The sequence below is a fragment of the Hyperolius riggenbachi genome, chromosome 4 (assembly GCF_040937935.1).
Source record: "Hyperolius riggenbachi isolate aHypRig1 chromosome 4, aHypRig1.pri, whole genome shotgun sequence".
Classification (NCBI taxonomy): Eukaryota; Metazoa; Chordata; class Amphibia; order Anura; family Hyperoliidae; genus Hyperolius; species Hyperolius riggenbachi.
The window spans coordinates 289,016,798-289,088,886 of record NC_090649.1 but is presented as its reverse complement, the minus strand read 5'-3'; positions in this window follow the sequence as shown (position 1 = coordinate 289,088,886).

The window sequence follows — 72,089 nt, the reverse complement described above, 5'->3', positions numbered from 1 at the left end:
TCTGGTCTCCTTTGTCAGAGGCAGCGCCCTTATCCATTACACCATGCAGCCACTGCTTACAGATATTTAGCCAGACATGGCCTTCTCTTTTGTGTTCAACAGTTGTCAAGAGAAAAATTAGACAAGATAGCAGTGTTAGGAAGACTTGCCTAAGGTCTCCTACTGAATAGGTGCTGGCTTTCTGAAAAGACAGAGCTGAGATTTGAACTCTGGTCTCCTTTGTCAGAGGCAGCACCCTTATCCATTACACCATGCAGCCACTGCTTACAGATGTTTAGCCAGACATGGCCTTCTCTTTTGTGTTCAACAGTTGTCAAGAGAAAAATTAGACAAGATAGCAGTGTTAGGAAGACTTGCCTAAGGTCTCCTACTGAATAGGTGCTGGCTTACTGAACAGACAGAGCTGAGATTTGAACTCTGGTCTCCTTTGTCAGAGGCAGCGCCCTTATCCATTACACCATGCAGCCACTGCTTACAGATATTTAGCCAGACATGGCCTTCTCTTTTGTGTTCAACAGTTGTCAAGAGAAAAATTAGACAAGATAGCAGTGTTAGGAAGACTTGCCTAAGGTCTCCTACTGAATAGGTGCTGGCTTACTGAAAAGACAGAGCTGAGATTTGAACTCTGGTCTCCTTTGTCAGAGGCAGCACCCTTATCCATTACACCATGCAGCCACTGCTTACAGATGTTTAGCCAGACATGGCCTTCTCTTTTGTGTTCAACAGTTGTCAAGAGAAAAATTAGACAAGATAGCAGTGTTAGGAAGACTTGCCTAAGGTCTCCTACTGAATAGGTGCTGGCTTACTGAACAGACAGAGCTGAGATTTGAACTCTGGTCTCCTTTGTCAGAGGCAGCGCCCTTATCCATTACACCATGCAGCCACTGCTTACAGATATTTAGCCAGACATGGCCTTCTCTTTTGTGTTCAACAGTTGTCAAGAGAAAAATTAGACAAGATAGCAGTGTTAGGAAGACTTACCTAAGGTCTCCTACTGAATAGGTGCTGGCTTACTGAACAGACAGAGCTGAGATTTGAACTCTGGTCTCCTTTGTCAGAGGCAGCGCCCTTATCCATTACACCATGCAGCCACTGCTTACAGATATTTAGCCAGACATGGCCTTCTCTTTTGTGTTCAACAGTTGTCAAGAGAAAAATTAGACAAGATAGCAGTGTTAGGAAGACGTGCCTAAGGTCTCCTACTGAATAGGTGCTGGCTTACTGAACAGACAGAGCTGAGATTTGAACTCTGGTCTCCTTTGTCAGAGGCAGCAACCTTATCCATTACACCATGCAGCCACTGCTTACAGATACTTAGCCAGACATGGCCTTCTCTTTTGTGTTCAACAGTTGTCAAGAGAAAAATTAGACAAGATAGCAGTGTTAGGAAGACTTGCCTAAGGTCTCCTACTGAATAGGTGCTGGCTTACTGAACAGACAGAGCTGAGATTTGAACTCTGGTCTCCTTTGTCAGAGGCAGCGCCCTTATCCATTACACCATGCAGCCACTGCTTACAGATATTTAGCCAGACATGGCCTTCTCTTTTGTGTTCAACAGTTGTCCAAAGAGAACCCCAGATAGCCAGGTAGATTCATATCTCTCTCTTTTCCTAACACTAACACTGCTACTGCCTATAGAGCATGCCCTAGTGGCTGCAGCTATGGTCCTTTGAGTCCGCCAGGAGAAAAGTGTGATATAAATGTTATTTGTCTTGTCTACTTTTTCTCTTGTATTGAGCATAAATAGTAAATTTTAGGCCAGCTTCCGTTGGTATAGTGGTTAGTGTGCTTGCCCACCATACAGTGAGACCCAGGTTCTAATCCCAGCCAATGTGAGTTGGCTTTTATACTACAAATCCTTAAAGGGAACCTAAACGGAGAAGGATATGGATTTTTCCTTTTAAAATAATACCAGTTGCCTGAATCGCCTGCTGATCCTGTGTCTCTAATACTTTTAGCCACAGCCCCTGAACAAGCATGCAGATCAGGTGCTCTGACTGAAGTCAGACTGGATTAGCTGCATGCTTGTTTCAGGGTGTGATTCAGCCACTATTGCAGTCACAAAGATCAGCTGGACTGCCAGGCAACTGGTATTGTTTACAGGAAACAGCCATATCACTCTCAGTTAGGGCCCATTCACACTTAGAACCGCAGAACGCCGGCGATTACCGCCGGCGTTTTGCGGGAGTGATTTTCCTGCGATTATCGTGGAAAAATCACTGGACACTGCAGCGGTTTTGGAGCGATCGCGATTAGCGTGCTTTGCACGCTAATCCCGATCGCAAATCGCGGAACGCTCGTCGCCGGCAAACCGCTGCATGCAGCGCGGTTGCGGTTATCGCTAACCGCAACTGCGGTAGTGAGAACACTGCCATTCGCTACATTGTGTAGCGGTTCTTGCAGAACCGCTAGCGGTTTGCCGTGACCGGGAATCGTGCGATTCCCGCTCAAGTGTGAATGGGCCCTTAAGGTTCCCTTTAAAGGAGAACTGTAGTGAAAGGTATATGGAGGCTACCATATTGATTTCCTTTTAAGCAATACCAGTTAACTGGCTATCCTGCAGATCCTCTGCCTCCAATACTTTTAGCCCTAGACCCTGAGCAAGCATGCAGCAGATCTGGTGTTTGACATTTTTGTAAGATCTGACAAGATTAGCTGCATGCTTGTTTCTGGTGTGATTCACACTACTGCAGCCAAATAGATCAGCAGGGCTGCCAGGCAACTGGTATAGCTTAAAGGAGAACTGTAGTGAGAGGGATATGGAGGCTGCCATATTTATTTCCTTTTAAGCAATACCAGTTGCCTGGCAGCCCTGATGGTCTATTTACCTAAAGAAGTGTCTGAATCACACCAGAAACCAGCATGCAGCTAATCTTGTCATATCTGTCTAAATTTGTCAGAAACACCTGATCTGCTGCATGCTTGTTCAGGGCCTATGGCTGAAAGTATTAGAGGCAGAGGATTAGCTGAATAGATAGGCAACTGGTATTGCTTAAAAGGAAATAAATATGGCAGCCTCCATATACCTCTCACTACAGTTCTCCTTTAAAAGGAAATCAATATGGCAGCCTCCATATACCTCTCACTACAGTTCTCCTTTAAGCAACCTAATGGTTCTATTGCATTGAGCATAAATGGTACATTTTAGGCTAGCTTCACTTACTACTGTAGTGGTACAGTGCTTAGGGTGACGTGCCCACCACACAGTGAGATCTGGGTTTGATTCCCAGCTATGGTATGATGTATACTGGTTTTTAAAATAGTATAATTCCCTGGCAGAAGAGACCCTCCTCCCTCTGGGAGGAGGGAGATTAAAATCTTCCTAGCAGAGTGTGTAACAGCTGTCCCATAACTAATTAGTGTAGGCAGACAACTGAGTCAAATGGTATAAAGGACCTTGCTTGGAGGAAGGAGGGTGGGCGGGTCCTCCAGCAGTGATGTGTATTTCACTCAATTAGGTGTGGCTCCAGGTATTAGACCTTTTGAAACATGTTTTCTATCATTTTTCCAGCTGATAGAATTTTTTAAAACTTTCAAAGTTCGCCTCCCCATTGAAGTGTATTGCGGTTCGCGAACTTTTTCGCGAACCGAACCTTTCGCGGAAGTTCGCGAACAGGGTTCGCGAACCTAAAATCGGAGGTTCGGCCCAACTCTAACACAGACCTGGCCAGATGCTGCCTGCTGGCCAGCTATTAGTCTTAGGTATAGGTTAGGTTAGGGATTAGGGGATAGGATTACTGTGTTATTGTGTAGTTAGTACTGTAGTACTGCAGTCAGTGTGCTAGTAGTTGTTAGAGTAGTAGTACTACTGTGTTAGCTTTCTACAAAACTGCTGTGCTGTGAGCAGTGCCAGTGTGACAGTTAGTGTGCACTAGTGTCTTCTCTTCTGCTGTCTGACTGTCACTCGGCACTTGGCAAGTGCCACGTGATACTTGGCAAGTGCCACGTGACAAGTGCACTTGGCAAGTGCCACGTGACACTTGCCAAGTGCCACGTGACAACTGCCACGTGCCATGTGGCAAGTGCCACTTGACATGTGGCAAGTGCCATGTGGCAAGTGACACGTGGCAAGTGACACGTGACACGTGCTAAGTGACACGTGCTAAGCAGTGGTGCTCAGCAGAGCTCGAATATTCGAGTAGCTCGAATATTCGAGCTCTTTTTCAGCTATTCGAGCTCGGTATTCGAGCTCCGAATAGCTGGAGCTATTCGAATGGGCTATCCGAGTACACTCGAATAGCCCATTCACTATTCGAGCTATTCGAGCAACCCGGCGCTATTCGAGCTCGGTACCGAGCTCGAATAGCGTCATAGCCCAGATTGATGTCCTTAGAGCCAATCAGAGGGCTCCCAGGCCCTCTGACGGCAGCCAATCACAGAGGGGGACCCTGGCCAGCCCCTACCCTATAAATAGCGGCCGCCATGTTCCGTTTCTCCATGCTTGCCTGAGACTTGTACAGAGAGAGAGTTGCTCCTTTGTGCTTTGGCTTAGCAAGTGCTCTATTGTGATCATTTACCTAGCGTTTTTGCTCACCTACACCTGCCATATACACCTATATTGTTGTTAGTTAGATAGACATTGTATTTTAGCTAGTAGCTTGTGTGTTACATTAGAGACAGGCAGCTGCTGCAAGCTTACAGGTTTAGGCCTCAGGGGGGCCTTGCCTCTGTGGGCAGCTGTCCTCTGTTTATTTCTCTCATCTATACCAGTATTTCTGCTGTCCTTTACTAATAGTATTGTAGTTATACTGTACTAGGAATAGGACACTCACTGACTGTCACTGTTTATAGGCTACTAGCTAGCTCCTGCGTGTGTGTGTGCACTCACTCACTGTCTGTGTGTACACACACTCTATTTCCTTCTGATTACTGATAGATTATTGTTAGTTACTTGTACTTACTTACTACTTACTCTTACTGTACCCGTAGGGACACTCACTGTCACTGTTCATATAGGCTACTAGCTCCTGCGTGTGCGCACTGCACTCACTGTCTGAGTGTACACACACAACACACACTCTATTTCCTTCTGATCGCTGATTGATTATCGTAATTAGTTAGTTCTACTTACTGTTACTACTTACTCTTACTGTACTAGGAGTCTAGGACACTCAGTCACTGTGTTCATAGGCTACTAGCTCCTGCGTGCGTGCACTCACTGTCTGAGTGTACACACACCCACACTCCATTTCCTTCTGATCGCTGATTGATTATCGTAATTAGTTAGTTGTACTTACTGTTACTACTTACTCTTACTGTACTAGGAGTCTAGGACACTCAGTCACTGTCCATAGGCTACTAGCTCCTGCGTGCGGTCACTCACTGTCTGAGTGTACACACACCACCCACACTCTATTTCCTTCTGATCGCTGATTGATTATTGTAATTAGTTAGTTCTACTTACTGTTACTACTTACTCTTACTGTACTAGGAGTCTAGGACACTCAGTCACTGTGTTCATAGGCTACTAGCTCCTGCGTGCGTGCACTCACTGTCTGAGTGTACACACACCCACACTCCATTTCCTTCTGATCGCTGATTGATTATTGTAATAAGTTAATTCTACTTACTGTTACTACTTACTCTTACTGTACTAGGAGTCTAGGACACTCAGTCACTGTGTTCATAGGCTACTAGCTCCTGCGTGCGTGCACTCACTGTCTGAGTGTACACACACCCACACTCCATTTCCTTCTGATCGCTGATTGATTATTGTAATTAGTTAGTTCTACTTACTGTTACTACTTACTCTTACTGTACTAGGAGTCTAGGACACTCAGTCACTGTGTTCATAGGCTACTAGCTCCTGCGTGCGTGCACTCACTGTCTGAGTGTACACACACCCACACTCCATTTCCTTCTGATCGCTGATTGATTATTGTAATTAGTTAATTCTACTTACTGTTACTACTTACTCTTACTGTACTAGGAGTCTAGGACACTCAGTCACTGTGTTCATAGGCTACTAGCTCCTGCGTGCGTGCACTCACTGTCTGAGTGTACACACACCCACACTCCATTTCCTTCTGATCGCTGATTGATTATTGTAATTAGTTAGTTCTACTTACTGTTACTACTTACTCTTACTGTACTAGGAGTCTAGGACACTCAGTCACTGTGTTCATAGGCTACTAGCTCCTGCGTGCGTGCACTCACTGTCTGAGTGTACACACACCCACACTCCATTTCCTTCTGATCGCTGATTGATTATTGTAATTAGTTAGTTCTACTTACTGTTACTACTTACTCTTACTGTACTAGGAGTCTAGGACACTCAGTCACTGTGTTCATAGGCTACTAGCTCCTGCGTGCGTGCACTCACTGTCTGAGTGTACACACACCCACACTCCATTTCCTTCTGATCGCTGATTGATTATTGTAATTAGTTAGTTCTACTTACTGTTACTACTTACTCTTACTGTACTAGGAGTCTAGGACACTCAGTCACTGTGTTCATAGGCTACTAGCTCCTGCGTGCGTGCACTCACTGTCTGAGTGTACACACACCCACACTCCATTTCCTTCTGATCGCTGATTGATTATTTTAATTAGTTAGTTCTACTTACTGTTACTACTTACTCTTACTGTACTAGGAGTCTAGGACACTCAGTCACTGTGTTCATAGGCTACTAGCTCCTGCGTGCGTGCACTCACTGTCTGAGTGTACACACACAACACACACTCTATTTCCTTCTGATCGCTGATTGATTATCGTAATTAGTTAGTTCTACTTACTGTTACTACTTACTCTTACTGTACTAGGAGTCTAGGACACTCAGTCACTGTCCATAGGCTACTAGCTCCTGCGTGCGTGCACTCACTGTCTGAGTGTACACACACCCACACTCCATTTCCTTCTGATCGCTGATTGATTATCGTAATTAGTTAGTTGTACTTACTGTTACTACTTACTCTTACTGTACTAGGAGTCTAGGACACTCAGTCACTGTCCATAGGCTACTAGCTCCTGCGTGCGGTCACTCACTGTCTGAGTGTACACACACCACCCACACTCTATTTCCTTCTGATCGCTGATTGATTATTGTAATTAGTTAGTTCTACTTACTGTTACTACTTACTCTTACTGTACTAGGAGTCTAGGACACTCAGTCACTGTGTTCATAGGCTACTAGCTCCTGCGTGCGTGCACTCACTGTCTGAGTGTACACACACCCACACTCCATTTCCTTCTGATCGCTGATTGATTATTGTAATTAGTTAGTTCTACTTACTGTTACTACTTACTCTTACTGTACTAGGAGTCTAGGACACTCAGTCACTGTGTTCATAGGCTACTAGCTCCTGCGTGCGTGCACTCACTGTCTGAGTGTACACACACCCACACTCCAGTTCCTTCTGATCGCTGATTGATTATTGTAATTAGTTAGTTCTACTTACTGTTACTACTTACTCTTACTGTACTAGGAGTCTAGGACACTCAGTCACTGTGTTCATAGGCTACTAGCTCCTGCGTGCGTGCACTCAGCTGTCTGAGTGTACACACACAACACACACTCTATTTCCTTCTGATCGCTGATTGATTATCGTAATTAGTTAGTTCTACTTACTGTTACTACTTACTCTTACTGTACTAGGAGTCTAGGACACTCAGTCACTGTCCATAGGCTACTAGCTCCTGCGTGCGTGCACTCACTGTCTGAGTGTACACACACTAAATTTACTTGTGATTACTACTGATTATTGTAACTGCTAGTTGTACTTCCTGACTGTTACTACTTACTTACTGTACTAGGGGACACTCACTCAGTCACCTCACCAACCAACCCACTCCATTAAAGTACCCCACTTTTCACCCGCCCTTTTACAAAACTTTTGTCTATACGCCCAAAACATTTAAGATGTCTGGAAGTGGCAGCCAGCGCGGTTTGGGCAAGGGGAAGGGCAGCAAGGGAATCAGGAGGAGAGGGAGCAGCATTGTGGCAAGCCGCGGCCGCGGGCGCGCCACCATGCACAGTTCCGCAGCAGCAGCAGCAGCGTCAGTGGCTAACATTCCTCCCATAGCCACTGGCCGTGGACGCCTTGGGCGCCGCCCAGCAGGAGCATCTGCAACTCACGCTGCAGAGACACAGCAGCAGCAGCGTGTAGCACCTGCTCCCATTTTCCTCCAGCCGGGTCGGAAACGTCCCATTGAGGAAAAGGATGCAGACACTGTGGTGCAACTCATGACGGAGGATGAGCAGCCCGCCATCAGCTCTGCATCCGAGGCCTCCACCCTCACCACCACCACCACCACCCCTGTTCGCAGCAGCCGCCCAGCAGGGCCTGGGGAGGAGGCCAGTTCACCGTCAGTTGGCGACCTGTCATTCAGCAGTCTTTTGACCCCAGGCATCATGAGTCAATTGTCTGCTGTTGTTGGCGATTTTGAGGAGGAGATGCTGATGGGCACTTTGGGGGATGAGGGATTGGACAGCAAGACTGTGGCGACAGTCAAGCAGCCCATCCATGCATCAGGAGAGGAGTTTGGGGGGTCCTCATCCCAGCAGGACATGTTTCAGGAGGGGGAGGATGATGATGACCCGGTGACAGACAGAGACTGGGTGCCACCACCTCCAGGGGATGTCGTCCTCAGCAGCTCTGAGGAGGAGGAGGAGGATGCTCTTGTGGGCCTTGCAAGGAGGCGCATCATTGCAAGCATTGGCAGCAGCAGTAGGAAGGTCCCACAGCCTGCTGGTGTCTCAGGCTCAGCAGCAGCAGCAGCAGCATCTGCCAGTACCACCACCAGCCGCACCCAAGCCCCCCAAGCCCCCCCCCAACCACCACAGGGAGACAGGCAGCAGCGCTTCCATGCCGTAGGGGGATGTTTAAGTCACCAATCTGGCGATATTTCACCATGCCCACTGTGTACAGCAAGTACGCCACTTGCAACCACTGTCAGCGGAAGTTGAGCAGAGGTGCAGACCCCTTAAAGTTCTGCACCAGCTCGCTCATCAACCACCTTGCGGCTAAACATTTCCACCAGCATGAGGAGTTCCAGAGGCTGAAGGCATCTGGTGCTGGCAGTGGCACCACACCCATCACTGCACAGCCTTCAGCAGCAGCAGCAGCAACAGCAGCCACCCGCCCTCCTGCTCCTCCAGCAGCACCAGCAGGAGTGCGGAAACGCACTGCTCCTCCCCCCTCTGCAACTCCTGCCGCCGACACTGAGGCCTGTTCTGGCAGCCAGTCCTCAGTGGCCTCCTCTGCTGTGTCTGCTGATTCCCGTGTCAGCAAAAGGCCACGCCAGAGCCTTTTGAGCGAGTCCTTCCAGGGGGTGGTTAGGGCTCTGCCTCCCAGCAGCCGTCGCGTGCGGCAGCTGAACGGCTTGCTGGCACGGGCCATGTGCTCCCAACTCCTGCCGTACACGCTCGTGCAGGAGGGGAGCGACATTCGTGCTGTGCTTGCTTGCGCAGCCCCAGACTGGCAGCTCCCCAGCAGACACTTCTTTGCCCGCAAGGCCATTCCTGCACTGCACCGCTTTGTGATGGCCAATGTGGTGCGAGGGCTGGAGCACGCGGTTGGTGAAAGGGTCCACGTCACCATGGACTCCTGGAGCAGCCGCTTCGGGACAGGCCGCTACCTGTCCTTCACTGTCCACTGGGTCAGCTTGGTGGAAGGGGGTGAGGATGGGAGAGCAGCAGCGGGCACAGCAGCAGCAGCAGCAACACAGTGGGTGGTGCCACCCCGCAGGGTCAGGGGAACTGCAGCAGGTTCCTCCGATCCTCTGCCATCCTCCGGCACACCTGGCCAAACCCCCCGCCTCAGCAGCAGCGTGAAGGCCCGCCACTGCCAAGCGCTGCTGCACTTGGTCAGCCTTGGGAAGACCAAGCTGACGGCAACCCATGTGTTGGCCAAACTCCAGGAGCAGGAGAGGATTTGGCTGACCCCCAGAGGCCTCAGAGTCGGAGAGGTGGTGGCCGACAATGGGGCCAATCTGGTTGCCGCAATAGACAGGGGAAACCTGACCCACATCCCCTGTCTTGCCCACGTGCTGAACCTGGTGGTGCAGAAGTTCCTGCGCACCTACCAGGGGATGGGCGAACTGCTGGAAACGTCAAGGAATGTTGTGCGTCACTTCCGGCGCTCGGCTGCAGCCTGTGCGAGCCTGGAAGACGTGCAAAAGGAGCTGGATCTGCCATGCCATCGGCTGATCCTTGACGTTCCGACTCGCTGGAACTCCACCCTGGCGATGTTGGAGCGTCTGGTTGAACAGAGGCACGCTGTCAAACAGTACCTTGCCCTGGCCACTGTTTCCGCAGCTCAGAGAAGGGACAAGACCAGCAACATCCCGTCCATCGTCCCCGATGATGACTGGAGGCACATGCAGCAGGTGTGCTTTGTGCTGGCTCCCTTCCTGCAGGCCACAAACATGGTGAGCAGGGACCATGCTATGGTCTGCGAGTGGGTGCCCCTGGTTTCTCTGCTGAACAGGGCCCTCGATGCTTTGCTGGAACAGGGAGCGGCAGCCTTGGACCAGCAGGAGCGGCAACCAGTCCACCTCTGAGGGGGAGGAGGAGGAGGACTTGGTGGAGGTCCCTGACCTGGCTGCTGATGAGGGGGATCAGCACAGCGCAGCTGAGTTGGTGCGGGGGTGGAGAGAGGATGAGGCGGCAGAGGAGGAGGATGAGGACAGCACTGACGTCGATGTGCCAGCAGACGTGGCCCGCCTCTTCCCAATGGCAGCGCACATGCTGACGTGCCTGCGCAGGGACCCCAGGGTGATCCAGATGAAGCAGAGGGAGGACATCTGGATCAGCATGATGTTGGACCCACGCCTGAAGGGGAAGTTGAGCCAGTTCCTGCCGCCTGCAGGAGGAGACCCAGCGCAACAAATAAGGAGCTTGCAGCAGGCCCTTGTTGAGCGCTTGGAGGAAGCCTTCCCCCAGCCTTCCACCCCCACTGTCCAGCAGCCAGCACAGAGGCAGCAGCAGGTGCCTGCATCCAGCAGCAGCAAGCGCCCCACAGACCTGCTGTCTCTCAGCCACGAGCTCTACAGGACTGTAGAGGCTCCGGCAGCAGTGACTAGAGAGGAGATGCATGCAGCAGCATCCTCCTCCGGTCACAGCCAGCGCCTGACCCGCATGGTGGCTGACTACATGGGGTCGTACAGCGGGCTTGACAGCGATGCCCCTGTTGATCCCATGGAGTATTGGGTCAAGCGCATGGAGATCTGGAGCGAGCTGGCGCAGTACGCCCTGGAAGTGCTGTCCTGCCCCCCTTCCAGCGTGCTGTCCGAGCGCTGCTTCAGTGCAGCTGGTGGCGTGGTCACCGAGAAACGCTCACGTCTGTCTCACAAGTCTGTGGACAGACTGACGTTTCTCAAGATGAACCAGGCGTGGGTGGAAGGCGAGTTCCTGGCCCCTGTTGTCGGCGAGAGGGGGACATGAACTGGCTGCCGGAACCATCGTTAATGTGCCTTACCACCCTTTACCACCTCCTGGCTCCTGCTCACTAAGCCAGCCTGGTTCACTTTGACTATTACGTCGCCTGCAGCCACACATTTTACACCTACAGTGGGCTGCTGTGTACTGCCCTTCTGCTGTCTGTCTGTGTTTCCCACTGCCAGGGTACACAGAATTACCTTCTTCTGCTGCCACTCTGCCACCAGCTATTACGTCAAACAATAGCTATATTGGTTGCAAAACCAAAAACCAAAAAACCATAAAAAAAAAAAAGGTTTAATTTTTCTGAGGTGCCCGGGTTGAAAACTGTGTTGTCCCAGTTGTGTATTGGACACAATGTGGGCTGCACGACCACTGTCTGGGACCTCCTGTTGTGTTTATTTACAGCCCTGGTATCACCGCTAGGTACCAGGGCTATTATGTCACGCTGCCTACCTGCTGCCACACTCACACTACTCCTCCATACCTCCTCCTGCTGCTGCTGCTGCTGTCTGTCTGTGTTTCCCACTGCCAGGGTACACTACACAGATGATTTACCTTCTGCTGCCACTCTGCCACCAGCTATTACGTCAAACAATAGCTGCTCACATTACTCCTCCATTCCTCCTGCTGCTGTTGCTGTCTGTCTGTGTTTCCCACTGCCAGGGTACACAGAATTACCTTCTGCTGCCACTCTGCCACCAGCTATTACGTCAAACAATAGCTATATTGGTTGCAAAACCAAAACCAAACAAACCATTAAAAAAAAAAAAAAAAAGGTTTAATTTTTCTGAGGTGCCCGGGTTGAAAACTGTGTTGTCCCAGTTGTGTATTGGACACAATGTGGGCTGCACGACCGCTGTCTGGGACCTCCTGTTGTGTTTATTTACAGCCCTGGTATCACCGCTAGGTACCAGGGCTATTATGTCACGCTGCCTACCTGCTGCCACACTCACACTACTCCTCCATACCTCCTCCTGCTGCTGCTGCTGCTGTCTGTCTGTGTTTCCCACTGCCAGGGTACACAGATGATTTACCTTCTGCTGCCACTCTGCCACCAGCTATTACGTCAAACAATAGCTGCTCGCCTACTCCTCCATTCCTCCTCCTGCTGCTGCTGTCTGTCTGTGTTTCCCACTGCCAGGGTACACAGAATTACCTTCTTCTACTGCCACTCTGCCACCAGCTATTACGTTAAACAATAGCTATATTGGTTGCAAAACCAAAACCAAACAAACCATTAAAAAAAAAAAAAGGTTTAATTTTTCTGAGGTGCCCGGGTTGAAAACTGTGTTGTCCCAGTTGTGTATTGGACACAATGTGGGCTGCATGACCGCTGTCTGGGACCTCCTGTTGTGTTTATTTACAGCCCTGGTATCACCGCTAGGTACCAGGGCTATTATGTCACGCTGCCTACCTGCTGCCACACTCACACTGCTCCTCCATACCTCCTCCTGCTGCTGCTGCTGCTGTCTGTCTGTGTTTCCCACTGCCAGGGTACACAGATGATTTACCTTCTGCTGCCACTCTGCCACCAGCTATTACGTCAAACAATAGCTGCTCGCCTACTCCTCCATTCCTCCTCCTGCTGCTGCTGTCTGTCTGTGTTTCCCACTGCCAGGGTACACAGAATTACCTTCTGCTGCCACTCTGCCACCAGCTATTACGTCAAACAATAGCTATATTGGTTGCAAAACCAAAACCAAACAAACCATTAAAAAAAAAAAAAAAGGTTTAATTTTTCTGAGGTGCCCGGGTTGAAAACTGTGTTGTCCCAGTTGTGTATTGGACACAATGTGGGCTGCACGACCGCTGTCTGGGACCTCCTGTTGTGTTTATTTACAGCCCTGGTATCACCGCTAGGTACCAGGGCTATTATGTCACGGCGAGCTGCCTGCCTCATTGACTGCCTGCTGCCACACACTCATCCTCCTCCTCCTGCTGCTGAATTTACCTCCTGCTGTCTTTGTGTTTCCACTGCCAGGGAGCACATACAATGGCGCTTCCAACATGCGTGCGCCCACCAGCTAATTGTTACGCTCAAAAATAGCTGCATTTCTTTAAAAAAAAAATTGAAAAGAGAAATACGTGAAGAAGAAGAAGACGATATTGAAAAAGAAGGAGAAGGAGAAGATGAAGATGAAGAAGAAGATGAAGAAGAAGATGAAGAAGATGATGAAGAAGAAGATGAAAAAGAAGAAGAAGATGAAGAAGATGAAGAAGATGAAGAAGAAGAAGATGAAGAAGAAGAAGAAGATGAAGAAGAAGAAGAAGAAGAAGATGAAGAAGAAGAAGAAGAAGAAGATGAAGATGAAGAAGAAGAAGATGAAGAAGAAGAAGATGAAGAAGATGAAGAAGAAGAAGAAGATGAAGATGAAGAAGAAGAAGAAGATGAAGAAGATGAAGAAGAAGAAGATGATGAAGAAGACAATATAGAAGAAGAAGAAGAAGATATAGAAGAAGAAGATCGAGAAGAAGAAGAAGAAAGATAAAGAAGAAGAAGAACAAGTATATACAGTAACACTACTGAACAAAATTAAGGACACAACTTCTCTTTCCACATTTTTTTTTAAAGGAACATCCCCACATAATCACTTGCTGTTGTTACTTGGAAAAAAAGATGTTTCTTGCATCATTCACCCTCAAAACAAGTGTTGGAAGCTATTTAAGGCCAATTCGAATAGTCAGCTCGAATAGTGAGCTCGAATACCGACTCGAATAGTGAGCTCGAAGTCCGAGGTCGAATCGAATAGTAAAAATTATTCGACTCGAATATTCGACTGACCTCGAATAATTTACTATTCGAATTCGACCAAACTCGAATTTTAAAAAGGGGTATTTGAGCATCACTAGTGCTAAGTGCCAATTGCAATGTCTGGCATGCTCCTGGCACACATTACACCTGGTGCTGCTGCTGCATTGCCCTGCTCCTGTTGCCTGTGCAGCTCCCACCGCCAGGCCAGGATGCCACAGGCCACTGATACTACCTATATTTAACCCAAAACACAATTGCTGCGTAATTTTTTGGAGGTGTCTTGGCTGAAAACTGTCATGTCCCAGTTGTGTGGTTGGACTTTGGACACAATGTGAGCAGGACGACCGCTGTCTGGAACCTAGGCCTAATCCTAATTGACAGCCATTTTTTTTAAGGGGGGGGGGGGATTTTAAGTCCACACATCATCAATTAGTGTTCCCCTTTACAAAATAATGATGCTACTTGCCTCATATACCCTAAAAAAACTTTTTAAAGCAATTTAAAGGCCACTTCCGGTTTTCTACCCGGATATCCAAATCCGCCGGATACTAGGGTCGGATATCCGATTCGGATCGGGATATTTTGAACTCGGATATCCGATCCGGATCGGATAGCGGAGTATCCGGATCCAAATCTGACCTGGATTTTGAAAAGGGGTATCCGAGCAGCACTAATGTTTTTATACAATAAAAAGACTATTTGAGACCTAACGTACAAACTGCACATGAAGCAACATTATTCATTAGAGACCTAGGGTTGAATTAAAACCCTATTTACAGATTCACTACAGCATCAGGCCATGAGTGTGCACGCAAGCAATTGATGCTAAATTCTTCTTGAAGTAAACCTAAACTTACTGTAAACAAAAGAGTTTCACTTACCTATGGTTTCTGCCAACCCCCCGCCACGCAGGACTTTGAAGTCGGCGATAACGAAACTTAGCTGCGGCGGGGGACCGGAGGATTGTTGCATGGTGGCGTGCGCACAGGATGGCTGCAGGGGGTTGGCAGAAGTCCCAGGTAAGTGAAATGTTTTTTTCGTTTTACAGTTCGTTCAGGTTTCCTTTAAGGAGACGACTGCATTCTATCTTTCTCTAATGAAAAATAACTATTGAAATTACACCTCTTGTATTTCACAAAAAAAGGATGTGATGTTCCTTCCCCCTCTTTTGTCCTTTTAAATACTCGGCGATAATTCAGAGGCTGACAGCGGGAACCGGGAGAAGACTGGAGCTGCGGTGAGGGACATTCGGGACTTTTAGGGGCTGGAAGAAGCCCCAGGTCAGTAAAGATATATTTATTTTGTTGCCTTGCTTGTCCTTTAAGCCATATACCTTATGTTTTTAACTAATCTTTGTCCCCAACTGTATATTTGCAAAATGATGCCTCTAAAGAAGCAACCATATTATGGGCAGCAAAACATGCGTTAGGCGATCTATGTTAGACAAATGTTAATTAAGGCCTTTTTTTATGCTGTGTCATGTCTGACCATATAACCCTGCATTTCATCTTTGCTCTAAAACATTATTTACAGCATATTATATGCAACCAGCATTTTTTTTTACTAGGCAAGCATTTGAAGGGTTACACACAGAGCATGAAGGTTCCCTGCAGAGAAATGCTGCCGCAGCCGAACTTTCACATAATGATACATTTAAGTAAACACAAGCTAACAAGTGAGGAATGTGACACGTTCTCTGACTGTGCAGAAGCAGCTGGAGACAGAGAGACACTGAAAACATGTCTGCCTTCAATACATAATAAATAAAACCAGTTATTAATAAAATGCAAAGTCAGCTCACAAAGCAAAAAACTGTACTTTTAGAAACCAATAACTTCTAAATGAATAATAATACGTATGCACAAATGCAAATATGATAACTGTATGACATATAAAAAGTAGGTAAACATGTTATGTCAGGGTTTTAAACTGCTTTAACTAGAATTGTACCGTAATTAAAGGTTATGTTTTACCCCTATCACTAAGCTGTTAAACCCTAATTGTTTTTTAATTCCCTATGTTGTATAACTTAATTAACGGGATGGCTGATTCTTGAGACTATTGTGATAGTACATAACTGTGGAATGTTTTTTAAGGGTTGTGAAGTGAGCAGGAACAACACCTGGGCCCATGACTTAAAATAAAATGCTCAAAATAAGTTGGACAATTAATTTTTACTTCTTAGTACTTTTCTTTTACTAAGTTTTTATTAAAGAAAAGTCATATACAGACAAAATATTATCAATGTTGAAATGCATAAACAATTCTTACATTGTACATATTAAAGTTATTCTCTAACAGTATAGAAGTAACTTTTCCAATTATACAAATATATATAATTCAAGATCAAAATGTTCAGAATGAGATCAAGTAAGCAAAAGAAAATTCAAACTGCTCAAACGTTTAAAGAACAAATGAACCGTCTAAGGAAAACATATATATCCAGGGTCATGGACTATTTCTGCTTTCCAAGCTGATTTAAGGATTATTAGATGAAAGAATATCGGAGCTGGACCACTCTTCCCAATCATAGTTATATTTAGGTATTGTATCATGCATGGTGTGAGATATATAATCCATAAGTCTAATGTCCTCTATTCTAGAATAAACCTGTTCTAAAGGTACAATAGGTTGTTTCCAATTTTTAGCAATTGCCCACAGTAGGGCGCTTATCATAACATAGTACACACGTTTCCATTTTTTAGGGATACTAGGATTAGGAGCGAATAATAACACATGATATGGTTCTAATGTAAGTGTACGTGCACTTAATGCGCATAGCTCACTTTTAATCTTATTCCAATGAGTACTCACAGCCCTACAATCGCAAAATAAGTGTTTTAAGGTGCCATCACTCTGGCACCCTCTAAAGCATTGTGAGGAAACCGACTAAAAAAGTTTATGCAAGTGAAAAGGGGTCCTATACCATCTGGTTGCCAATTTTAGTGCAGTGTCCTTTAATGCTGGAGTTCTGGTAGAGTTAATTAAGTTAAGGCCTACCTTGTGCCATTCATGAATGTCCCAGTCAAGCTGCAGTTCTCTCTCCCAGTCTTGCATACTCTTAGTTTTAGTATCTTGTGCTAGATCAATTATGTGTTGATATATTCTAGAGATAATTCCAGAATTAAGTGTAGGGGCAAGATAAAGGTTTTCAAAAAAAGTACAATTAAGTCTAGCATTTGGAGCAGTGTGTTTTATAAAAAATGTTTTAATTTGCAGGTACCTACGGTATAATGTTCTGTTGTAGGAGCGTTATAATTAAATTGGATCAAAGAAAAAGGCAAAAATTTGTCACCCATCCAAAATCTGTTTGAAGTTGTTAACGAATTTGTTATCCACCAATGAAATTGTGAGTGATCTTCAAATGCAGGAGGAAACTCTGGATGGCCAATAAATGATAAGCAAGGAGGTTTAGAGGACTGCAGCTTCAGCTTAACTCCATGAATGTGCCATAATAAGAAGGAATCTGCAACTATTAAATTAAGTGACTTAAGTTTTTTTATAATTCGCTTTTTTGAAGGAAAGTATAGACGTTAAATTGAAAGGGCTAACTGAATCTTTTTCAAATTGTATCCAGGGGGTTTGCTTTTCTGGGTTAAACCAGGCCATTAATTGTGCAAGTCTGGCTGCCAAATGATAGTAAGCAAGATTAGGCATACCAATTCCACCCTTAGAGCTGTGCCTATATAGGTAAATATTTTTAAACCTTGCAGGTTTACCACCCCACACGAATTTATGTAATAACTTCTGCATTTTAGAGATTGTCTGATTTCCGGGGTCTAAAGGGAGAGCTCTCATGTAATATAATACTCAAGGTAGTATCACCATTTTTATGGCAGCGGCTTTACCCAACCACAAAATCCTGTACTGTGACCACTCTTTAAGTGTATTATCAATATTTTTAAGTAATGGCTCATAATTAGCTTTGATAAGATCATCAAAGGTAGAGGTTAATTTAATCCCCAGGTAAGAGAGTTCTTTAGTTACCCACTTAAAATAAAAATTAGCCTTATACAATTTTATCACCTGTGTGGGTGTGATGATTTGCTCAGCTGCCTGCGCAGGCAGGCAGCCCTTTGACCATTGTGCAGGTTTGCATGCTGCAGGACTCTGGAAAGAAGCTTCTGTCAGTTTTGCAGCTTGTGCTTGCAGAGGAATTTGCATACGTTGTCATGCAAATTGCCTGGCCACATTCATTGGAGGCGTGTACTATAAGTACTATGTCTTTCCCACAATGCTTCGCTGGTCATTTCCTTTCCATGGTCTGTTCCTGATGGTAGTGGTGCTCAAATACCCCTTTTTAAAATTCGAGTTTGGTCGAATTCGAATAGTAAATTATTCGAGGTCAGTCGAATATTCGAGTCGAATAAATTTTACTATTCGATTCGACCTCGGACTTCGAGCTCACTATTCGAGTCGGTATTCGAGCTCATTATTCGAGCTGACTATTCGAATTGGCCTTAAATAGCTTCCAACACTTGTTTTGAGGGTGAATGATGCAAGAAACATCTTTTTTTCCAAGTAACAACAGCAAGTGATTATGTGGGGATGTTCCTTTAAAAAAAAAGGTGAAAAGAGAAGTTGTGTCCAGAATTTTGTTCAGTACTGTATATACTTCTTCTTCTTCTTCTTTATCTTCTATATCTTCTTCTTCTTCTTCTATATCTTCTTCTTCTATATCTTCTTCTTCTATATCTTCTTCTATATCTTCTTCTTCTTCTTTTATATTGTCTTCTTCTTATTCTTCATCTTCTTCATCTTCTTCATCATCATCTTCTTCTTCTTCTTCATCTTCTTCTTCATCTTCTTCATCTTCTTCATCTTCTTCTTCATCTTCTTCATCTTCTTCATCTTCTTCATCTTCTTCTTCATCTTCTTCATCTTCTTCATCTTCTTCTTCTTCTTCTTCTTCTTCTTCATCTTCTTCTTCTTCATCTTCTTCATCTTCTTCTATATCGTCTTCTTCTTCACTTATTTCTCTTTTCATTTTTTTTTTTTAAAGAAATGCAGCTATTTTTGAGCGTAACAAATAGCTGGTGGCGCACGCATGGTGGAAGCGCCATTGTATGTGCTCCCTGGCAGTGGAAACACACAGACAGCAGGAGGTAAATTCAGCAGCAGGAGGAGGAGGATGAGTGTGTGGCAGCAGGCAGTCAATGAGGCAGGCAGCGTGACATAATAGCCCTGGTACCTAGCGGTGATACCAGGGCTGTAAATAAACACAACAGGAGGTCCCAGACAGCGGCCGTGCAGCCCACATCGTGTCCAATACACAACTGGGACAACACAGTTTTCAACCCGGGCACCTCAGAAAAATTAAACCTTTTTTTTTTTTTTATGGTTTTGTAGTTTTGGTTTTACAACCAATTACACAGATATATCTATTTTTTGACGTAATAGCTGGTGGCAGAGTGGCAGCAGAAGGTAAATCTGTGTACCCTGGCGTTGGGAAACACAGACAGACAGCAGCAGCAGGAGGAATGGAGGAGTAATTATGTGAGCAGCTATTGTTTGACGTAATAGCTGGTGGCAGAGTGGCAGCAGAAGGTAATTCTGTGTACCCTGGCAGTGGGAAACACAGACAGACAGCAGCAGCAGGAGGAGGAATGGAGGAGCAGTGTGAGTGTGGCAGCAGGTAGGCAGCGTGACATAATAGCCCTGGTACCTAGCGGTGATACCAGGGCTGTAAATAAACACAACAGGAGGTCCCAGACAGCGGTCGTGCAGCCCACATCGTGTCCAATACACAACTGGGACAACACAGTTTTCAACCCGGGCACCGCAGAAAAATTAAACCTTTTTTTGTAATGGTTTTGTAGTTTTGGTTTTACAACCAATTACACAGATATAGCTATTTTTTGACGTAATAGCTGGTGGCAGAGTGGCAGCAGAAGGTAAATCTGTGTACCCTGGCAGTGGGAAACACAGACAGACAGCAGCAGCAGCAGCAGGAGGAATGGAGGAGTAATTATGTGTGCAGCTATTGTTTGACGTAATAGCTGGTGGCAGACTGGCAGCAGAAGGTAATTCTGTGTACCCTGGCAGTGGGAAACACAGACAGACAGCAGCAGGAGGAATGGAGGAGTAGTGTGAGTGTGGCAGCAGGTAGGCAGCGTGACATAATAGCCCTGGTACCTAGCGGTGATACCAGGCCGTAAATAAACACAACAGGAGGTCCCAGACAGTGGTCGTGCAGCCCACATTGTGTCCAATACACAACTGGGACAACACAGTTTTCAACCCGGGCACCTCAGAAAAATTAAACCTTTTTTTGTAATGGTTTTGTAGTTTTGGTTTTACAACCAATTACACAGATATATCTATTTTCTGACGTAATAGCTGGTGGCAGAGTGGCAGCAGAAGGTAAATCTGTGTACCCTGGCGTTGGGAAACACAGACAGACAGCAGCAGCAGGAGGAATGGAGGAGTAATTATGTGAGCAGCTATTGTTTGACGTAATAGCTGGTGGCAGACTGGCAGCAGAAGGTAATTCTGTGTACCCTGGCAGTGGGAAACACAGACAGACAGCAGCAGCAGGAGGAGGAATGGAGGAGCAGTGTGAGTGTGGCAGCAGGTAGGCAGCGTGACATAATAGCCCTGGTACCTAGCGGTGATACCAGGGCTGTAAATAAACACAACAGGAGGTCCCAGACAGCGGTCGTGCAGCCCACATCGTGTCCAATACACAACTGGGACAACACAGTTTTCAACCCGGGCACCTCAGAAAAATTAAACCTTTTTTTTGTAATGGTTTTGTAGTTTTGGTTTTACAACCAATTACACAGATATAGCTATTTTTTGACGTAATAGCTGGTGGCAGAGTGGCAGCAGAAGGTAAATCTGTGTACCCTGGCAGTGGGAAACACAGACAGACAGCAGCAGCAGCAGGAGGAATGGAGGAGTAATTATGTGAGCAGCTATTGTTTGACGTAATAGCTGGTGGCATAGTGGCAGCAGAAGGTAATTCTGTGTACCCTGGCAGTGGGAAACACAGACAGACAGCCGCAGCAGGAGGAGGAATGGAGGAGGAGTAGTGTGAGTGTGGCAGCAGGTAGTCAGCGTGACATAATAGCCCTGGTACCTAGCGGTGATGCCTGGGCTGTAAATAAACACAACGGGAGGTCCCAGACAGCGGTCGTGCAGCCCACATCGTGTCCAATACACAACTGGGACAACACAGTTTTCAACCCGGGCACCTCAGAAAAAATTAAACCTTTTTTTTTGTAATGGTTTTTTTGTTTTGTTTTTAACACAAATTACACAGATATATAGCTATTGTTTGACGTAATAGCTGGTGGCAGAGTGGCAGCAGAAGGTAATTCTGTGTACCCTGGCAGTGGGAAACACAGACAGACAGCAGCAGCAGCAGGAGGAATGGAGGAGTAATGTGAGCAGCTATTGTTTGACGTAATAGCTGGTGGCAGCAGAAGGTAAATCTGTGTACCCTGGCAGTGGGAAACACAGACAGACAGCAGCAGCAGTAGGAGGAATGGAGGAGTAGTGTGAGTGTGGCAGCAGGCAGGCAGCGAGACATAATAGCCCTGGTACCTAGCGGTGATACCAGGGCGTAAATAAACACAACAGGAGGTCCCAGACAGCGGTCGTGCAGCCCACATCGTGTCCAATACACAACTGGGACAACACAGTTTTCAACCCGGGCACCTCAGAAAAATTAAACCTTTTTTTTTTTTAATGGTTTTTTGGTTTTGGTTTTACAACCAATATAGCTATTGTTTGACGTAATAGCTGGTGGCAGAGTGGCAGCAGAATTTAATTCTGTGTACCCTGGCAGTGGGAAACACAGACAGACAGCAGAAGGGCAGTACACAGCAGCCCACTGTAGGTGTAAAATGTGTGGCTGCAGGCGACGTAATAGTCAAAGTGAACCAGGCTGGCTTAGTGAGCAGGAGCCAGGAGGTGGTAAAGGGTGGTAAGGCACATTAACGATGGTTCTAAGTTCCGGCAGCCAGTTCATGTCCCCCTCTCGCCGACAACAGGGGCCAGGAACTCGCCTTCCACCCACGCCTGGTTCATCTTGAGAAACGTCAGTCTGTCCACAGACTTGTGAGACAGACGTGAGCGTTTCTCGGTGACCACGCCACCAGCTGCACTGAAGCAGCGCTCGGACAGCACGCTGGAAGGGGGGCAGGACAGCACTTCCAGGGCGTACTGCGCCAGCTCGCTCCAGATCTCCAGGCGCTTGACCCAATACTCCATGGGATCAACAGGGGCATCGCTGTCAAGCCCGCTGTAGGACCCCATGTAGTCAGCCACCATGCGGGTCAGGCGCTGGCTGTGACCGGAGGAGGATGCTGCTGCATCATGCACCTCCTCTCTAGTCACTGCTGCCGGAGCCTCTACAGTCCTGTAGAGCTCGTGGCTGAGAGACAGCAGGTCTGTGGGGCGCTTGCTGCTGCTGGATGCAGGCACCTGCTGCTGCCTCTGTGCTGGCTGCTGGACAGTGGGGGTGGAAGGCTGGGGGAAGGCTTCCTCCAAGCGCTCAACAAGGGCCTGCTGCAAGCTCCTTATTTGTTGCGCTGGGTCTCCTCCTGCAGGCGGCAGGAACTGGCTCAACTTCCCCTTGAGGCGTGGGTCCAACATCATGCTGATCCAGATGTCCTCCCTCTGCTTCATCTGGATCACCCTGGGGTCCTTGCGCAGGCACGCCAGCATGTGCACTGCCATTGGGAAGAGGCGGGCCACGTGTGCTGGCACATCGATGGCAGTGCTGTCCTCATCCTCCTCCTCTGCCTCGTCAGCCTCATCCTCTCTCCACCCCCGCACCAACTCAGCTGCACTGTGCTGCTCCCCCTCATCAGCAGCAAGGTCAGGGACCTCCACCAAGTCCTCCTCCTCCTCCCCCTCAGAGGTGGACTGTGCAGCTGCTTGCCGCTCCTGCTGGTCCAAGGCTGCCGCTCCCTGTTCCAGCAAAGCATCGAGGGCCCTGTTCAGCAGACAAACCAGGGGCACCCACTCGCAGACCATAGCATGGTCCCTGCTCACCATGTTGGTGGCCTGCAGAAAGGGAGCCAGCACTAAGCACACCTGCTGCATGTGCCTCCAGTCATCATCGGGGACGATGGACGGGATGTTGCTGGTCTTGTCCCTTCTCTGAGCGGCGGAAACAGTGGCCAGGGCAAGGTACTGGTTGACAGCGTGCCTCTGTTCAACCAGACGCTCCAACATCGCCAGGGTGGAGTTCCAGCGAGTCGGAACGTCAAGGATCAGCCGATGGCGTGGCAGATCCAGCTCCTTTTGCACGTCTTCCAGGCTCGCACAGGCTGCAGCCGAGCGCCGGAAGTGACGCACAATGTTCCTTGCAGTTTCCAGCAGTTTGCCCATCCCCTGGTAGGTGCGCAGGAACTTCTGCACCACCAGGTTCAGCACGTGGGCAAGACAGGGGATGTGGGTCAGGTTTCCCCTGTCAATTGCAGCAACCAGATTGGCCCCATTGTCGGCCACCACCTCTCCGACTCTGAGGCCTCTGGGGGTCAGCCAAATCCTCTCCTGCTCCTGGAGTTTGGCCAACACATGGGCTGCCGTCAGCTTGGTCTTGCCAAGGCTGACCAAGTGCAGCAGCGCTTGGCAGTGGCGGGCCTTCACGCTGCTGCTGAGGCGGGGGGTTTGGCCAGGTGTGCCGGAGGATGGCAGAGGATCGGAGGAACCTGCTGCAGTTCCCCTGACCCTGCGGGGTGGCACCACCCACTGTGTTGCTGCTGCTGCTGCTGTGCCCGCTGCTGCTCTCCCATCCTCACCCCCTTCCACCAAGCTGACCCAGTGGACAGTGAAGGACAGGTAGCGGCCTGTCCCGAAGCGGCTGCTCCAGGAGTCCATGGTGACGTGGACCCTTTCACCAACCGCGTGCTCCAGCCCTCGCTCCACATTGGCCATCACAAAGCGGTGCAGTGCAGGAATGGCCTTGCGGGAGAAAAAGTGTCTGCTGGGGAGCTGCCAGTCTGGGGCTGCACAAGCAAGCAGCGCCCGCATGTCGCTCCCCTCCTGCACGAGCGTGTACGGCAGGAGTTGGGAGCACATGGCCCGTGCCAGCAAGCCGTTCAGCTGCCGCACGCAACGGCTGCTGGGAGGCAGAGCCCTAACCACCCCCTGGAAGGACTCGCTCAAAAGGCTCTGGCGTGGCCTTTTGCTGGCACGGGAATCAGCAGACACAGCAGAGGAGGCCACTGAGGACTGGCTGCCAGAACAGGCCTCAGTGTCGGCGGCAGGAGTTGCAGAGGGGGGAGGAGCAATGCATTTCCGCACTCCTGCTGGTGCTGCTGGAGGAGCAGGAGGGCGGGTGGCTGCTGTTGCTGCTGCTGCTGAAGGCTGTGCAGTGATGGGTGTGGTGCCACTGCCAGCACCAGATGCCTTCAGCCTCTGGAACTCCTCATGCTGGTGGAAATGTTTCGCAGCAAGGTGGTTGATGAGCGAGCTGGTGCTGAACTTTAAGGGGTCTGCACCTCTGCTCAACTTCCGCTGACAGTGGTTGCAAGTGGTGTACTTGCTGTACACAGTGGGCATGGTGAAAAATCGCCAGATTGGTGACAAAAACATCCCCCTACGGCATGGAAGCGCTGCTGCCTGTCTCCCTGTGGTGGTTGGGGGGGGGGGCTTGGGTGCGGCTGGTGGTGGTACTGGCAGATGCTGCTGCTGCTGCTGCTGAGCCTGAGACACCAGCAGGCTGTGGGACCTGCCTACTGCTGCCAATGCTTGCAATGATGCGCCTCCTTGCAAGGCCCACAAGCGCATCCTCCTCCTCCTCCGAGCTGCTGAGGACGACATCCCCTGGAGGTGGTGGCACCCAGTCTCTGTCTGTCACCGGGTCATCACCATCATCCTCCCCCTCCTGAAACATGTCCTGCTGGGATGATGACCCCCCAAACTCCTCTCCTGATGCATGGATGGGCTGCTTGACTGTCGCCACACTCTTGCTGTCCAATCCCTCATCCCCCAAAGTGCCCATCAGCATCTCCTCCTCAAAATCGCCAACAACAGCAGACAATACCCTGATGGTGCCTGGGGTAAAAATACTGCTGAGTGACAGGTCGCCAACTTGTGACGGTGAACTGGCCTCCTCCTCCCCCCCAGGCCCTGCTGGGCGGCTGCTGCGAACAGGGGTGGTGGTGGTGGTGGTGGTGAGGGTGGTGGTGGTGGTGGTGGTGGTGAGGGTGGAGGCCTCGGATGCAGAGCTGATGGCGGGCTGCTCATCCTCCATCATCAGTTGCACCACAGTGTCTGCATCCTTTTCCTCAATGGGACGTTTCCGACCCGGCTGGAGGAAAATCGGAGCAGGTGCTACACGCTGCTGCTGCTGCTGTGTCTCTGCAGCGTGAGTTGCAGATGCTCCTGCTGGGCGGCGCCCAAGGCGTCCACGGCCAGTGGCTATGGGAGGAATGTTAGCCACTGACGCTGCTGCTGCGGAACTGTGCATGGTGGCGCGGCCGCGGCCTGCCGCAATGCTGCTCCCTCTCCTCCTGATTCCCTTGCTGCCCTTCCCCTTGCCCAAACCGCGCTGGCTGCCACTTCCAGACATCTTCGATGTTTTGGGCGTATAGACAAAAGTTTTTTAAAAGGGCGGGTGAAAAGTGGGGTACTTTAATGGAGTGGGTTGGTGGGTGAGGTGACTGAGTGAGTGTCCCTAGTACAGTAAGTAAGTAGTAACAGTCAGGAAGTACAACTAGCAGTTACAATAATCAGTAGTAATCACAAGTAAATTTAGTGTGTGTACACTACAGACAGTGAGTGCACGCACGCGCAAACACGCGCAGGAGCTAGCCTATGAACAGTGACTGAGTGAGTGTCCCTAGTACAGTAAGTAAGTAGTAACAGTCAGTAAGTACAACTAACTAATTACAATAATCAATCAGTAATCAGAAGGAAATAGAGTGTGTGTAGTGTGTACACAGACAGTGAGTGCACACACGCAGGAGCTAGTAGCCTATGAACAGTGACTGAGTGTCCTAGACTCCTAGTACAGTAAGAGTAAGTAGTAACAGTAAGTACAACTAACTAATTACAATAATCAATCAGTAATCAAAAGGAAATAGAGTGTGTGTTGTGTGTACACAGACAGTGAGTGCACACACGCAGGAGCTAGTAGCCTATGAACAGTGACTGAGTGTCCTAGACTCCTAGTACAGTAAGAGAGTAAGTAGTAACAGTAAGTACAACTAACTAATTACAATAATCAATCAGTAATCAGAAGGAAATAGAGTGTGTGTAGTGTGTACACAGACAGTGAGTGCACACACGCAGGAGCTAGTAGCCTATGAACAGTGACTGAGTGTCCTAGACTCCTAGTACAGTAAGAGTAAGTAGTAACAGTAAGTACAACTAACTAATTACAATGATCAATCAGTAATCAAAAGGAAATAGAGTGTGTGTTGTGTGTACACAGACAGTGAGTGCACACACGCAGGAGCTAGTAGCCTATGAACAGTGACTGAGTGTCCTAGAGACTCCTAGTACAGTAAGAGTAAGTAGTAACAGTAAGTACAACTAACTAATTACAATAATCAATCAGTAATCAAAAGGAAATAGAGTGTGTGTTGTGTGTACACAGACAGTGAGTGAACACACGCAGGAGCTAGTAGCCTATGAACAGTGACTGAGTGTCCTAGACTCCTAGTACAGTAAGAGAGTAAGTAGTAACAGTAAGTACAACTAACTAATTACAATAATCAATCAGTAATCAGAAGGAAATAGAGTGTGTGTAGTGTGTACACAGACAGTGAGTGCACACACGCAGGAGCTAGTAGCCTATGAACAGTGACTGAGTGTGCTAGACTCCTAGTACAGTAAGAGTAAGTAGTAACAGTAAGTACAACTAACTAATTACAATAATCAATCAGTAATCAAAAGGAAATAGAGTGTGTGTTGTGTGTACACAGACAGTGAGTGCACACACGCAGGAGCTAGTAGCCTATGAACAGTGACTGAGTGTCCTAGAGACTCCTAGTACAGTAAGAGTAAGTAGTAACAGTAAGTACAACTAACTAATTACAATAATCAATCAGTAATCAGAAGGAAATAGAGTGTGTGTAGTGTGTACACAGACAGTGAGTGCACACACGCAGGAGCTAGTAGCCTAACAGTGACTGAGTGTCCTAGACTCCTAGTACAGTAAGAGTAAGTAGTAACAGTAAGTACAACTAACTAATTACAATAATCAATCAGTAATCAGAAGGAAATAGAGTGTGTGTAGTGTGTACACAGACAGTGAGAGCACACACGCAGGAGCTAGTAGCCTATGAACAGTGACTGAGTGTCCTAGACTCCTAGTACAGTAAGAGTAAGTAGTAACAGTAAGTACAACTAACTAATTACAATAATCAATCAGTAATCAAAAGGAAATAGAGTGTGTGTTGTGTGTACACAGACAGTGAGTGCACACACGCAGGAGCTAGTAGCCTATGAACAGTGACTGAGTGTCCTAGAGACTCCTAGTACAGTAAGAGTAAGTAGTAACAGTAAGTACAACTAACTAATTACAATAATCAATCAGTAATCAAAAGGAAATAGAGTGTGTGTTGTGTGTACACAGACAGTGAGTGCACACACGCAGGAGCTAGTAGCCTATGAACAGTGACTGAGTGTCCTAGACTCCAAGTACAGTAAGAGTAAGTAGTAACAGTAAGTACAACTAATTACAATAATCAATCAGTAATCAGAAGGAAATAGAGTGTGTGTGTACAGTACACAGACAGTGAGTGCACACACGCAGGAACTAGTAGCCTTAGCCTATGAACAGTGACAGTGAGTGTCCTAGTACAGTATAACTACAATACTAAATACAGAATCAATCAGTAGTAAAGGACAGCAGAAATACTGGTATAGATGAGAGAAATATACTAACAGAGGACAGGAGAGAACAGCTGCCCACACAGGCAGGCCCTGAGGCCTAAAGCTGTGTAAGCTTGCCTGCAGCAGCTGTCTCTGTCTATGTAACGCAAAAGCTACTAACTAAAATACAATGTCTATCTAACTAACAACAATATAGGTGTATATAGGAGGTTGTATGTGAGCAAAAACGCTAGGTAAATGACCACAATAGAGCTCTTGCTAAGCCAAAGCACAAAGGAGCAACTCTCTCTCTGTACAAGTCTCAGGCAAGCACGGAGAAACCTAACATGGCGGCCGCTATTTATAGGGTATGGGCTGGCCAGGGTCCCCCTCTGTGATTGGCTGCCGTCAGAGGGCCTGGGAGCCCTCTGATTGGCTCTAAGGACATCAATCTGGGCTATGACGCTATTCGAGCTCGGTACCGAGCTCGAATAGCGCCATTTGCTCGAATAGCTCGAATAGTGAATGGGCTATTCGAGTGTACTCGAATAGCCCATTCGAATAGCTACAGCTATTTGGAGCTCGAATACTGAGCTCGAATAGCTGAGAAAGAGCTCGAATATTCGAGCTACTCGAATATTCGAGCTCTGCTGAGCACCACTACCTGATGGACACTGCTAGAGTGTCAGCCATTGCTATCTAGTATAGTTAATTCCTGGGGGTTGCTTTAGGCTCCCCTTCTAGCCCAGTCAGGTTGTATTATCTGTATTGCCTGTTCTGTCTTGTCTTGCCTGTTGCCATTGTCCTGCTCCTATGGTGGTCGACAGGAAATGGTTCTGATCTCTGTTCTTGGAGTATAACTGGTGCAGCGGTTGCTACCAGCTATCTCTTCTGTTCTCTTTCCTGGGATCGCGCTAGCTACTTTTCGCTAGCGATGGGGATCCTTCTGTTCTGTCTTCTGGGATCGCGCTAGCTACTTTTCACTAGTGCTGGGGATCCTTCTGTTCTGTCTTCCGGGATCGCGCTAGCTACTTTTCACTAGTGCTGGGGATCCTTCTGTTCCGCTACTCTGTACCTGGATCACGCTAGCCAATTTTCGCTAGTGCTGTGGATCCTATCTCTCGTTTGTCCCTGTTTTCGTGTGTCTGTCTTGTCCGCTACGCTTGCTGCAGGCTCGGTGAGGTAACCGTTAAGCAAGCGCTTGCGTCCTCTGTTTCATGTTTGTCTGTTAATTGTTAGTTAGGCGTGCTTGTCTCTATTGTGCTTATCACGTGGAGATCGCGCATAACCGCGTGCACTGTTGCGAATGAGTGTGGTGTTCGCGGTTAGCTAGCGTTTGTTATTTTCCATATCTCCTTATTGTATTTGCTGTGCCTTTGCTACCCTCGTATTCTATTCTGATCTGCCTTGTGTCACGTCTGGCGATCGCACCTCTCGCGATCGCATTCCTATTTCGTATCTGCCGTTGTGTGTACGCGGTCGCGGGGTGGCGACTGGATTGGCGCACACACATACAACCTGTCCCTTCGCTCAATCTCATTCGCAATCGCCTCTCTTGCGATTGCGTTCTGCGCTTCGTACAATTCCTGTCTGGCACTTGTGGAGGTACAGAGGATTGGTTCCTCTGCACTCCCCAGCGCCATCTGCCGACAGGAATTTCCCTCTACAGGTGCGTAGCACCTTTTGCTGGGTGCCTGCAAATATATACGCTTGTGGAGGATTTCCGCCGTGTCAGCGCACGCGTTGTGCGCTGATCACGGAGAAAGTTCCCCAATCGTTACAGAATGACCAGCCCAACCCAAAACCCCAGTGTAGACGGAATTTCCGATTTGTACGATTTTGTCGAATATGGCTCTTGTACCTTTAAGAGATTTAAAAAACTTGAACCTGAATCAGCAGACGAATTTTTGTCTGAGTGTACGAAACTGTTAGCGAACCCTGAATTCCAATGCACCCCAGTGTCTACCTGGGCCCCCCAAATGGTCTACATTCTGTTGGGGGGCGAAATGTCAATGTGGGGTTATGATGTGTTAAATCATACCACCCTGAGTCAAAGACCCCTGGAATTCTTGGCCTTTTTAATTCACAATTGGCTGAGATTACCTCAATTACCATACCCCCTTAATGAGTTGTTGTCAGCAGCTCAATCAGCTGTTCCATCTACTCTTTCATCCATAAAGCAGCCATCCAAAGCCTCTAAGTCTAAACGTAAAAGATCTAGGAAGGCTTCGCAGCGGAAAGATCCGTTGCCCATGGCAACCACAGATAGAGAGGTTATTTCTGTCAAGTCTGAAATGGGCAAAACCATGCAGTATAATAATGATGTTTATAATGCATCTGCTGATCAGTTTCCAGGTTTTTTGCCCCAATCCAAAGCTTATGTGGATCCTGCTATAGGTAGGATCGCACACTACATTAAAGCAGTTAAAAAATCTGTTCTTGTTCCTGAACTCCACCCCTATGGAGATTATCTGGATACTGGCCTGTTTGAACCCCCATTTGCTTCCTGGGATGTTGGGGCCTTGCTGGAGGAATTCGATTTTGATTGGAAAGCCTTTTGCGATTTTTACATCGCAAAAAGCGAAGATGTCTTGAATGCTTGTCTTGATTCTATGTACCTTCTGATTGATTCCGATGAATGTGACAAGGATGATGTGGATCTGGTGATCTATGTATGGCAAACGATTTTGGATGAGTTGCACACACACCAACCAATTGATTCCAATAAAGAGACATCGTTGTCGGATGATTGTTCCTGCCTTTCTGGGGTAAAGCATGAGAGTCTTGACTTTGTGCAATCTGAAATGAATGAGTATGCCGCTGTGGTTGATTCCTGTGCGAATCCTGAAGGATTCTCTCCTGACAGTGTGCAGTTTGAATCTGTGCGATCGGATGCCTGTTTCTCGGATGTTCCTGCAGATTGTGATTGGCATGAGTCTGCCGGTTTCCTCAAGGATGTGTGGGATCCTTTGTCATTTAGAAACAGATCTTTGAGATCTTCCATCTGTGACCCTGCTATGGGGAAAGTTTCTCGACTGTGCAGCGTCAAAAGTAAAATTAATATGTCTAATAAAGTTTTTCCTGATGTTCTCGCTATTTCTACTGCAAATGCGCCTTTGCCTCACCCTGTTCACACCTGTGAGGGCCTGTGGCCTGATGACAGTTGCTCCAGTGTTTCTGTCCTAAACGCTTTGCAGTCTGCTCCGCAGATCGCGGAGATTTGCGCTAGGGAAGCGTCAGTTTCACAACCTAAAGCGATCCTGGATTCGCAAATTTTGCGCTCTGTCTCCTCGGATTCGACATCGTTAGCCGAGTCTAAGAGTGAGACAGCACTTTGGTTTTGCGAATCTGACTCTGAAGCGTCTTTGCTGGGTCCAGAGAGGGTTTCTCTGAGCCTGCCCTGTACCATGAATAACAAAATGATGTCCAATCACACTGACATTTGGGAGTCCCTTTCTTGCTTTGAAGAAAGTTCTGACTCTCCACCCTGTACTCTGGATGAGTCAATATTGTCTTGTACAATATCTCCTGCCCTGCCCCTAGAGGCTCGTCTAGGTATTGCTGCTATTTTTACCTGTCTTTCTGCAGTTTTGGAGTTGCAAGCTAGTTTGACTGCTACGCAGAATTCTGGGTGCAGCAAGATTAAAGTTAGGGAGTCAGTGTGTGGTTCAGTGAATATTCCTGTATGTTCCACTCATGATGATGAAATTCAGTCTCAGTTTATGGTGGAACCTTCCCTGGGACATCTGCCCTGTTCTCAAAATAAAGTTCCAGTTTTGCCCTGTAACATGGATAGTACAGAATCCTTTTTAGAAAACTTGAAAAATGATGTTCCTGAGGTCTTGTTTGATGTTCTGGAGGTCACCGAGTTCCTCCCAAAGGGTGCAGAACTTGTAGGAGATGTCTCCTGCCCCCGAGGTCCTTCTGAGGTGTTACCCTCTTCCGTAGGCATTGCTGCCTTGCTGGCTACCTTTTCAGCTCTGATGGAGCTTCACTCATATGTAGTCAATGATGATATTATTGTCACAGAAATTTCTGAATTTGTATCCGAGTCTTCTTTTGAAAGTCCAGTGCCTGTGACCTCCACTCATGATGATTCTCTGTCCGGTACTGGTTTTGGTCTTGTCGTGCTGGACTCTGAGGTTGGCAGTTCCCCGACATGTCCTGAGGTTTCTCCTGTGCTGGTGTACCCCAGTGTGCTCTGTGACCCAGAAAGCCCAAGTGTGCCTCGGTTACCAGCGTACTCAGATGCTTCCTCGGTGGAGACATGCTCTGATATGGCCTGCCTGCTTGCATGCCCAGAAGTGGTCCCTGAAAGTCTTGATCTTGATGGGTGTCCTCGTAATTCTGAATCCGGAATTGTCATTGGTTCCATGGGGGTTCTTGGTAATTCTCCCTGTGAGCCTGGTGATTGTTCTGCCCTCTTGGGATCTCTGTGGAGCTTCAAAAGGTTCTGGGAGATTACGGGAGAAATTTTGCTTGGTACACTGGATAAGATCAACGGTGGCTTTTGTGTTGCAAGGGACACTTCGAACAGGTATTGTGGCAGGTTTGGTATTTTCGGACGCTCCTTGGAAGGTGGTGGGTATTGTCTGGAGGGTGTCGATGGCTTCTTCTCTGGCGTTCACAGTCCTGATGGGTGTTATACTGAGACTGGTAGTACTGATGGGCATGTTTCGGTGGCTTCTGTTTCCGATGAGGTCGGTTTCGGGTGGACTGACTCTGGAATTGGACCTTGTCGGGCTGCCCCGACCTTCATGAGTCTTCAGTTTGAGTCTGTTGCTAATAGCAGTTTTGAGGGTCGTCTGGAATTTGACCCTGGAGGGGGGGGTACTGTGATGATTTGCTCAGCTGCCTGTGCAGGCAGGCAGCCCTTTGACCATTGTGTAGGTTTGCATGCTGCAGGACTCTGGAAAGAAGCTTCTGTCAGTTTTGCAGCTTGTGCTTGCAGAGGAATTTGCATACGTTGTCATGCAAATTGCCTGGCCACATTCATTGGAGGCGTGTACTATAAGTACTATGTCTTTCCCACAATGCTTCGCTGGTCATTTCCTTTCCATGGTCTGTTCCTGATGGACACTGCTGGAGTGTCAGCCATTGCTATCTAGTATAGTTAATTCCTGGGGGTTGCTTTAGGCTCCCCTTCTAGCCCAGTCAGGTTGTGTTATCTGTATTGCCTGTTCTGTCTTGTCTTGCCTGTTGCCATTGTCCTGCCCCTATGGTGGTCGACAGGAAATGATTCTGATCTCTGTTCTTGGAGTATAGCTGGTGCAGCGGTTGCTACCAGCTATCTCTTCTGTTCTGTTTCCTGGGATCGCGCTAGCTACTTTTCGCTAGCGCTGGGGATCCTTCTGTTCTGTCTCCTGGGATCGCGCTAGCTACTTTTCGCTAGCGATGGGGATCCTTCTGTTCTGTCTTCTGGGATCGCGCTAGCTACTTTTCACTAGTGCTGGGGATCCTTCTGTTCTGCTACTCTGTACCTGGATCACGCTAGCCACTTTTCGCTAGTGCTGTGGATCCTATCTCTCGTTTGTCCCTGTTTTCGTATGTCTGTCTTGTCCGCTACGCTTGCTGCAGGCTCGGTGAGGTAACCGTTAAGCAAGCGCTCGCGTCCTCTGTTTCATGTTTGTCTGTTAATGGTTAGTTAGGCGTGCTTGTCTCTAGTGTGCTTATCACGTGGAGATCGCGCATAACCGCGTGCACTGTTGCGAATGAGTGCGGTGTTCGCGGTTAGCTAGCGTTTGTTATTTTCCGTATCTCCTTATTGTATTTGCTGTGCCTTTGCTACCCTCGTATTCTATTCTGATCTGCCTTGTGTCACGTCTGGCGATCGCACCTCTCGCGATCGCATTCCTATTTCGTATCTGCCGTTGTGTGTACGCGGTCGCGGGGTGGCGACTGGATTGGCGCACACACATACAACCTGTCCCTTTGCTCAATCTCATTCGCAATCGCCTCTCTTGCGATTGCGTTCTGCGCTTCGTACAATTCCTGTCTGGCACTTGTGGAGGTACAGAGGATTGGTTCCTCTGCACTCCCCAGCGCCATCTGCCGACAGGAATTTCCCTCTACAGGTGCGTAGCACCTTTTGCTGGGTGCCTGCAAATATATACGCTTGTGGAGGATTTCCGCCGTGTCAGCGCACGCGTTGTGCGCTGATCACGGAGAAAGTTCCACAATCGTTACAGTAGGTAGATTTATTGGTAATGCTTGAGATTTTGAGAGATTCACTCTAAGTCCAGTACATTTCTGGCACAGAGGCCTGACGCTGGAACACTGGTGATTCAGAGGAAACCAACAAGGGTGATGATGAGGTGCTTGCCGAGGTCTGGAGTCCTCTACCAGCCTGGCATGCAGAGGGATTTGAAGTAGAATGGGACTGAGCAGGTTTTATAGGGACAGGACGAGTAGAAAAAAAATAGGAGGGGCCTGTTGCTGCGGCTTTTCCTCAACCCATCTGATTGTAATTTTTTACATATTCAAACTCCCGTCTGTGGTGGTTGCGCCCTGAAGTGCCGAACCCGGTGCCCGATTTGCCTCTGCTCACCGATTTATGGCACACAGAAAAGACTGCCCTGGATTCATCCTCTTCCAGAACAGTAAAATAGTTCCATACAGGGGACGTTCGTGCACGTCCAGCAGTGGTGCGACCTGTTCTAGCACCTCGATGCTCAGCATTGGACTGGTGGCGGGTACTGAGAGACAGGAAAGCACTTGCAGGCTGCTGGCCAACTGTCTGCTCTGTTTCTACAAGCTGCTCATGCCTGCTAGTGCCTAAACCAACAGGTGGCAACCACGTTTGATCAGCCACCTCATCATCCAAAATATCATCCAGTTCAATAAGTGACTCTTCTGGACCCTCCACCTGGCCACCAAACACCTCTGTAGTTGAGTGGTGGTGATGATGATGTTGACTGGTGACACTGGATGAAGAAAACACAGTGGCCATTTCTGTCACCACAGAATCCACCACTTCTTGGGAGCTTGGTCCCATGGTCTCCTTCAATGCCTCCTCCCAGACCTTCTCAGCATCTCTCTCAGCGATGTAGGTGTGCTTTACTTCTGGAGCGGAGTACTGGGAGGAAACAACCTCGTCAAGAGAAGCAGCTGCAGTTGGGTTCTGGTCATGAGGAACATGGCGGCCGGTGTTGCTGCAACTAGCTTCAAGTTCCTCAGACTAGGTAGAGGGTTCCTGATCTAAATAATCCACAACTCTCTTCGCCTCCTGTTCTGTCAAAATGTTCCTGCGTGCTGCGAACAAAGGGAAGACATCTCTGACCAGGGGGGAACGCTTCCTGCTGCTGCTGCCACCCTCAACCTGATCACATACTTGACGTGATCCACCACCACCACCATCACTTCATTTCCTTTTAGGAGTGGCAGGAAATTGCTGCTGCTCTCGCTCCATTATTTTGGGGCCACAAACTTTATTGGGGAAGGGGTATGAGTGACAGAACAGATCAGAAAATAAGGGGGTGAAATAAAGAAAATAAATTAAAAAAAACAAAATAAAGAAAAAAAAAATTAGAAAACAAAAACAAAAAAAAAACTTGCACTACACTCACTCAACTAATCAATCACTAATCAATCACCTAACTCACTCTCACTCTGTTAAACACTAAGCCTGCGGCCTGGCTGGCTCTGCAGCAACTACTAGCACACTACACTACAATCTATCATGCAAACTAACAATCTACTGTCACTCTCTCACAAATATACCTAGCTTGCTACTACTAATATAGCTCACACTCTCTCTCACAGAGTCTTTAAAGAGACTATGTAACAAAATTGTGAGCCTTATTTCTTCTATCCTATAAGTTCTTTTGCCTGTTCTAATGTGGTCTGTCTTACTGCAGCATTTTCTAGTTGCACTATCTCTGTAATAAATCTTATCTTCTTTCCTCTGTCGGCTCTGTCGGGCTGAGGCTGGAATGTGTGGAATGTGCAGCACTGCTTGTCATTGGCAGAAGCTTACACACCCTCTCCAAGCTCTGCATGAGTCACACAGTAAGCTGTTCTTATACAGGGTAGGAGTAGTGTTACATGTTTTTATTTTCATTTTTTATGCATCTTAGAATTTTATTTGCCTAGGTTGCTTCTGCATGGCATTGACTACAGTTGCGTAATGTATTATGAAGCACTACTCCAATGTCCTTCGCAAAGTCCAACTTTCCCAGCTGTGTCTCATTTAGTTCATATGGAGCTTTGTCAGAAGAACGGCCAAGGTGTGTGACCTTACATTTATTAATATTACATTTCTTTTTCTAAACTTGTTGATATAACAATTGCGTCAGGATCCTTTTGTGGTATTTCATTATCCTGTTGTTGATTATTCTACATAATTTTTATCCTCTGCAAAAAAACAAACAAACAAAAAAAAAGGCTAAAATTAATGTTTTTTTCATGTAAGAGCTCACAAGCAAACAAAGAGACACAGACCCAATACTAACTCTTGAGCAACCCCATTGCTGACAGTTGCCCCTTTTGAGTGTAATTCATTTACTACTGCTTTTTGCCTTCTGTTTTCAGCCAGAGCTTTATCCATGTACACATATTCAACTTTTGTTTTTTCTTATGGTTAGTATTTATGTTGGGGATTTGATATAAAAAAAAAAATTACAGTAGGGCTGCTTTATACTTGGTGCGGTGCGATTTTGAATGCACCTCGGCTGAAAAGTCGCACCACATGTTATAGCCACAGTGCGACCAAATCAAAACAAATCAGTGAGATATACTTTCCATTGAAAGTATGCTCCACTTTCAGGATATACCTTTGAGTGTGCCAGTAATGCACTGTATGCAGTGTGCTACTGCATTGGGACCCGCTACACTATAACACACCACATTCAGGCCCATATGCAATTCACTTTTTCTTCTGTGTTTTCTCCTAGGTGATATTTTTACAACTTGTCATAAAATGCCCTTTAAGCCAACAGCAAGCAAGAAAATACTTAACCACTTCCCGACCGCCATATATACAATTGGCGGCCGGGAAGTGGACCCCGCAAGGACCGCCGTATTGACAAATGGCGGCGGTCCTTGTAGGGGCATGGGCGGAGCGATCGCGTCATCAGTGACGCGATCCTCCGCCTCCGCCTGGCGCCGCTCACCCGCCGCAACATCCCGCTGGCCATACGGAAGCGCCGGCGGGATGTTAACCCGACGATCGCCGCATACAAAGTGTATAATACACTTTGTAATGTTTACAAAGTGTATTATACAGGCTGCCTCCTGCCCTGGTGGTCCCAGTGTCCGAGGGACCACCAGGGCAGGCTGCAGCCACCCTAGTCTGCACCAAGCACACTGATTTCCCCCCCCCCTGCCCCAGATCGCCCACAGCACCCATCAGACCCCCCTTTGCCCACCCCCCAGACCCCTGTTTGCACCCAATCACCCCCCTAATCACCCATCAATCACTCCCTGTCACTATCTGTCAACGCTATTTTTTTTTATCCCCCCCCCCCTGCCCCCTGCTCCCTCCTGATCACCCCCCCACCCCTCAGATTCTCCCCAGACCCCCCCCCCAGATCCCCCCACCCCATGTACTGTATGCATCTATCCCCCCTGATCACCTGTCAATCACCTGTCAATCACCTGTCAATCACCCATCAATCACCCCCTGTCACTGCCACCCATCAATCAGCCCCTAACCTGCCCCTTGCGGGCAATCTGATCACCCACCCACACCAATAGATCGCCCGCAGATCCGACATCAGATCACCACCCAAACGCAGTGTTTACATCTATTCTCTCCTCTAAACACCCACTAATTACCCATCAATCACCCATCAATCACCCCCTATCACCACCTGTCACTGTTACCCATCAGATCAGACCCTAATCTGCCCCTTGCGGGCACCCAATCACCCGCCTACACGCTCAGATTGCCCTCAGACCCCCCCTTATCAATTCGCCAGTGCAATATTTACATCTGTTCTCCCCTGTAATAACCCACTGATTACCTGTCAATCACCTGTCAATCACCTATCAATCACCCATCAATCACCCCCTGTCACTGCCACCCATCAATCACCCCCTGTCACTGCCACCCATCAATCACCCCCTGTCACTGCCACCCATCAATCACCCGCTGTCACTGCCACCCATCAATCAGCCCCTAACCTGCCCCTTGCGGGCAATCTGATCACCCACCCACACCAATAGATCGCCCGCAGATCCGACGTCCGATCACCTCCCAAGTGCAGTGTTTACATCTGTTCTCTACCCTAAACACCCACTAATTACCCATCAATCACCCCCTGTCACTGCTACCGATCAGATTAGACCCCTATCTGCCCCTAGGGCACTCAATCACCCGCCCACACCCTCAGAATGCTCTCAGACCCCAGCCCTGATCACCTCGCCAGTGCATTGCTTGCATCTATTCCCCCCTCTAATCACACCTTGAGACACCCATCAATCACCTCCTGTCACCCCCTAACACACCTACCCATCAGATCAGGCCCTAATTTGCCCCGTGTGGGCTCCTGATCACTCGGCCAAACCCTCAGATCCCCCTCAGACCCCCTTCCGATCACCTCCCCAGTGCATTGATTGCATCTATTTTCCCCTCTAACCACCCCCTGAGACACCCATCAATCACCTCCTGTCACCCCCCTAGCACTCCTATCCATCAGATCAGGCCCAATACAACCTGTCATCTAAAAGGCCACCCTGCTTATGACCGGTTCCACAAAATTCGCCCCCTCATAGACCACCTGTCATCAAAATTTGCAAATGCTTATACCCCTGAACAGTCATTTTGAGACATTTGGTTTCCAGACTACTCACGGTTTTGGGCCCGTAAAATGCCAGGGCGGTATAGGAACCCCACAAGTGACCCCATTTTAGAAAAAAAGACACCCCAAGGTATTCTGTTAGGTGTATGACGAGTTCATAGAAGATTTTCTTTTTTGTCAAAAGTTAGCGGAAATTGATTTTTATTGTTTTTTTTTCACAAAGTGTCATTTTTCACTAACTTGTGACAAAAAATAAAATCTTCTATGAACTCGCCATACACCTAACGGAATACCTTGGGGTGTCTTCTTTCTAAAATGGGGTCACTTGTGGGGTTCCTATACCGCCCTGGCATTTTAGGGGCCCTAAACCGCGAGGAGTAGTCTAGAAAACAAATGCCTCAAAATGACCTGTGAATAGGACGTTGGGCCCTTTAGCGCACCTAGGCTGCAAAAAAGTGTCACACATGTGGTACCGCCGTACTCAGGAAAAGTAGTATAATGTGTTTTGGGGTGTATTTTTACACATACCCATGCTGGGTGGGAGAAATTTCTATGTAAATGGACAATTGTGTGTAAAAAACATCAAACAATTGTCATTTACAGAGATATTTCTCCCACTTAGCATGGGTATGTGTAAAAATACACCCCAAAACACATTATACTACTTCTCCTGAGTACGGCGGTACCACATGTGTGGCACTTTTTTACACCCTAAGTACGCTAAGGGGCCCAAAGTCCAATGAGTACCTTTAGGATTTCACAGGTCATTTTGCAACATTTGGTTTCAAGACTACTCCTCACGGTTTAGGGCCCCTAAAATGCCAGGGCAGTATAGGAACCCCACAAATGACCCCATTCTAGAAAGAAGACACCCAAAGGTATTCCGTTAGGAGTATGGTGAGTTCATAGAAGATTTTATTTTTTGTCCTAAGTTAGCGGAAAATGACACTTTGTGAAAAAAAACAATTAATATCAATTTCCGCTAACTTGTGACAAAAAAATAAAAACTTCTATGAACTCACCATACTCCTAACGGAATACCTTGGGGTGTCTTCTTTCTAAAATGGGGTCATTAGTGGGGTTCCTATACTGCCCTGGCATTTTAGGGGCCCTAAACCGTGAGGAGTAGTCTTGAAACAAAAATGACCTGTGAAATCCTAAAGGTACTCATTGGACTTTGGGCCCCTTAGCGCAGTTAGGGTGCAAAAACGTGCCACACATGTGGTATCTCCGTACTCGGGAGAAGTAGTACAATGTGTTTTGGGGTGTATTTTTACACATACCCATGCTGGGTGGGAGAAATACCACTGTAAATGGACAATTGTGTGTAAAAAAATCAAAAGATTGTCATTTACAGAGGTATTTCTCCCACCCAGCATGGGTATGTGTAAAAATACACCCCAAAACACGTTGTACTGCTTCTCCCGAGTATGGCGATACCACATGTGTGGCACTTTTTTGCACCCTAACTGCGCTAAAGGGCCCAAAGTCCAATGAGTACCTTTAGGATTTCACAGGTCATTTTGAGAAATTTCGTTTCAAGACTACTCCTCACGGTTTAGGGCCCCTAAAATGCCAGGGCAGTATAGGAACCCCACAAATGACCCCATTTTAGAAAGAAGACACCCCTAGGTATTCCGTTAGGAGTATGGCGAGTTCATAGAAGATTTTATTTTTTGTCACAAGTTAGCGGAAATTGATTTTAATTGTGTTTTTTCACAAAGTGTCATTTTCCGCTAACTTTTGACAAAAAATAAAATCTTCTATGAACTCACCATACTCCTAACGGAATACCTTGGGGTGTCTTCTTTCTAAAATGGGGTCATTTGTGGGGTTCCTATACTGCCCTGGCATTTTAGGGGCCCTAAACCGTGAGGAGTAGTTTTGAAACGAAATTTCTCAAAATGACCTGTGAAATCCTAAAGGTACTCATTGGACTTTGGGCCCTTTAGCGCAGTTAGGGTGCAAAAAAGTGCCACACATGTGGTATCGCCGTACTCAGGAGAAGTAGTATAATGTGTTTTGGGGTGTATTTTTACACATACCCATGCTGAGTGGGAGAAAGATATCTGTAAATGGACAATTGTGTGTAAAAAAAATTAACAAATTGTCACTTACAGAGATATTTCTCCCACCCAGCATGGGTATGTGTAAAAATACATGCCAAAACACATTATACTACTTCTCCTGAGTACGGCAATACCACATGTGTGGCACTTTTTTGCAGCCTAACTGCGCTAAGGGGTCCAAAGTCCAATGAGCACCTTTAGGCTTTACAGGGGTGCTTACAATTTAGCACCCCCCAAAATGTCAGGACAGTAAACACACCCCACAAATGACCCCATTTTGGAAAGTAGACCCTTCAAGGTATTCAGAGGGGGCATGGTGAGTCCGTGGCAGATTTCATTTTTTTTTTGTCGCAAGTTAGAAGAAATGGAAACTTTTTTTTTTTTCTCACAAAGTGTCATTTTCCGCTTACTTGTGACAAAAAATAATATCTTCTATGAACTCACTATGCCTCTCAGTGAATACTTTGGGATGTCTTCTTTCCAAAATGGGGTCATTTGGGGGGTATTTATACTATCCTGGAATTCTAGCCCCTCATGAAACATGACAGGGGGTCAGAAAAGTCATAGATGCTTGAAAATGAGAAAATTCACTTTTTGCACCATAGTTTGTAAACGCTATAACTTTTACCCAAACCAATAAATATACACTGAATGGGTTTTTTTTTATCAAAAACATGTTTGTCCACATTTTTCGCGCTGCATGTATACAGAAATTTTACTTTATTTGAAAAATGTCAGCACAGAAAGTTAAAAAAAATCATTTTTTTGCCAAAATTCATGTCTTTTTTGATGAATATAATAAAAAGTAAAAATCGCAGGAGCAATCAAATAGCACCAAAAGAAAGCTTTATTAGTGACAAGAAAAGGAGCCAAAATTCATTTAGGTGGTAGGTTGTATGAGCGAGCAATAAACCGTGAAAGCTGCAGTGGTCTGAATGGAAAAAAAGTGGCCGGTTCTTAAGGGGTAGAAAGCCCTAGGTCCTCAAGTGGTTAAAATACAGTTGATAGTAATTTTTCAACAACTTTTGGGTACTTTATCGATTGTAAAATCCTGAAAAGTTATTTTAAAGAGAAGATGAAGGTGAAAAAGTTAATTGCATATGGGCCTCAGTGTGATAACTCCATAGGGCTATCACTGCTCCTGCGATGGGATGTGGCATTTTCAGTATGTGGTGACACAGTAAGTGTAAAAAGGGCCTAAACTTCTGTAAACTTCTGTAAGTGGAGCACATGTAATGCAGTTAAACAATTACAAAACAAACAGGAACCCCAGCGCCTGATTCTCATCAATGCCTGCATGCAATTAACATGTTCTCCGTTTTTTTCCTAGGAGATGTTTTATCTTCTATTTAAAATAACTTTTCACCACTTTGCAATTGAAACAATATCAAAAAGTAATTGGAAAAGGTACAATCAAAATTATTTTGAGTATTTCCTTGCTTGTTGCTGGTGGTTTTAATGGCATTTTTTTGACACGTTTAAAAATATCATGTAGCAGAAAACTTTAATTGCATATGGGGCCAAGTCTAAATAATTATATGGCCCATATTTAATTTACTTTTCCTTCTATATTTTCTCATAGGGGATATATATTTTCACATCTCATCAATGAAAAGCCTTTCAAGCAAGAAAATAATAATTTCAACAATACGTTTACACCTACTTTTTGATATTGTTTAAACTTCAAAGTGCTAAAAAGTTATTTGAAAGAGAATGTGAAAAATTATCTCCTAGGTGAAACGTAAAAGAAAAAGTGGATTTAATAACTGCCTCTGGCTCATATGCAATTCCCTTTTTCTCCTGAGTTTTCTGCTAGGAGATAATTTTAAAGTTGTTTGTAAAATGCCTTTTAAGCCACCAGAAAGTAAGAAAATGCACGCTACATCCTGAAAAACATGTTGATCACGGCCATCATTTCATAGCAAGTTTCATACAAATGTATGATTTTATTCCTTTAGAGAAAGAGGCTCATATGCAATTAACGTTTTCTCCTGAGTTTTTATCTAGGAGATACATTTTCATTGTCTATTTACAGTCATTTTTCAGCACTTTGCAATTTAAAAAGTACCAAAAACCATATAGCATAGATATACACCAAGGTGCACAAGTGATATCTCTGCTTTCAATTACATTTTGAGATAGAGGCCCATATGCAATAAACTTTTTCTGCTGAGATTTCTCCTAGGAGATCATTTTCACCTTTTCTTTCTTGCAGGTGATTTTAAAGGCATTTTATTGAAAAGTTTGAAAATTTCACCTAGGAGAAAACTCAAGAGAAAGCGTTTATTGCATATGGTGGGTCCATAGTGATGTTTTACATACCTTGTCATAAAATGCTTTTTAAACCACCAGCAAGCAAGAAAATAATCAAAATAATTGTAATAGTACTTTTTCACCAACTTTTGGGTACTTTTTCAATTATAAAATGCTGAAAAGTAATTTTAAAGAAAAGGTGAAAATTATCTCCTAGGAGAAAACTCAGAAGAAAAAGGTAATTGCCTCTGGCCCATATGCAATTAACTTTTTCTCCTGAGTTTTCTCCTAGGTGATATTTTTAAACTTGTCAATAAAATGCCCTTTAACCACTTGAGGACACACCCTTTACCCCCCCTTAAGGACCAGCGCTGTTTTAGCTGATCTGTGCTGGGTGGGCTCTACAGCCCCCAGCACAGATCAGGGTGCAGGCAGAGCGACCAGATCGCCCCCCTTTTTTCCCCACTAGGGGGATGATGTGCTGGGGGGGTCTGATCGCTCCTGCCTGATGGGTTTTGCGGGGGGGGGGCACCTCAAAGCCCCCCTCCGCGGCGAGATTCCGCTCCTCCCTCTCCTCCCTGTCCCTCCTGGTGATCTGGGCTGCACAGGACGCTATCCGTCCTGTGCAGCCAGTGACAGGCTGTCCCCTGTCACATGGCGGCGATCCCCGGCCGCTGATTGGCTGCGATCTGCACACCAGCGCCGTACAATGTAAACAAAGCGGATTATTTCCGCTTGTGTTTACATTTAGCCTGCGAGCCGCGATCGGCGGCCCGCAGGCTATTCACGGAGCCCCCCGCCGTGAATTGACAGGAAGCAGCCGCTCGCGCGAGCGGCTGCTTCCTGATTAATTAGCCTGCAGCCGGCGACGCAGAACTGCGTCGCTGGTCCTGCAGCTGCCACTTTGCCGACGCGCGGTATGAGTGCGCGGTCGGCAAGTGGTTAAGCCACCAGAAAGCAAGAAAATACTCAAAATAAATTTAATAATACTTTTTCATTTACTTTTTAGTACTTTTTTAGTTGAAAAGTGCTGGAAAGTTATTTTAAAAAGTAGATGGAAAATTATCTCCTAGGAGAAAATTTGCGTGAAAAAGTGAATTGCATATGGCCCTCTATTTCTAAATGTAATTGAAAACAGAGATATCAAGTGTGCACCTTGGTATATATATGGTAGGCTGTTAGGCTTGGTGGTGTATTCTCCACAGTCAGCATGCAACGCATGAGCTGACGTGAAGGAGGTACACACACCAGCACAAGGAAACAGGCTATCCCTAGTATAGTGGAGGGGAGGACTGACTCCAATAGGAGATTGTGGCGCACAGAGCCGGTGCAGATCCGACAGCCACAAACAATACTTTCGCGATAACGCCTCAGCGCAAGGTAGCGCTGAGCGCATAAACCAGAACTGAGGAGATCAGGACAGGTAGACAGAATGAACGCTTGCTAGCTAGCCGCTACTTAGCGACAGCAAGCGTCCACAACAAGACAGACTGGAATGAGGCAGCCAATGCGTTGCAGCGATGGCGTGCCTCACAAAGACAGGACAGGATAGTCAGGAAATAGCAGGATCAAGATAGATGAACGTAACACAGACAAATATACAATAAGTATGTTTTCCTAGCGTATTACAATTACAGCTATCAATGAAACTATTTGTAACGTCTGACTAACATATGTATATATCGGCAATGAACCGATATATGACATAAGCAGGAACACTGACTAGGACTGGAGCAATACAGGGAACAGAACTCAGAAGGATTCGCTATCTCTTCGCAGAGATGAACGCAATCCACAAACGGTAACAGAACAGGATTCAGAAGGATTCGTTATCTCTTCGCAGAGATGAACGCAATCCACAAACAGAACCAGGAGCAGGATAACTAACTCAGCACGGGTGATCACGATACGCGCAAACTACCAAAACGTGCTGGAAAGCTGACTAACTGAACACAGGATATAAACAGTTCGTGTACATATACATCAGCGACACTGATGTATCAACGTAACACGAATACAAGGAAAATAACAAACGTGCTGGTATGCATATATATTGGCAATGAACCAATATATGATGCAAGACCAGCAAAGTATCTTTAGAACAAGAAACACGATCTGGGGCTGAAGCAACAGCAAGACAGGCTTAAACTGAAGCTATGATAACCCGAGGAGTCCTGCAGGAAGCAGATCTTTATACTGAGGTCATCCAATGGGAGCAGACATGCAGATTCCCACACAGGTGAATGATAATCAGTCACAAGCTGACAGCAGGGAAAGGCAGACAAAGCTATGCAGCTTGCATGGAAAGAGATCAGAACTGCCTGAGCTGCAGCACTACTACTGCCAGCAGTACCTGCTGCAGCAGCGATCATGACATAGGCTCCATGATCCCCCAATGCCATCTCTATCACTGCAGTTCCTACTCTATGAAGTTGAGATTAAATAGTTCTGTCCTAAATACATACCAATAAGTCCTAAAATGTTGTGTAACATCTGTACTTCACCTCTTTAATTTGAATGTGCAGCTATCGATACATTTTAAAAATCAGTTAATCAAAGGAATAAAATCATACGTTTGTATGAACCTTGCTATGAAATGATGGCCGTGGTCAACATGTTTTTCAGGATGTAGTGTGCATTCCAACACAAAGAGGTCTCTACTCTGGCTGTGACTATAGTACATTTGTCAGATTCCAGATGAGAATGTATCTAAGTAAAAACAAGTCATAAGGATAGCAGATCTGATAAAAACACATTATCCAGCTGAAATGAACTAAGAAAAAGTATCTTCCAGCGCCATTACGATTTGTCTTGGACTTACAATCCAACTGAATAACACTTTTCAAACAAAAAGCACCTAAAATATTTTATTTGCCTTTTCTATAAAACCAACGTAACTAGAGTCTAATGGAAATAAAAAATGTTTCCTGGAGAGTCTGGCTCAGCCTTATAGGCACAGAGAAGGCTAATCTAAATAATGAATAGTCAAAAATTCCAAAACAAAGTTAGGCTTGAGGAGCAACAAAGCTTAGGTTTCAAAAACATGTTTTATTAAATACAGCTTGAGTGTTAAGTTCAAATCCTAGCTGATTCTGCTAACGTTTTCACCAGTCTGATTTGCTTGATACTTCTGCTTTAAATAACATGTTTCACTAGAGCATGAAATGTTTATAAAAATATAGAAGAGATGTACCGTACAACTATTTCTGAAGATCTAGAACAGAAAAAAAGATTAATTAATTAAGGGATACAACCACTTCTTATTAACAATACTTTTAGCTCTTTCAAAAGGGCAAAATTATATCTCCCTTACTCTTATTCTCCCAGTCTGCCTATTTTTTTAAAAGTCAGATTTATAGAACAGAGAGTAGATATTTTCATTGAGGAACTAGTCTTGAAAAATGGGAAATAGATTTCAACCATAAGCTTAATGAAAAATGGCCTAAGATGTGGTCAAACAGTTGGAAGATACAGGACACAAGGCTACAGCTCAAGACTATTGCCAGATGGTACCGCACTCCAATTCATATCCAAGAATTTTCCCATCAGAAGAATGTGTGCTGGAGGTGTGGACAGGAGGGTAGTACAGAATTGGATATATGGTGGACCTGTCACATAGTTAGGAGTTTCTGGGATGGTATAACTCATTTCTGCAAAAATCTGCTAGGGAAGACTTTGAGCTCACAGCACTAGAGGCTATTTCTACTACTGCAGAAAAGGAAAACAGTATAAGCATATAATTAGGAACCATTGTAGCAAAAAGTATGATAACAGATAATTGGAAGAGCCTGAGTCCTGCTGCTCTGTAAAAATGGAATATTCGAATGAGCATGTTATATGAAAGAGCCATGAATGAAGATGCCAAGGCAGTAGATCTTTTCACCTTTTAGAGTAATGCCCAACATGGTTGAAAGGCGGCACACGATGGGTGTGAAAGAGAGTTCAATCAACCGTGGTACTTTGTGCGGGACTTGTCGGGGATCTTAAAGATCCGCCATGACTGTCGTTGTTGCCAAGTGTAGAAAAATGTAGTTTGCATAATCGTGCTTCTGTACCCATGTTGTGAGATCGTGGACTAAGGGTGTTAGGCACCAGCCAGAGGATGATGTATTAATCAAACAGGGCTTAACATCAGGGGGTCTAAGAAACAAGATAGGGAAAGCAGTGAAGGTCAGGATAAATTGTGGAAGTCATCAGATTCCAGAAAAAAAATTGACATTGCATCCAGGTTTTGTAGTGTTGATTCTCTCTGTGGTGAATGGCCATGTGTTACTGCCTCCATGGTCTGCATATTTCAAACTTCAGAAATGCATTTCAAGATGGTAGGGATGTGGGTACTAGATTTCTAGTCTTTTATCTATGAGGATGCAGGCTGCAGTAATGAGAGAGTTCTTATTTTTTTATATTTGCTAATTTTCTTAACATAATTGTTTAGTAAAATGTTTCCCTGTCCCTTTTGCGTCTCCACCACAGAGAGTCAGACTTGGATACATTCTATTAAGTCTGGAAAGGGTTAGGTACCACCTAGTAATGAGTTTATAGAAGGATTCATGGAGCTTCATTTAGTGGAAAGTTTTGTGGATTAAAATTTGTATCTTCTACCACTGTGGATCTGTAAACGGCCTTCCCAGGTCGCTCTTATTTAGATTTTATGGAATTGAGAGCATTGGTGTCTGGGATGAGAAGCTTACCGTATATATGATTGAATCCAGTTAGTTAGGTTAAAGCTTTGGCCACAGGTAACATATGCATAATAATGGATTTATTAACGTCTGTAATGTTCTCCCTTTTTTAAATCTTCTGCAGTTTTTCTCTCTTCTTTAATTTTGCTTCCAGAATGCTAGCCACCGTCCTTCCTTACCACATCCAGTTGCAATACTGGTCAGTACTCTCACTGGGTATTCTTATTTGACCATTGGTGTGGGCCTAAAGGAATCATTGATGGGAACATTTAAATAAGCCCTAGGCAGGACACATTTTGAATCTCTAGCTGAGAATTACTTATGCTTCATATAACAATGTTTTAAGATATATTTCCATTCAATATTTGTTGGCAACTTTTTTTTTCATTTCAAATGAAATTTGATGACATTTATTATAAACAATTTATGGTAAACAGTTAGGGGTTCAAACATAACCCCTTTCATCTATTTAGCTGAGAGGAACAGATATCTGGAGGTCTCCTCATTAAGCAGCTTTCAGCATAGGCTATAAGTTACCACATTTATCACACCATCTAGTTCTAGGTAGCCATGGTGGGGAAGAGTCCTCTGTCCATAACATTAGCCAGGAGTGCGTGATGTTAGTCAAGAATCATTTAGTGACCTCAAGTACAGTCATCACAGACTGCAGGCATGCATGACATGCATGTGGTTTATTGCTACTAAATGCACAATCACCAATTTTTCCTGATTCCCCATTTACTATAGATAATCACTCTTTTATGTGATGTGTCCCCCAAGACAGGAAACAAAGCTTTAGCGCAAAAAAATCTACTTTTATAAGTGTGAAGAAGTATTAGAACAATTGTGTGTTTTGTACTGTGAAAAATTGAGTTAGGGAAAATTAGCGTTAGGTGCCACACTGATAGTTTAACCCATCCTCATGCTGTCATAAGTTAAAAGGATAAATTAATTTATAACATAAGCATGCTGGATCAATCCCAACTTACCATTGAATGTAATTATAATGTACAACTGAATTTTGCTATCAGAAGTGATATCAGAGATACCATTAGCTGCCTATTGTGTAGGCACCAAGAATACAGGTGGCTGGATAGTGTACTGGTTTAGGGCTCAGGAGACCAGTTCAGTAAGCCAGCATCTATTCAGTAGGCGACCTTGGGCAAGACTCCCTAACACTGCTACTACCTATAGAGCGCGTCCTAGTGGCTACAACTCTGGCACTTTTAGTCCGCCAGGAGAAAGGTGCGATATAAATGTTCTGTGTTTGTCTGTGTCTATGTACATGTGCTGTCCCTGCACTAACAGTCTGTGCTCATGCACCAGCTGTACTGTGCCTGCTACCTGCTGCCCTAACAGCCTTACTACGCCCTCCTCACCTACATGCACAGTATGTCAGCATTATGTCAGCCCAGCTTAATCAGTTGCTCTCAGTTATAACTGAAAGGACAACTGATTTTCAAAGTAAATGCCCATGTTTTCCTATGGCACAGTTCACACTTAACGCGTTTTAACTGAAATCTTTTTCACAATGCACTGCTAGGGAGAAGAAAAAAACGCATACCAACTGATAGTGTAAACGGGGCCTAATGCCTTGTTTCCACCTGTGCACTTATGTCCGCTTCTGTCCGCTTTTCAGCAACATGTATCAATCTGTAACATTGATGTGCTGATAAAAAGCAGACAGAAGCGCATAGATGGAAACAAGGCCTCGTTCACATCTCTTCAACGCAGATGGCTGTGCAATCGTAACGCAACCTGTACGATCGCACACCATCTATGCCGCTACCTGCTGCACTGCAGAAGGTCTGTCTATGCCCTTCTGCCGTTTTTGCGTTTCACCACATCATACGCAATTGCAAATGCGTACCGAATGATGTGAACGAGGCCTTACTTTGATTTCTGTTATCTGCACATCAGATCTAATTAGTTCAGAGATATTAGTCAGATGTGAACAGTGTTATCATGCACAGCCACGGGCCTCTTTGCAAGAGTATTTGCTTCTTGAGCAATTTCCTGAGAGTGAATAAAAGGTAAACCATATCTGAAATACATTATTACAGCCCATCTGTAAAAATATTAGTGTTCATTTCTTCAACAAACAACTTTATCTTGCCATTCTATTGTTCCCATGTCACATAACTTGTTTTTTTTATTAATGAGCAAGAAAAAGCTATCCAGTTTTTAATTTCTATAAACTGGAAAAACTATACAGAAATGAGGGTATAGAAAGTACATATTGCTCCTTCAAATCAGTGGGAACAAACGTTTGCTAAATGGGTGGGTAGATGTATCAGAAGTTTGGCTGTTGTAGGCCCCCAATAATGAAGACATTAATCACCACTGACTTAATAGCATTCTGCTAATTTGATGTAGAACCTTGATCCTGTTCACTGGTGCTTTTCTGTGCAGTAATGAGATTAACCTATTATATGCTCTGGGTGATTGCATCACATCTTAGGAAAAAATACAAATCCCACTTAATTGTGACATGAAGGGTCTGATTGGTTCTAGGCACACCTCTTATTTCTGTTCCTTTCTAAGTTTTCTGAACCAATACTTACAGAACAACCATATAGTACTGAAGTATGTCACCAAGAACAACATTAGCTAAGTAGTTTAAGCAATGATAATCATTCAGCATAGCCTGACTGGTTTTATGTTACATTGTAGTGTTAACCCAAATACTGATGGCAAAACATTCTACTGGTGTATTTACTGAAACGGCCACAGCTGAATCAAAGGCAGTAGTAGTAGCAGTAGTAGTAGCAGTAGTAGCAGTAGTATTTTACGTAAAAATTGCCATTATGTTCTGTAATGAGTTACAGGGTACAATTTAGGTAATGAAGGGTAACAATAGTTTGAAAGTATTTTAATATGTAATGGTAGTGCCAAGAAGTATAGTTATGTAAATACATGTGTTAATAATATTAAGAATAATAATATCCATTATGCTGGTACATGCTGAAGGAGAACAATTACAAAAAAAGACAGGAAATAACAGGGAAGTAGCCCTGCCTTTCAAAGCTTAGCATCAACAAAAGAAAAAAAATGAAGGTAAGGTGGCACGATTGAAGCTGTCAACAAGTTATCAGGGATGAGAGAGATCGATTTTGTGAGAAGCCAAATCATCCCAGAGCATGCTGAAGGGTTGAGGCTGTGTAAACGGGTTAATTCACTTAGGCCACTGCCTGCCTTTCCGATGCGCTCCATGCTACTCTTCATCTTTTGACACTTACACCTGCAAAGCAGAAATTCTCATTTAGAAGGCAGAAGTGTTGGAAGATGAAGAGCGTCATGGAGCGAATCAGAAGGAAGGAATCAGCCTGGATGAGTTAAATCTTGCTTACACTGCCCGAATCCCCCACACATTCTGAGATAATTTTGCTCTTTATGAAATCAATCTCACTCATCCCTGCAAGTTATATCATAACAGGCTTATGTGTGGGCAGAAATGGATACATGTCTTGATAAATGTTATGAAAAAAGATATGCTTGAGTGGTTTAAGGGGAGTTTCAACATTTAGAGGATGACAAATGTTAGGAACAACATAATTTTAAAGGTGGGGTGAATCTTGTAGTTGTCGCGAACCGTGGATTTTGGTTCGCGAACCTTGAACACGCAAAAAAAGTTTGTGAACATGCAAAATTTTCAAACCGCCATAGACTTCAATGGGCAGGCGAATATTCAAAACTACAAACACTAATTGTGGCCACTAAAGTGATGGAAAAGATGTTTCAAGGGGTCTAACACCTGTAGGGGGCATGGCCAGAGTGGGATACACGCCAACAGTCCTGGGGAAAAATCTGGATTTTACGCACAGCAGGGTTTAAGGGCAGAAATCACATTTTATTGCTAAATTGGAGGCCTAAAGTGCTTTAACCGCTTGCCGACCACGTCACGCAGATGGGCGTGGCCGCGGCGGCAGCCCCAGGACCAGCTGACGCTGATTGGCGTAAAGTCCTTGGGGCTCGCCATGCAGGAGATCGTGCGCACGTTTCGCGCGCATCTCCTGTTAGTGGGTGTAGCGGAGCTCCGCCTTCAGTCTCTGAGCAGCTATTGCCGCTCGGGAGACTGTTAGACGGCGGAATCGCCGTCTAGATACATTGTACAGTGCTGCAATCTGCAGCAGCGCTGTACTGGGGACGGCTGTCCCCATGGGACACTAGAGAGCGATTGGCTCTCATAGGCAGAAGCCTATGACTGCCGATCACCATTATTGGCTGGCTGTGGGGTGGGAGGGAGGGGGGGGGGGAAAGAAAGGGGAAAAAATGCACATTTATTTAAAAATAAAAACCCACAATATTTACAACAAACAAACACTGGGGGGGGGGGATCAGACCCCACCAACAGAGAGCTCTGTTGGTGGGGAGAAAAGGGGGGAGGAATCACTGGTGTGCTGTGTTGTGCGGCCCTGCAGCTTGGCCTTAAAGCTGCAGTGGCCTTTTTTTGACAAAAATGGCCTGGTCTTTGGGGGGGGGGGGGGGGGTAAAGCCCATGGTCCTCAAGAGGTTAAAACATCTTGCATGTGTATACATCAATCAGGGAGTGTAATTAGTGTACTGCTTCACACTGACAGACTAAACTCGCTGTGTAACACACCGCAAACAGCTGTTTGTGTAGTGACGGCCGTGCTGGACTGGTGCGCACGAGGCGAGAGTGCAGGCGATGGCGGTTTTCAAGCCCATATGGTCGGGCTGAGGTAGCTCAAGGACAGAACAACAGTGACTGAGTGTCCAGCTGATCGAATTTGGTCTGTCCACAATAGAGATGGGCCGAACGGTTCAAGGCGAACGGTTCCTGGTGAACTTCCGTTGTTCGCGGAGAACAGCAAACTTTTCCGGAAGTTCGATTCGCCCCCATAGTGCATCATTAGGGTCAACTTTGACCCTCTACATCACAGTCAGCAGGTACATTGTAGCCAATCAGGCTACATTCCCTCCTGGAGCCCCACCCCCCTTTATAAAAGGCAGGCAGCGTCAGGCATTGGACTCACTCGTGTGCCTGCAGTAAAATACCACTCCGCGCATACCTGTTCACTGCACCTGTGTAACCGTACATTGTAATAATCAAGTCAGTGCATACCTTTCACTTCATCCCCCCCAATATGGACAAAACAAAAGGCAGAGCCAGAAGCAGGCCACCTGGCTGGTCTGGTCGAGGTCGCACTGTCATGATTTTGTGCGGCCCTCGACCAAATACAGTGTTCAGAAGAAGGCACGTGCCATCAACCCCCAATATTGTCAGGACTTACTTGACTATTTAACACAGAACACCTTATCTTTCTCATGTGACATGTCTTCTTCCTCCTGCTCTGATTCTGGCACCCCACTTAATACTCAGTCGGCCGCCACCACCAAAGTGCCATCACCCCAGGGCTCAGCGGTGTGGAAATTTTTTTGTGTGTCTGCCTCAGATGAGAGCAATGCCATCTGTACTCTCTGCCACCGATAATTGAGCCGTGGAAAGACCAAGACCCGCGTAGGGACAACTACCTTATGAAGGCACATGATTACAAAGCACAAACTGCAATGGGATGACCACCTGAGGAAAAGCAGCACACAAAAGCAAAGCCACACACCGTGTGGAAGATACCAGGCCGCAATTTTTTCTTAAAAAAGGCAATACCTAAACTGTACCATGATGTTGAAAGGCAAGTGGTGACATCTGTGGCACACAGTGTTGGGTCAAGGGTCCATCTGACCACGGATGCCTGGTCTGCAAAGCACGCTCAGGCCTGCCCGAAGACTGACACACACAGCATCTCTGCCTGCACGCCGTGTGACTGGCTGCCCCGAGACTAAGTCGGTCCCCACTCAGCATCTCTGCCTGCAGGCCGCTTGACTGCCTTCTCCACCACCACCAACAGGGTCCACCAGGACTCCAGGCGGTTTCCTGAATTTTTAAGGCTGCGTGTACATGCCTGCCTAATTTTTCTGGCTACACTGCTGCTGCAACAACAAAACAAAAGGCATGTACATGTGTCAATTCCCCTGCATGATCGTTACCTTTCCGCAGTGAAGGGGCTTGCGAATCACAATGAAGCAATGACCGGCGGCTATATCTGTGTCTCGGGGGGTGGCACACCAAAGATAATAAGGTCGTTGCTTGATTGGAGACAGACCAAATTCGATCAGCTGGACAATCACTGTTGTTCTGTCATTGAGCTACCTCAGCCTGGCGACCATATGGGCTTGAAAACCACTATCGCCTGCACTCTCACCATGGTGCGTACCAGTTCAGCATGGCCGTCACAACACAAACAGCTGTTTGTGGTGCATTACACAGTGAGTTTGGTGTGTCAGTGTGAAGCAGTACTCTAATTACACTCCCTGATTGATGTATACTTATGCAAGATGCTTTAAAGCACTTTAGGCCTCCAATTAAGCATGCAATGTGATTTCTGCCCTTAAAACACTTTTCTGGCCAGTATAAGTGTTTTTAGTTTTCAAAGTTCGCCTCCCCATTGAAGTCTATTGCGGTTCGTGAAAGTTCGCGCGAACCAACTTTTGCGGAAGTTCGTGAACCTAAAATCGGAGGTTCGGGCCATCTCTAGCCCACAATGAAGTAACGACCTTAATATCTATCTTCTTGGGTCCGGTGTGCCCCCCAACCAAAACACACTCATTTAGCCGGTCATTGCTTCATTGTGATACGCAAGCCCCTTCACCGCAGCAAGGTAATGATCACGAAGGGGAATTGACACATGTACATGCCTTTTGTTTTGTTGTTGCAGCCGCAGTGCAGCCAGAAAAATTAGGCAGGCATGTACACGCACCAGAAAAATTATTATAGTGGCCGCTGTTAGCAGCAGCCTTAAAAATTCATGAATCCACCTGGAGTCCTGGACCCTGTTGGTGGTGGCGGAGAAGGTAGTCAAGCGGCCTGCAGGCAGAGGTGCTGTGTGGGGAGCAACTTAGGCCTCGTTCCCATCTGACTAGCGCAGATCGCCGTGTGATCCGAACGCAACGCGTACGATCGCACGTCATCTGCGGCGCTGCCCGCTGCGCTGCTGATCCCATCCATTGACAGTGATGGCCCTGCAGGCAGAGATGCTGTGTGGGGACTGGGGACCAACTTAGTCTTGGGGCAGGCAGTCACACGGCGTGCAGCCAGAGATGCTGTGTGTGGGGACTGACTTAGTCATCAGGCAGGCAGTAGCCCACCGGGATCCATGCCTCATTCATTTTGATAAAGGTGAGGTACTGAACACTTTTGTGACTTAGGCAACTTCTCTTCTCAGTGACAATGCCTCCAGCTGCGCTGAAGGTCCTTTCTGACAGGATGCTTGAGGCACGGCAAGACAGAAGTTGGATGGCAAATTGCGATAACTCTAGCACAGGTCAAGCCTGCGCACCCAGTAGTCCAGAGGTTCATCGCTGCTCAGAGTGTCTACATTCGCACTTAAGGCCAGGTAGTCGGCTACCTGCCGGTCGAGGCATTGATGGAGGGTGGATCCGGAATGGCTAAGGCGAGGCATTGGACTAAAGAATGTCCGCATGTCCGACATCACCATGAGATTGCTAGAGCGTCCTGTCCTTGCCTGCGTGGACATGGGAGGAGGATAAAGATTACTGGCAGTGGCACCTTTATTCCATTGTGCTGTGACATCACCCTTAAACGCACTGTAAAGCATAGTTGCCAGCTTATGTTGCAAGTGCTACATCCTTTCTGCCTTTTGGTGATTTGGAAGCACCTCTGCCACTTTGTGCTTTTACCGAGGGTCTAGTAGTGTTGCCACCCAGTAATGGTCATTCCCCTTAAGTCTTTTTATACAGGGGTCCCTCAACAGGCTGGACAGCATGAAAGACCCCATCTGCACAAAGTCGGATGCTGCCGTACTAGCCATCTAGTCTTGCTCTTTCACAGTGATCTCAAGTAAGTTCTCCTCCTTCCCCCAGCCATGAACAATACCACGGGAAAGGTGAGAAGCACAAGCCCCTTACGACGCCTGCTGCGGTTGTTCTCCACCTCCTCGTCTGACTCCTCTACCCCACTCGACGACTCCTCCTCCTCCCCCTCCTCTGTGATGCCGCAGGTGTTGATGATGCCACAGGTGATGTTTTCAAAAACTCTTCCTCCTCCTCCTGTTCCTGGTCACGCTTCTCTACAGCTTGATCCACCACTCTACGCACGGCACGCTCCAGGAAAAAAGCATATTGGATCAAGTTGCTGATGGCGCCTTCACTGCGACTCACCAGGTTTGTCACCTCCTCAAACGGATGCATGAGCCTGCAGACCTAACGCATGAGTGTCCAGTATTTCGGCCATAACATTCCCAGCTCCCCAGAGCATGTCCTTTCACTGTAGTTGTACAGATACTCTTTGACGGCTTTCTCCTTTTGTAGCAGGCCGTCCAGCATTAGGAGCATTGAATTCCAGTGAGCTGGGCTTTCGCACATAAAGCGCCTTACCGGCAAGTTGTTTCTCTGCTGAATGTCGGCCACGCGCGCCATGGCCATGTAGGACCGCCTGAAATGCCCACACACCTTCCTGGGCTGCTTCAGGAACTCCTGTAAGCCTGGGTACTTGCACACAAATCTTTGTATTATGAGATTGAGTACATGTGCCATGCAGGGTACATGTGTCAACTTTCCCACACTCAAAGCCGAAATTAGATTTCTGCCATTGTCACACACCACGTTGCCGATCTCAAGTTGGTGCGGGGTCAGCCACTGATCCACCTGTTTGTTCAGAGCAGCCAGGAGAGCTGCTCCAGTGTGACTCTGGGCTTTGAGGCAAGACATGTCCAAGATGGCATGACACCTTCGTACCTGGCATGGAGCATAGACCCTGGGGAGCTGGGGGGGGGGGGTGTAGTTGTAGCAGGAGGAGTAGGAGGAGAAGGAGAGGAGGTGGCAGGGCAGCAGACCTGCCTGCAAGCCGCTGAGGTGTCACAACTAGGTCCGCTACACAGCCACATACTCCCTGCTTGCCAGCGGTCACCAGGTTGACCCAATGTGCTGTATAAGTAATGGACCTGCCCTGACCATGCTTGGCAAACCAGGCATCCGTGGTCAGTTGGACCTTTGACCCAACGCTGTGTGCCAGAGATGACACCACTAGCCTTTCTACATCATGGTACAGTTTGGGTATCTCCACACACTATAGATGCCTGGAGAGCGCGTCCAACAGGTCAGACAAACCTGTAACTAAAGCCGGTGCCTTGTCCCAGCCGGATTGCTCCCACGGCTTTAGGAAGTACCCAGAGAGACACAAGAGACACAAGAGCTGACACCTGAGGAAGGATGTAATATCCGTAACATGTAGTGTACTTGATCCAATACAGCAAAATTGTTTGCAGCCAGTGGTGTGCCGTCTCTTGTGTCTCTACAGTTTGGGTATCACCTTTTGAGAAAAGTAATTGCGACCTGTTATCTTCCACTGCGGTGTCCCAATTGCCACAAATTTTCAGAAGGCCTCACTCAGAGTCCACCAGTTGGTATGGTAACAGCTGGTGAGATAACAGTTCCGCCATTCCAGCTATCAGACGCCGGGCAAGGGGGTGACTGGCAGACATTGGCTTCTTCCGCTCAAAGATTTCATTCACAGACTCCTGGCTGCTGCTGTGGGCCGAGGAGCAGGAAGCACTCAAGGTGAGAGGCGGAGTGGAGGAGGTTGGGTGTGAAGGTGCAAGGGATAAAGCGGCTGAAGAAGATGCTGCACCTGAATGAGGAAGAGGAGGATGGCTTTGCCTTTGTTTTCTGCTTTTCCTCAGGTGGTCTTCCCATTGCCGTTTGTGCTTTTTCTTTGTCTTTCCATGACTCAATCTTTGATCGCAGAGAAAACAGAAGGCATTGCTCTCATCTTAAGCAGACACACACACAAAAAAACCCTCCACACCGCTGAGCCCTGGAATTATGGCACTTTGGTGGTGGAGTCAGCAGCTGCCCTTGAAGATCATATTGGCTGGCTGTCCATAGGTGGTGATACATGTCGCCGGACACTGCCACCAGCTGTTTCTGGTGATGATGAGCTCCCCCTGCTTCTTTCAGCAACTCGTCTCCTCCTACTACTCTCTGACTCCCCCTCTGAACTGTCCCCCTGGTCATCTTTTCTATTAGAATCCCATGTGGCATCCATGGCAGTATCATCATCATCATCATAATCATCCTCCAAAGCTTCGCTTGTATCAGACACCTCCAAAACTGCACCAACAACAGGTACTTCATCATCCTCCTCACACCTTACGTCCATACTGGTGCCTAACTCAGACATATGAGGTGGTGGTGTAACATGCTTAGCGCTGTCATCTTGTAACAAGAATGGCTGTGAATCAGTTAATTCCCCACCAAATAACTCCTGCGAAGTGTCAAATGGGGTGGATGTGGTGCTAGAAGAAGCAGTGGTGGCTGCGGAGGAAGATATGTCACAGTTCCATGCGGAAGCTGAGGAAGATGAGGTGTTCTGTGTTAAATAGTCAACTATGTCCTGGAAATCCTTGGAAGTTAATGGCACGTGCCTTCTGAACACTGTACTTTGGTCCAGGGCCGCACAAAATCACACCATCTCGACCTCGAACAGACCTGCTGAGTGGCCTGCCTCTGGCTCTGGCTCTGCCTCTGCCTGTTGTTTTGTCCATATTGGGTGTGCGGTTACACAGGTGCAGTGAAAAGGTGGCTGCTGGTACAACAATGTGTGGTTACACAGGTGCAGTGAAAAGGTTGCAGTGACTGCTGGTACAACAATGTGTGGTTACACAGGTGCAGTGAACAGGTTGCAGTGACTGCTGGTACAACAATGTGCGGTTACACAAGTGCAGTGAAAAGGTTGCAGTGAATGCTGGTACAACAATGTGCAGTTACACAGGTGCAGTGAACAGGTGACTGCTGGTACAACAATGTGTGGTTACACAGGTGCAGTGAAAAGGTTGCAGTGACTGCTGGTACAAAAATGTGTGGCTACACATTTGCAGTTAAAAGGTTGCAGTGACTGCTGGTAAACAATGTGCAGTCACACAGGTGCAGTGAACAGGTTGCAGTGACTGCTGGTACAACCATGTGCGGTTACACAGGTGCAGTGAACAGGTGACTGCTGGTACAGCAATGTGCGGTTACACAGGTGCAGTGAACAGGTTGCAGTGACAGCTCGTACAACAATGTGCGGTTACACAGGTGCAGTGAAAAGGTTGCAGTGACTGCTGGTAGAACAATGTGCAGTCACACAGGTGCAGTGAACAGGTTGCAGTGACTGCTGGTACAACCATGTGCGGTTACACAGGTGCAGTGAACAGGTGACTGCTGGTACAGCAATGTGCGGTTACACAGGTGCAGTGAACAGGTTGCAGTGACAGCTCGTACAACAATGTGCGGTTACACAGGTGCAGTGAAAAGGTTGCAGTGACTGCTGGTAGAACAATGTGCAGTCACACAGGTGCAGTGAACAGGTTGCAGTGACTGCTGGTACAACCATGTGTGGTTACACAGGTGCAGTGAACAGGTGACTGCTGGTACATCAATGTGTGGTTACGCAGGTGCAGGGAACAGGTGACTGCTGGTACAACAATGTGCTGTTACACAGGTGCAGTGAAAAGGTTGCAGTGACTGCTGGTACAACAATGTGCGGTTCCACAGGTGCAGTGAACAGGTGACTGCTGGTACAACAATGTGCGGTTACACAGGTGCAGTAAACAGGTTTCAGTGACTGCTGGTACAACAATATGCAGTTACACAGGTACAGTGAAAAGGCTGCAGTGACTGCTGGTACAACAATGTGCGGTTACACAGGTGCAGTGAACAGGTGACTGCTGGTACAGCAATGTGCGGTTACACAGGTGCAGTGAACAGGTTGCAGTGACAGCTGGTACAACAATGTGCGGTTACACAGGTGCAGTGAAAAGGTTGCAGTGACTGCTGGTAGAACAATGTGCAGTCACACAGGTGCAGTAAAATTACTGCTGGTATATAATACAATGTGCGGTCAGTCACAGGTGCAGTTACAGGTATGCACGGACTGGTAAAACACTATACAATGTGCAGCTGTCACACACACAGGTGCAGTAAAAGGTATGCAGTGATTGCTAGTATATAATACAATGTGCGGTCAGTCACAGGTGCAGTTACAGGTATGCACGGACTGTTCTGTGTTAAATAGTCAACTCTGTCCTGGAAACCTTGGGAGTTAATGGCACGTGCATTCTTCTGAACACTGTACTTTGGTCCAGGGCCGCACAAAATCACACAACTTCGACCTCGAACAGACCTGCCGGGTGGCCTGCCTCTGGCTCTGGCTCTGCCTGTTGTTCTGTCCTTATTGGGGGGGGATGAAGTGAAAGGTATGCACTGATTTGACTAATACAATGTGCGGTTACACAGGTGCAGTGAAAAGTTGATTGCTGGTACAACAATGTGTGGTTACACAGGTGCAGTGAAAAGGTTGCAGTGACTGCTGGTACAACAATGTGTGGTTACACAGGTGCAGTGAACAGGTTGCAGTGATTGCTGGTAGAACAATGTGCAATCACACAGGTGCAGTAAAAGGTATGCAGTGACTGCTAGTATATAATACAATGTGCGTTCAGTCACAGGTGCAGTTACTGGTATGCACGGACTGGTATTACACAATACAATGCGCAGCTGTCACACACAGGTGCAGTGAACAGTTATGCAGTGACTAGTATACTATATAACACTGCGTGCTGTCATGCACATGAACAGGTATGCACGGTCGGACTGGTATTACAAATGTGCAGCTGTCACACACGGGGGCAGTGAACAGTTATGCAGTGACTGGTATACTATATAACACTGTGTGCTGTCACGCACATGAACAGGTATGCACGGTCGGACTGGTGTTACAAATGTGCAGCTGTCTGTCACACACACAGGTGCAGTGAAAAGGTAGGCACTGAATGTGCTGGGCCTTGCACAGTATAGCAATTAGCAAGGGCCAGCGGCGACACACAGGGCTGTATAATGCAGTGTCAGTGGCACACAAAGAAAAAAAAAAACTTCACAAGAACATTAGCTCTGAAAAGAGCTCTTTTTGTGGTGCTTTTCAACAACAAATATCAGCTAGGAGCAAGCTACAAGAGCCTAACTAAGCTTTCCCTATGTCTACAGCAGGTTCCTCTCCCTTCTCTAATTACTGCAGCCACACCGAGTGAGATAATGGCCGACGCAGCTGCCTTATATAAGGGGGGGGGGGGGGGGGGGTCCAGGAGGGAGTGCAGCCTGATTGGCTGTCATGTGTCTGCTGACTGTGATGTAGATGGTCAAAGTTTAGCCCAATGATGTAGTATAGGGGCGGGTCGAACTCGCCATAAAGATTGCGTTTCGACGCGAACCACCGATGTTCGCGCGAATAAGTTTGTGGCCGAAACGTTTGGGACAACTCTGGAATCTTGTGAAAAATCGTGAATATAAAAGTGTGAGGAACTGACAAGGTGAAGGATACAAGGGTTTCACATGCAGAAGAAAGATTGGGATATTTGACAATACATCTGTAAAGTAGGGAAGAAATATATGGTGGTGATAGGTTTTTGAAGTGCTTTGAAAGTGATAGCAGATTGAACTGGGTTAAATTAGATTTCCGTTATCGGTAGCCAGTGTATGGATTAGCAGAGAGAGTTGGTTCAAGAAAGCGTAAACTGATGTGAATGAGGAAAGCAGTTAGCAAATGGTAGCATTAGGGGTGCTGTTCCAAACCCTCCCCCCATTAGTTTGGACAGTAATACTTCCCTTCACACTCCTCACAGAAGATCTCACTTACATTTATATTAAAAGCCTACTGGTATACTGGTATATGTTGATACCATGAGTGACTATGGTTATTACCTGGAACTCCGGAAAATACACCCTGTATTACATATCAGACAGTAAAGATAGGCCACATTTTCCCACAATACATTGTAATACTACAGAGTTACAATTCTCTGTTATGCTGTCCTTGTATTTTTTTCCCACAAGAAAAGTCAGTGTCGCTGCAAACACAGGAAAAAATAGAGGAAAAGTCTGCAAGCCCACAGTTTCCCTAGCTTGTTTTATTATCATGCCAGATCACTATTGTTAATTTTCAGTGACAATAATCATACAGATTTCTTCCTGCATAAATCACTGGCTCTACACAGTAATCCTAGACTATCTCCTTTTACAAAATAATGCAGTCCCAGGATAGGCAGATGGAAAAACAGACATCCAATGACTCCTACTTGATGTAAAATGTAAATAATATATCATTTTATATGGGAAAATGATGTTAGAATATCTCCGTTTATATCATTAGGCATATTGTTTATATGATGAACACTGGCCAAGCAGGAAAGATTATAAGAGAATACATTCAGTACATTGTAACAAAATGTAAGAAACAATTCACATGGTATTTTAAAGCAAACCTGAACTGAAATTAAAAGTCAAAATAAACACACATGTTTTACCTCCTGTGTAGTCTACTCATCAGTCACTTTCCCCTCTCCTTTGTCCTGTTTATCCACTGTGATCAATGGAATGTTCAGGCCTCCATTTTGAAAATGGCCATTAACCCATAACAGCTTCCTGGCCAGCACACTGTTAAACTGTAATTTTGCCCATGTGAGCCATAGGAAAACATGGACATTGCCTTGCTCATCAGTTGTCCTTTCAGTTATAACTGAGAGCAACTGATCTATATATGACAGCAACTGACATATTTCAGTTCTGGCAAAATCTTGTCAGAACTGGAAGGAATAATTGTAAGAAGAAAATGGTGAGCTTCTGAAAGTGAAACCGACTGCAAGGTAAGTATGTAATATTCATTTGCAGGTACATCATGAGTTCCCTTTAACCCCTTTAGCTTTTTTACCCACGGGGTACACGGGGTACACCCGCAGAGTACACGTCCACGCCCGTTCACCCGGAGATCAAAAGTCCATTCATTGGTCTAAGCCCCCGTGTCAATGAACACCTGCATCAATGAGATGCCTGCGTCATTGCGATGTAGGAATTAACAGAAAGTACGCAACAGAAAGTAATGCGCAAGGACATTTTGTGGCCAAATAGTAAAATTACACTTACATACATTTATTTTGTTAAACAGTCCTACATATGAATTAAAATGAATTCCTTACTTCCCACACTCCCAAAAATACCCAAATAATACTTTAAATAAAAAATAAAAAACATTACAATTAAAACAAAAACATAAATAGTTAACTTAGAGTCAGAACTTTTTTTAATATGCATGTCAAGGGGGAATATTACTAATACTAATTTTTTTACTAATATTTTCTAAATTATGGGCTTGTAAAAAAATGCACCTTTATTTCCAAATAAAATATTGGTGCCATACATTGTCATAGAGATAATTTAAAGGGTGTAATAACTGGGACAAATGGGCAAATACAATACATGAGTTGTAATTATGGTAGAATGTATTATTTTAAAACTATAATGGCCCAAAATGGAGGAATAATGAATATTCCCATTAACCTCCTTGCCGGTTATCCCGAGCTCAGCTCGGGGTAACCTGCGCAGGAGGATATCTCAGGCCCCGCTGGGCCGATTTGCATAATTTTTTTTTTTGTTACAAGCAGCTAGCACTTTGCTAGCTGCTTGTAACTTCCGATCGCCGCCGCTCGCCGCCGATCCGCCGCGCCGAGTCGCTCCCCCCCGCCCCAGAGCCCTGCGCTGCCTGGCCAATCAGTGCCAGGCAGCGTTGAGGGGCGGATCGGGATTCCCTATGACGTCCCGACGTCCATGACGTCGGTGACGTCATCCCGCCCCGTCGCCATGGCGACCGGGGAAGCCCTGCAGGAAATCCCATTCTCAACGGGATTCCCTGCATACTCTGATCGCCGAAGGCGATCGGAGTGGGTGGGGGGATGCCGCCGCTTAGCGGCTATCATGTAGCGAGCCCTTGGCTCGCTACATGATTTTAAAAAAAAAAATTAAAAAAATGTGCGCCGCTGCCTCCTTGCCGGATTTTTTAGACCGGCAAGGAGGTTAAAATGCATTTAGAAAAAAAAAATCTTAGCAAAATGTACCACCCAAACAAAGCCTAATTGGTGGTGGTATAGATCATCTTGTTGTGATAAGTAGTGATAAAGTTATTGGTAAATGAATGGGAGGAGCACTGAAATGATTAATAAGATGATAAAACACAGAAGGCTGAAGTGGTTAAAGAGGAACTGCAGTGAAAATAACACATTTTTACACTCTTTTTCTTGATGTTCCCATTAAAATGCATTTAGTAAAAAAAAATCTTAGCAAAATGTACCACCCAAAGAAAGCCTAATTGGCAAGGGCGTAGGGCCCGTGGTCGCAGCGGTCGCCTTGGCGACCGGGCCCGGCTCCTGAGGAGGCGGGGGAGGGGCCCGGGGGGCCCATCTCCGTTTGGAGGGCCATGCGCCCGTTCGCGCTGGTAGGAGGGAGCCGCAGCCGCGGGGAGGGCAGCCCGACCTCTCCCTCCCTTCCTCTCCCCGGTCCCCCCCTCAGATGCAGAGTGAGCGGCTCACGGAAGCGCTATAGGCAGAACTCACCTCCCTGCGTTCCACTCGCCGCTGATCTCCTCTCTGGCTGGCTCTGCATAGATGTTGTTACACACGCAGCTTCCGGCTAAACAGGAAGCTGCGTGTGTAAGCATCTATGCAGAGCCAGCCAGAGAGGAGATCAGCGGCGATTGGAACCAGGGACGGAGGTGAGTTCTGCCTACAGCGCTTCCGTGAGCCGCTCACTCTGCATCTGAGGGGGGGGGGGGGGGGCCGGGGAGAGGAAGGGAGGGAGAGGTCGGGCTGCCCTCCCCGCGGCTGCGGCCCCCCCCTCCATTATGGGGACAGGGCAGCTACCTAATCTATCCTGGGGGCAGCTACCTAATCTATCCTGGGGGGCAGCTACCTAATCTAACCTATACTGGGGGGCAGCTACCTAATCTAACCTATACTAGGGGGCACCGACCTAATCTAATTTATACTGGGGGCACCTACCTATCTAACCTATACTGGGGGCACTTACTTATCTAACCTGTATTGGGGGCACCTAGCTAGCCTATACAGGTGGCAACTAAACTGGCTACCTATATTGGAGGCACCTACCTAACTAACCTATACTGGGGGCACCTACCTATCTAACCTACGCTGGGGGCAACTATTCTGGCTACCTATATTAGAGGCACCCACCTAGCTAACCTGTACTGGGGGCACCTATCTATCTAACTTATACCGGCGGCGCCTGCCTATCTCACCTATACCGGGGGCAACTATACTGGCTTACCTATGCCTGACTACCTATACTGGGGGTACCTATAGCTGGCTATAGGGATTTTGATATGTGTGTGCATCCGTCGGGTGTTGCCGGGGGAGGGGGGCTGTTGTTGCCGGGGGGGGGGGGCCACATCCAGATTCCGCATCGGGGCCCAGAGGTTTGTAGCTACGCCACTGCTAATTGGTAGTGGGAAAAACAAGATATAGATCATTTTGTTGTGATAAGTAGTGATAAAGTTATTGGTAAATGAATGGGAGGAGCACTGAAATGATTCATAAGGTGATAAAACACTGAAGGCTAAAGTGGTTACAGAGGAACTGTAGTGAAAATAACGTAATAAAAAAGTGCTTAATTTTTCCAATAATAATGTATCAATGATTTAGTCAATGTTTGCCCATTGTAAAATCTTTCCTCTCCCTGATTTACATTCTGAAATGTATCACATGGTGACATCTTTACTGCTGGAAGGTGATCTCTGTGGAAGGAGATGCTGCTTGTTTGGCAGTTGGAAACAGATGTTATTACCACAATGCAACAAGGTTCCTATAGTGTGATGTCAGTACCTAGGTGCTGACATCACACTGTGGGAGGAGTTTCACCACACTATCAGCCACACAGACCTCCCTGATGATCTATTTGAGGAAAGGTAAATATTTCGCATGAGAAAGGGGGTGTCAGCTACTGATTGGAATAAAGTTACATTGCTACATAGTTATAGTTAGTTTGGTTGAAAAAAAGAAATCCATCCATCAAGTTCAACCAGAAAAAAATAAAAAAAATAAAAACACCATCCTGAACCTGCACATATCCCAGTTGATCCAGGAAAGGCGAAAAACCTTACAAGGCCTGGTTAAATTAGCCTTAAAACGGAAAAATTCCTTCCCGACTCCAGATGGTAGTCAGATAAATCCCTGGATAAACTCTTCTGTGAATTACGTAATAATTATAGCCGTGGATGCCCTTCAATGCAAGGAAAACATCCAAGCCCTGTTTAATTGCAGATATAGAGTTTGCCATAACTACTTCCGAGGTAAGATGTTCCAGATTTTAACCACTCTCATTGTGAATCACCCCTTTCTAAATAGATGGCAACAACTTTTTTCCTCCATATGCAAATCATGTCTGTTGTACAACCCTAGGAACATAAAGCTCATCTGCCAAGCTTTTGTATTGCCCTCTAGTGTATTTATACATGCTGATCAGGTCACCTCTCAGTCTCCTTTTTTCCAAGCTAAATAAGCTCAGTTTGTCCAACTTTTCTTGGTAAATGAGCTCTTCCATCCCTCTGATTAATTTAGTTGCCCGTCTTTGTACCCATTCCAGAAGGTCAATGTCCTTTCTATAGTGTGGTGCCCAAAACTGTATCCCATACTCCAGATGTGGCCTCACAAGTGATTTATACAGAGGGAGTACTATACTAGCATCTCAAGATATTATTTCCCTTTTTATGCATCCCAGAATTGTATTTGCTTTAGCTACTGCTGCTTGGCATTGTATATGATTATCTAACTTGTTATCAACCAGTATTCCTAAGTCCTTCTCCAAGTCTGATGTTCCTAGCTGTATGCCATTTATTTATATGATGATTTACCATTGGTACGTCCCAGGTGCATGACTTTACAGTTATCAACATTCAATTTCATCTGCCAGGTGCCTGCCCATGTGGCCATGTTAAGGTCCTGTTGTATTATGTCACTATCTGTCTTAGTGATGATAATTCTGCATAATTTTGTATCATCTGCAAAGATGGCTACATTACTCTGTATTCCATCTACTAAATCATTAATACATACATTGAAAAGAATTGGACCAAGTACTGACCCCTGCGGTACCCCACAACTAACAGTTTCCCATTTTGAGTATGCTCCATTTACCACCACTCTTTGCCTTCTATCCCTTAACCAGTTCTCTATCCACATACACATATTTTCCCTTAGTCCCAGTATCCTTAGCTTCTGCACTAGGCTATTGTGGGGAACAGTGTCAAAAGCCTTTGCAAAGTCCAAGTACACTACATCTATAGCTTTCCCAAGATCTACATTTTCATTCACCGCCTCATAAAAGCTGAGCATGTTGGTGAGACAGGACCTATCTGTGCTAGATAATTTTATATAGCATCCCTTAGGATACCTTCCCTTCAAACAATTTACACACAACTGATGTTAAGCTTACAGGTGTATAGTTTCCTGGCTCTGATCTTTTAATCCTTAGTTACGGTATCTCTTTAAAGGAATCATCAGGAAAATTGGACAAAATCTGCTTTACTCACCTGGGGCTTTCTCCAGCCCCTTGCAGCCAACTGTCCCACGCTGTCACCTCCGCTGTCACCAAATTGCCTGATGATTCCTTTAAGTGTGGTTTACATAAGAATACTACTCAGGAAAACTGCTCAACTACTAGTTGTAAACCCACAGCACTTATAATGGTTTGCAATTGCTGCTGCTCTAATGTTGGTTATTATTGCACAACTTTGTCCATTTTTGTAAGTGAACCCTCACAAATGATATTGCTGTACTGAATAGAATCATGGTGCCAAGTTATCAAGACAGATGCAATGAAAACTGGAGCAAATTGACACAGCTGCCCAGTGAAATTAGCGTACAAGTATACAGCAATATAAAAATCATTAAATAGTCTCTATCTGCTCGTGGTTGGGCTGTCATTGGGCTTGATCCAATTCACTTTTTTTTTCTCCTGGAAGGTAATTTTTCATCTTATGTTTAAAAAAACATTTCAGCACTGCAATTGATAAAATACCAAAACGTAGGTGAAAAAGTCCTGTCAAAATTATTCTTGCTTGCTAGTGACATAAAAGGCATTTTCTTGGTAAGATATCACCTGGGAGAAAATTTAGAAGAAAAAGTGAATTGGATCGGGCCCATTGTCTTTGTGTGCCATACCCTGCAAACTGATGTAGATATAGCTTCAACCAACTATGTCCCACCAAAAACTCCACCCATGCCATGCCCAAACCCTGATCCTAAAACCATATTACATTTTAAACAAAATATAATTTGTAGAGTAGACAGTGTAATTATTGCTGTTATGCACATTTTGACTGCTGCCATCCACAGATGCTATTGTCCAGGGATGCTCATCACGAGGTTGTCATCACAAGTCGTTTTTTGCAATCACAAGGTCGTAATTAGTGATCAGCTGAGCTCTCAATCATGCATGCCGATCACGAAATGCACTCGTGATTACACTCGTTGTCCGACTCGTAATCACGATTTACTTGTGATCGCTAGTCAGTATTCGTGATTAAAAACCCGCCAAATTTAGCGGGTAATAGCAAAGCCCCATTACATGCCAGAAACACCAAATTTTCCAGATATGTTAAGAAGACCAGTGGGAACAAGAGAAATTTTTTTTTCAAAAAGATCTTATAGTTTTTGAGAAAATCAATTTTAAAAGCAATACTGTTTGTTTATTTTAACCCGGCGCCCATATTACACAGCGTCGATACCGAAAAGATTTCTATTGGTGTGAATGGGACACCCTTTTTAACAGATATACAGCTATAGCTATATAGCTATACAGAACTAGATGCATTGATGATAAATGGACTGCATGGCCAGACTAAAGAGTAGACATACAAATAGGGAATTAAATAAAGTACCAGCTAAAAGTGAATGTTAACTTGTATAGTACCTTTGAGGATAAAGGATACAGCTCTCACCTGGTGGTGATTGGTAATTATTATATGCAGTTAGTCCACTAGGATTATACTATACTATAGATTATACTATAGATTATACTATAGTTGAATTTATTCCCGGTTTCATTTACTTATGCATCAGTAATTACAGTGCAGTGAAATGTATTGTATCCACATGGCTTTTCCTTTTAATCTTGGGAACTGAAAAGCTGAAGGCTAAACTACTTACAAGAATTACAGGAGATACTATTGTTTTATGTGAGAAATTATCCAGAGAGATGCCAGCCTATTCTTTTTCTAGGAACAATCGTGGGAAGTTTGTCATAACTAGGCAAAAGGAAAAATGAACACGGAATCGTTAGCGAATTGTTGCATCAATGAATTTAGCATATATTCCCATTACTCCCTGCATTGTCATTTATGAATCATTTTAACTAGTGGGTTGAAAAATAGCACGAATGCTGAAAATGCTATGAATTGTGATGAGTTGTATGATTTAAATGTTTTAAACTTATCCACAGTTTTCTATAGCTTTGTTTTTTTCCTTCCATTTTTCATCTAACACTGACATTTTACCCCCCTGAATACAAGTTCCAGCTATGACATTACCCTAAATTTTGCAGCTAATGGTCCCTTGCCTTCTGCAGGTGGGATATCAAGTTATTACAGCTGCCAGTGCCTGGTGCCTGCAGTCTTGGATAGCACTCATACTACTAACCTGACTCCTTTGCTGGTGATTGAAGGGAAGGTATGGCCAGGGACGGATTTAAGCCAAGGCCACATAGGTAATGGCCTAGGGCAACACAAGATCAAGGGTGGGTGGGCAGCAGGCTTTACTAGGGGGCAGGAATGGGTCACCTGGCTACCTATACTGGAGGGAGGGGGGTCATCATGCTATCGCATCCACTGACTACATCAGGGCTAGGATAATGAAACTGCAACATGTGTGAAGGAGATGGTGACCACTGTACAGGCAAGAGGCCATAGGAGGAGCCCCCTGTAGGTAACTAACTGATCTCACCCCAACCCCCAGCTCCCCAATGGCACACTCTTCTGAACCTCACTTATGGGGAGACTGAAAAGGGAAGATCTGTTCAACTGGTCTATTAAAAGTCCAATTTTAATCAAAGGCAAAGATACTGGACAATGCAAATCGGCTCACGCATATTGGATCATACACTTGCTCCTTAGTCATAGCTAAATCTCCACTCGCTCCTTAGTCATAGCTAAAGATTTAGCCATGCCTAAGGAGCAAGTGTATGCTCCAATATGCGTGAGCTGATTTGCCTTGTCCAGGATCTTTGCCTTTGAATAAAAATCGGACTTTTAATAGACCAGTTGAGTGGTTCTTCTTTTTTTTAGTGTTCACATGGCCCACCTATCCCTGGTGCTGCTCCCGGCTGACATTGTGGGCAATGGTCCTTCTCCTTTTTGGGTCCCTTATGGGAGGTTCATTTAACAAAAAAATATTGCAGCTCATTTCACTTTATTATCAGACAGCAACCAGTATTTGCTAATGTCCAGAAAACAGCAGCCAGGACCATTATTTACTTAAACATCTCCAAGCATCTCTAGTGGGATAAAGTGATTCAGCAAATTTACAATGGATAAGAAAATAATAACAAAAAAAGTCACAGATAAAAGAAGGCTGGGGAGAAACGAATTGCAGATACTTCACTCATTGTATGTGTAGGTATGCGATTGAACCCACAGTTCGCATAGGGACCCCTCAATGAGATTAGTCTTGCCTCTGGCTGAGGGGCTTACCCACATGTCTGTGGAGATGCGTAACCAAACATCTAAATTTTTTGAGGCGTTGTGTACATCCGCTGGCTTTATGTAAATTTGAGCCGAGGTCCCCATAAATGTGGCTTTTTTAAAGTGGACCGGAACTCTTGCACAGGACAGAAGGAAAACATAGAGAAATGCCCTCTGTATGTATTTAGAGAGTTTAGCCTGTTTAATTCCCCATCATTTGTGTCTAATTACAAGTTGTAATTTGATCTCTCCCCTGTGTCACATGACTGCCATGGCATAGATGGCAGATAAGCCCATTTGAAAGCACAAAATGTTAACAATATGCCTGCTTCTATGAATCAGGAAGTAGAAACCCTATATATTTATTGCAGGATTTGTATCCGCTGTAACAAAGAAATGTTTTTTGTTGAAAGGTTATTATGCTGTTGTGTATCTTTTAGAGCAGAGAGGACGTTCTGAGTTCAGGTCCAAGTGTTAAGAATTATGACCTAGCAGTTTGTATTCCTAACATTCTCCAAAAGCCAGCAAGTTTCAGGTCATGTCCAAAGATCGGTTCCTGCACAAGATCCACCAACACGCAAGGAACAGATGCAGCCACACACGCAAACACAGGGAAGCCTAGGGCCATGGGAGGCCCCAACTTCTTATGCTTCCTCCCTCCAATACATGCGCTCCCTTTCCAGGGCAGGTGCCGTTGTTATCAGTGGGGATTTCCCACTCTTGTATGGCCCTGTTAAACATAGACATGCATTTACACTTGTATTCATATACAAAGATTCATTTAAGTGTTATACTGGATGTTATGCAAACTACATACTACAGGCTATGCAGCATGTATAACATTTGTTATACACAATGGAAAAGTGCATACATGTGAACATTAACTTTCCATAAACGTTGCTGACCTTTGCAGCTGTTTTAACAACAGGGATGTACCCTATCCCCCCGGGTCCTGAAACCCATTGTCCCTCATGCGAGTCCACCTATGCGAGGCTCCATTCCCTACATGGCAGAGTATGGACACTTACCCTTAATGACTGACTGAGCAAAGTGTCTGTAGGGTCACTTGTCCACTTTATTCTGGTAGCTGGGTTTGCCTGCAGATGAAGTGCAGGATCTGCCATGGTCCATCTCTATGTTGTTCACCAAAAAGTGTAAGCTGTCATAACTGCAAGCTAGCAAAGTTGTGAAAGCATAGTTAGTAAATGTTATTAACCTTTTGAGGACTGCAGGGCTAAACCCCCCTAGTGACCAGGCAATTAGTATAAAAGGCCACTGCAGCTTTAAGGCCAAGCTGCAGGGCCGCACAACATAGCACACGAGTGATCCCCCCCCCCTTTTCTCCCCACCAACAGAGCTCTCTGTTGGTGGGGTCTGATCGCTCCCCCCATGTTTAATTTTTTTTTTTATAAATATTTGTGTTACAGGTTTTTTTTAAAAAAAAACTCTTCCTTTAAATCCCTTCCTTCCCTCCCTCCCTCCCTCCCTCCCCACAGCCGGCCAATTACGGCGATCGGCTGTCATAGGCTTCTGCCTATGAGAGCCGATCGCTCTCTTGTCCCCCAGGGGGACAGCCGTGTCACACGGCTGTCACCAGTGCAGCGCTGCTGCTGATCGCAGTGCTGCACAGAGTAAATAGATGGCGATTACGCCGTCTAACAGTCTCCCTGAGACTGAAGGCGGGGCGGAGCTCCGCCCCCCAAGCAGGAGATGCGCGCGCAGCCTGCGCGCGATCTCCTGCAAAACAGAGCCCCAGGACTTTACTCCAATTGGCGTTAGGCGGTCCTGGGGCTGCCGCCGCGGCCACGCCCTTCAGCGTGACGCGGTCGGCAAGAGGTTA